We start from the raw sequence: 72089 nt of genomic DNA, 5'->3' as shown, positions 1-72089 counted from the left end.
GGGCTTCATCCTGGATGGAATCTCTGACTGATGCCGCTTGAGTTCTGTGGACAATTTCTGCTTGCCATGTCTGATGAGAATCGCCATGAAGTACTGTTGGTATAAAGGCTCAGCAGTAGCATCCAGGGGCTGACATAGACTATTTGTAGACAATGCGCAGAGATAGGCAGGTGGTTGCTTGAGGTCAGAGACAGGGTAAAATTTGTGAATGCTAGCAGGGTTGTCTGGAGCACTGCAACTAGGCTGACATAGACTGACTGCCTGTATAGAAGGGTTCACATTGAGTGAAGTGGTCAGACAGGGTAGAAGCTGGCTTGCTGCTGGCTTAGGGGTTTGAGAACCTTGCTGGAACAGTTGAGGCACTGTGTAGCATAGACTGCCAATGCTGTATACTTCTTAGAGAAGGGCTGAGTTGTTGTAGCTGCAATAGTAGCAGAGATGAGAATAACCCTGGAGGAAGACTAAAACAAATCTGCAGACAAGGGAACGCTAACATTCCCAGAGGATTGTAGAGGTGACAAATCGTGACCAGGACAAAGGGAATCACTCTTGTCAGCAGCTACACTGTTGTCACGCCTAAGCTTGTCCATAGTCTTGTGTAAACAGGATAACAAAAATTTATTAAATGCATATCCTGATAAATGTGCACAATATTCACAACATGAGGCGAAAGAACACCATGTGTTTTATGCAAAAGGAACATAGGGTGCAGATCAGCCACTGAGATGTGTAAACTGTGTTGTTTATAAGCCACCTTGTAGAAACAGCCACATAAAATGGAGTAAGAAAACCTCAGAAACTAGCCATAATGTATGCAAATATATACATCTTGATGATATTTGAAGGCCCTAATATACCAATCACAGCCTTAATTTGAAATTCTTACCAACAGTATAAAGGACATAACCTGTAATAGGGACCCAACCATCTGGCGATGAAGGAGAGACTGATGAGAGTATGGCTCAGGTCACGTCAGCAGGGATTGGGAAAGGCAGGGGCCATGGGCCATTTTACACATTAGAATGAAAAATGGCCCATTCAAAATTCAGGACATGGCTAATAATCCTGAAAATGGCCCATTGTCAATGTTCTCTTTCCCAATCCCTGCGTCAGGAGTCTTATCTCAGGAAAGAGGGGCTTCAGATGGGTGAGTGAACTTTGACTGCTCATGGAAACGGATTCAAGTTTCCACATGACCGTCACAACAGAAAGGGGTATAAGCGATATAGCATGAGTCAGGTTATGGAAATATAGATCATATTGACCAAGACCAACCTTATTGGGGTCTCCTTAATTATTTGGTTTCAGTAATTTAAATGAGTATAGAGAAAAAACAATCTTTGTATCTGAAGCTCTAAATAACCCACTGTTGTCCCTGATTTGACAATTTGAAGAATTTTGGAAACTACAACCATGCTTGCCATAAGAAGCAACCCATGGGATTGGGTGGTGACACTCTATCAAGCAGACTACAAAGATGTGGGAGTGGTGCACCAGCTTACTGTTTAACATTTCCGATGATTTTGCACACGTAGAGTTCCCCCCACATGGAGAAGTGATTTGAAAGTTCTTCTGCAGTGATTTCATCATGTATATTGCACACAAACAGCTTGTTCACCTGCAACAGACAAAATCATGCACAAACATTCACTGATATCTGAAAAAGATACACTTATAATTCCTACAACACAAAACTATACAATAACAATGTATGGGTGTGGATAATCCAAATTCTGAGAGAGAAAAACACTCTGTAAGAAATTCATCAATTTATGTTTGTCCAGAGAGATGACTAATGGTGATTGGGTGTAATGAACAGGTGCCCAACTAGACAGATACCAGTATCAAACCAAAGTGATGCATGTATTGAGCAGGTGCCCCACTAGACAGATACCAGTGTCAAACCAAAGTGCTGTGTGTATTGAGCAGGTGCCCCACTGCACAGATACCAGTGTCAAAACAAAGTGCTGGTTGTATTGAGCAGGTGCCCCACTACACAGATACCAGTGTCAAACCAAAGTGCTGTGTGTATTAAGCAGGTGCCCCACTACACAGATACCAGTGTCAAACCAAAGTGCTGTGTGTATTGAGCAGGTGCCCCATTACACAGATACCAGTGTCAAACCAAAGTGCTGTGTGTATTGAGCAGGTGCCCCACTAGACAGATACCAGTGTCAAACCAAAGTGCTGTGTGTATTGAGCAGGTGCCCCACTAGACAGATACCAGTGTCAAACCAAAGTGCTGTGTGTATTGAGCAGGTGCCCCACTGCACAGATACCAGTGTCAAAACAAAGTGCTGAGTGTATTGAGCAGGTGCCCCACTACACAGATACCAGTGTCAAACCAAAGTGCTGTGTGTATTGAGCAGGTGCCCCACTACACAGATACCAGTGTCAAACCAAAGTGCTGTGTGTATTGAGCAGGTGCCCCACTACACAGATACCAGTGTCAAACCAAAGTGCTGTGTGTATTGAGCAGGTGCCCCACTACACAGATACCAGTGTCAAACTGGTGTGATATATGTATTGAACAGGCGCAATTTACAGATGTTGCGGGTGCAATTGACAGAGCAGGTTGAAGAGAGAATTTAGAAAATACAAACCTCTTGACGTCCATCATCTCCATTATTCCTTACTTCTGGAACAAGGAAACAAGTTCCACTCAACAAATATAGTTGTTTTAGTACACATTCATGTTTATTCAACTGTGATGTATAGGAAAAAACATGCCTCTGAGGTTTTGGTAGACAATGTAAAACCGGAAGTGGGGGGAAATCCCTTGTGATTTCCTGACCTTGATGGTTATACATTGTCTACCAAAACCGAGGAGAAGTGTTTTCACATACTCATGTATCATTTGAATGTTGATGTTCATATAGAGCTAGGAAAAGGTGACTGCAGAAAGAAAAACCTGGGAAGAGGTCTTACTAATGAAAAGTACGCTTCCGAGTTAAGGCCCAACCATAGTCCCTTCTTACAGGGTACCTGGAACATAATCTCTTCATGTCTAGTACTATCTAAACCAGAGTTAAGGCCCAAACATAGTCCCTTCTTACAGGGTACCTGGAACCTGATCTCCTCATGACTAATACAATCTTCACAAGAGTTAAGGCCAGACAATAGTCCTTTCTTACAGGGTACCTGGAACCCAATCTCCTCATAACTAGTACAATCTATACAAGAGTTAAGGCCCAAACACAGTCCCCTCTTACAGGGTACCTGGAACCTAATCTCCTCACATCTAGAACAATATATACATTATACAACATCTATACAAGATAAGCTACCCATTACAGTCATGGGGTGCATGAAACATTCCGAACATGAAATATGCTGACATGACCTGCTCACGGTATACATGAGATGAGGTCTTTTGTAAACACCTATCCCCTCAAACATGTCTAACAAATCAATGTTTGATGAACTCCTACCTTTAACAACATCCTTTAGCTGAAATCAAGAAAAATAAGAAACATGAATTCTGACAAGCATTAACATCAAACATGAATAATTTTGCAAAACAGTCCCATGAGTTCACAATTATTTTGACTACCCTTGTTGGCACTCACAAGAAACCCTGTCTCACAAATGGTCACAAGAAATGTATAATAATCACTGTATACATCTTTTCCTATAAATGAGTGAGTTAAAATTTAGAGCTACATAGGCAGCAGTTCAGCCATATTGTGACCTCCTACAAATTAAACTACATCCATTCAAAGAAAGATGGATGTCAAGTGATCACTGCCTCCAGCCCCACTGAAAGCTGATATTTACAGTGTAATCCCTCTAAACCAGCATGCGTTGGGACCAGCAAAATATGCCGGTATAGCGAGCATGCCAGTTTAGCAAACTTTTCCCTTTCCAAGCCTAAGAATGATATTATGCATGCTATAAAATACAACCCCACCATGTTTATCCATAATCCACTATTAACACACATTCCGCTAATCTTCAAAGCCATCTTGACACAGAGAGTGACCGACAAATTGGGAGACACTATTTAATTAAATTTAATTTGCTAAGTGACACGTGCTGCTCACCAGTTTACCTCAACTACTAATGCTTAACCACTGTACATAATTGTAATCAACTGTGTTGTTAATACACATTCAGTCAATCAACAGGTGAGCTAAGATAGCTGGTTTTGTGAGCACTAACTACTGTACAAAGAGTCTATACTATGTCTTACGAACACCAATATTTCAGGTTCTGCTACAACAACCCCACTTTGACTAGATGTGATCAATACTGGGTAACACATGAGTGAGTGAGTGAGTGAGTGAGTTTTACGCCGCATTCAGCAATATTCCAGCCATATGGCAGCGGTGTGTAAATAATCAAGTCTGGACCAGATCATCCAGTGATCAACAATATAAGCATCGATCTGCACAACTGGAAACCGATGACATGTGTCAACCTAGTCAGCGAGCCTGACCACCCAATCCCGTTAGTTGCCTCTTACGACAAGCACAGTTGCCTTTTATGGCAAGCATGGGTTGCTGAAGGCAACTGAGTATCAAATACAGATGTTGAGTAACAATTAGAATGTCAGTTGCTGAAGTATTATTTAATATATCCATTGAAACAATAACCATATGGCAACATGATAAATTATTTGACAATAAGTATGACATTGATGACCCCGCCCCCTTCCCCCCAATGAACCCTCCTTATTACTTATATGTAGTATCCTAAGTGCCCCTCACTCAACAGGTTGACCAATTTAGTCACATTTAAGACAATCAATGGTATACTGGGGACACATTCTACCATGGAACAGGGAAGTAAGTGTGTGTTTCAGCTGCATGGCAATTCTATCGATTGACTGTTTTGTGTGAATTTAAACCAGTTCCTAATAACTGACCAAACTTTCCTGGGGTATCCTTATGTGCATCCTTTCGGATTTTAATTAGCTAATAGCATAAAAACATTTCAAACACGATAATATCAAAGGAACTCACAGCAATGCATTTCTGTGCCACATGGACGCATATCACATTTTGTCCGCAACTGTGGGTCGTGTTCAGACATTTCACAGCATCTTCTTTTTTTGTGTAGGAAAGAAAGATAAACTTAGCCTTTTTGGTCCTGAAAGATATAAGAATGTGAAAATAAGTTAACATTCAAGGTGACTGCGCTTACATTGCAATATAAACATGAAAATGATTGTAATGCTGTCAATACAAGCACATTGGAAGCTGTCATAACCGGCATCTATCAAATCTGGCAAGTTGCCAACACCGGCATGAAATCTCAGTCCCATTTGTGACTTGTATATTTATCATCAGCTCTATACTAAAAATTAAAAATGACTCCTTTGTGTTCTTCAAGCTTTATCCCATGAGAGAAAGGCCTGAACGCTGAATGGGTTACATCACTCACTATATAACTTCAAAGGCAGGAATTCAATGTGGTTTCTATGAAACATTGTTACAAGCAGCAGCAGAATGAATTATATAACACTGAGCATGTATGGAATAAAGCACTGTACAGTCCCTCGTGGATTCCGTGGCAATTTTTTCAGAATTCCGCAGCAAATTTAAGCAAACTCTGCACCCCATTTTTCAATATTCTGCAAAACATTCTGCGGCTAAAACATTTAGGAAAAACAACAAAAACATTATACAGACCTTCATAGTTAAATTCTCAAACACAGATATAAAGTTAAGGCGATTGTACACATCACATCTTGAGTGACAAAGCACCCACACCATTTTCTGTGTTTGAGAATTAAACACTTGCTGTTATTTCTCTCCTCTCAATTGTAACTTCGATACAGACGAACAACTTCCGGTTTCATGCAAGCAATTTTATATCTAATTTTATATTCATATTAAATATCTAAAATTTCAATTTTCAAAATGATCGATTTTGAGAATGTAATTGCAGTGTCAAATTCCTCTAACATTATTTGGAAAATGCCTAAAACTTGCTTTATTTATAAAGTATCTTTGTTCATGATTAGTTTGAAAATATTGTCACAATAAATATGTCAGTCCTGTTTATGTGTAACCAACCATACTTTTGACATTTGCTCTACTTTTCATTTTGGATGACAGTCAGTTTTCACCCAGTTCTTAAAATAAGCAAATTCCATGGCAGAAAAGTGGCAAATTCTGCATGGATTCTGCATGCAAGTGCATTTTCCACGAACCAGACATTTTTCTGCATGGCAAGGTAAATTCCGCGATTTTTTTCTGCAATTGTGGAATCTCAAATCCAAGAGGGACTGACAGTATAAGCAGCCTCAAGGTCCCCCCAAGACATTTATATTTAGGGGTCAAGTTGGGGTGGGAATCAAAACAAAAATCTGAAGTGTGTGTGTGTGTGTATGTGTGTATGTGTGTGTGTGTTTACAAAGCTTATCGAATTTCAAATAATAATTTTCTCTTTTTTTTTCAGGTATGTGCCGCTAAGTCTGTAAATTCTAAAGAATTATCTCCCTTCAACAGTTTGTTAAATGATAGAAGTAAAATCAAGCAATGCAAACAAGGTAACTGATTAAAGATTAAACAAAAGATAAGATTTCACTTACCCATTTATTCAACAATCAATTTCAAATCCAAATTGTCTCTGATAAAGAAAACTGTTTGAACAGTCCACAATGTGAATGTTACAGGAGCTCAATGGGAACTTCATTAACTTAATTTGATGTACAGGTGAGGTTAGAGCCAACTTACAGGGGTCTTGAGGGTTTTTTTCCCAATCCTGTTCTTGGTGTGTGTGTGTAAATAACCTGGCATGAAGAGCAAACTTACCTCTGTGCATTTTCTACTAGATTACAGAAGGATATGTTTCCCCACTGGGAGAAGTACTTGCACAGGTCCTCCTCAGACACATAAAGAGGTATGTTAGACACATACAACTTGTGCCTCTCTAGGGACTACAACAGAGAAAAAAGATCCTTGTATAGTTTACAAACACAGGCAGTCAGTTAATATTTATCATTACAGTGACAAACCGATTTTGTTATTTTTCTTGGTGTAAAACTATCAGGACTTGTTCAGCCTTTGTTCAATGCCACACTCAGCAGTATTCCAGCTACATGAAAGCAGTTTGTAAATTAGTATGGACCAAACAATCCAGTGACTGATATCATGAACACTGACCTCAACAGTGTCAGGAAACAATGACATGGTAGTCATAGATCCTCACCATCCATCAATTTGTCATCTCTCATTACGACACACTGTATTAAACTTGTGCAGGTTGCATAACACATTCCAACATTTCACTTCCCTGGCCCCGATTTCTTGAAACAAAAAAGGACAGATTTCTTTAGTTGTTTGGATTTTTTTTATTTTAAAAACTTTAGCTGAGATAAAAATACAGCTGTTTTAAATTGTCAAACTCAGTTTGAGATTTGAGTGAAAACTTAAGTTTGTTTCCAGAAATCGGGGCCTGATCTGGTAATTGATGCCCTAATTGCTCAGATGAAAGTCATGCTGCCATGACCCATAAGGTGACAGCACCAGATCTTAGTTTTGTGCAACAGTGAAATCAGGTTTTAAGGAGACTGGACTGTATTTCAGTCATAATATACCATCTAGGCTTGATACTGATGGAAAGCTAAAAGTGATCAGATATTCCAAACACTGGTGGAAAACTGGAAGTGTCAGTGAAATTACTATTTTGATGATACATGATCATGACCGTGGTTCTGACAAACCAAACCTGACACCAATCAATATTCCAAACGCCCGACCCGCAGGCCCTTTCATTGTTCAGAAAGTAACTCTCAATGTTGAGCATAACAGTTAGTCTTCGATGTACAAGAAGAAACATACACCAACTTTGTTTCATAGAAATGCATACCTTTCTAATACGTGGATTTGATTTTGGATCTGAAACAAAGAAAGTTATTGTCAAGAACTTCTTGCAGTAAGCAATAGGCATTTCTCATTCAGTCATCTGTACACACTATTTGACCCCACACTGAGTGCACTTTTCAAAGAAACCATGGCACCATATAGTTTTGTTTATTACATTGTTTTTAATTGCATTTACTTTACATAATTTACTATAATGAGTGATGGTGCACTTTCACGTGTGTTGTATCAAGAGGTTCTATCTGTAAGTATTGCACCTTGTTGTTATGTCTTTCATATTTTCCATGTTTGCTTGACACAATGGACTGCTCGAAGTTTTGTTTGTTTTGCTTGTTGTTTAATACCTCTTTCTGTACTTTTCTAGCTACAATACAGTGGTCTGTAAATACTTGAGTCTAGATCAGACAGTCAAGTGACTGACATCATGAGCATCAATCCACACAGATGCACATGAGTACATGCATCAACCATGTCAACAAGTGTGAGTGAGTTAATATATAATAACGTCACATCAGCCATATTTCAGCCATATCGTGACGGGAACATAACACTGAAATGGAATATATGTGTGTTCTAAAAACCTGTCGACAAAGGACAGCAAAACAACTACAATATCACAGAAAGGAATGTAAAACTAGTAATTAGACCTAAAACCGTTTATCTATAGAGGACAATACAATATAAAAACGGGCTACAGATTGCTAACAACTGAAGGTAGATCACCATACTAGAGACAATGGGGACTGCTTTTGCTACCTGCATGGACCCTAGCTGGTTTTACATCATCCCCAATGCCTTCAGCAATTTGGGAAATCTAGCCATATAGTAAAAAGACACTTATTCCATGATTAAAAAAGTGGAAAGTTTGAATTTACTTTGAATGTTTGTGGACTTACGTACCCTTTCAGGAGGACAATAGTTTTATAGTACTTCAACCCCCTTTGAGGATACAGCCACAGACAAGCACAGTTACAAATTTAAACTTCCAATAATAAAATATTTATCTATTTAAAATTCAGTTAATAAATCTAATTCTTATATAAATGCAATGATTAAATGAGAACTTGTGTTATTAATAGATCCTTCATAGTTTGGGAATTAAAATAGTTATCCCTTGTGATGGAATATTCAACACACCAAATGCCAAATGCCACCAAATTTAAATATGAAAAACCCATAATTAAAAGAAAGAAGAAATGAGAAGAAAGCAATAACACATTAAACAAGCAAGATAAGTTTTCATATCCTTGTGTAGCTTTCTCTGATTTTTGGACAACTTACCATCTCGATGATCATGCTGGAATAAGAAACAAAATTTGTAATCAGAAATTTCAGTTCTCACAAAAATAAAAACAGTAATCCCTCCATAATTATATGTTGTCTAATGTCACTGTCACATTTTGGCAACCTGTCATGTAAGTAATAGACTCTGTATGAGACTGACATCCTGAGGAACAAGCCATATCGTACCAATCAACCAATGCCTTGAGTCTGACCATGCGAGGTAACTCACCTATTACAACCATCATAGGTTTCAAGGGACTCCTTCATCCCCAAATCCCAAGCAAATAATTGTCGTAACTATTATTGTGTTCAATATTTTCATAAGTACATGTCCACACAAGAAGAATATCCCTTCTAGGATGTGAAGCAATTCTAATGATGAAAGAATAGGATTCAAAAGATTTGCTGGCAGCTATACAGGAATACAGGGGTGTGAAACAAGAATGGTGTACTAGTGTAATTCCACAAATATAAGAAGGGACAACAAGGTTTTGATTCTGGCAACCTATTCTACAGAATTCCCAAGGAGACATGGAGTACTGGGGATCTGTTCTACACCACAACCCACACGCAGACAAGCATGGAGAACTGGGGATCTGTTCTACACCACAACCCACATGTAGACAAGCATGGAGAACTGGGGATCTGTTCTACACCACAACCCACACGTAGACAAGCATGGAGAAATGGGGATCTGTTCTACACCACAACCCACACGTAGACAAGCATGGAGAACTGGGGATCTGTTCTACACCACAACCCACACGTAGACAAGCATGGAGAACTGGGGATCTGTTCTACACCACAACCCACACGTAGACAAGCATGGAGAACTGGGGATCTGTTCTACACCACAACCCACATGTAGACAAGCATGGAGAAATGGGGATCTGTTCTACACCACAACCCACATGTAGACAAGCATGGAGAACTGGGGATCTGTTCTACACCACAACCCACATGTAGACAAGCATGGAGAAATGGGGATCTGTTCTACACCACAACCCACATGTAGACAAGCATGGAGAACTGGGGATCTGTTCTACACCACAACTCACATGTAGACAAGCATGGAGAACTGGGGATCTGTTCTACACCACAACCAACAGGCAGACAAGCATGGAGAACTGGGGATCTGTTCTACACCACAACCCACATGTAGACAAGCATGGGGAACTGGGGATCTGTTCTACACCACAACCCACACGTAGACAAGCATGGAGAACTGGGGATCTGTTCTACACCACAACCAACAGGCAGACAAGCATGGAGAACTGGGGATCTGTTCTACACCACAACCCACACGTAGACAAGCATGGAGAACTGGGGATCTGTTCTACACCACAACCCACACGTAGACAAGCATGGAGAACTGGGGATCTGTTCTACACCACAACCCACACGTAGACAAGCATGGAGAACTGGGGATCTGTTCTACACCACAACCCACATGTAGACAAGCATGGAGAACTGGGGATCTGTTCTACACCACAACCCACATGTAGACAAGCATGGAGAACTGGGGATCTGTTCTACACCACAACCCACATGTAGACAAGCATGGAGAAATGGGGATCTGTTCTACACCACAACCCACATGTAGACAAGCATGGAGAAATGGGGATCTGTTCTACACCACAACTCACATGTAGACAAGCATGGAGAACTGGGGATCTGTTCTACACCACAACCAACAGGCAGACAAGCATGGAGAACTGGGGATCTGTTCTACACCACAACCCACATGTAGACAAGCATGGGGAACTGGGGATCTGTTCTACACCACAACCCACACGTAGACAAGCATGGAGAACTGGGGATCTGTTTTACACCACAACCAACAGGCAGACAAGCATGGAGAACTGGGGATCTGTACTACACCACAACCCACACGTAGACAAGCATGGAGAACTGGGGATCTGTTCTACACCACAACCCACACGTAGACAAGCATGGAGAACTGGGGATCTGTTCTACACCACAACCCACACGTAGACAAGCATGGAGAACTGGGGATCTGTTCTACACCACAACCCACATGTAGACAAGCATGGAGAACTGAGGATCTGTTCTACACCACAACCCACATGTAGACAAGCATGGAGAACTGGGGATCTGTTCTACACCACAACCCACATGTAGACAAGCATGGAGAAATGGGGATCTGTTCTACACCACAACCCACATGTAGACAAGCATGGAGAACTGGGGATCTGTTCTACACCACAACTCACACGTAGACAAGCATGGAGAACTGGGGATCTGTTCTACACCACAACCAACAGGCAGACAAGCATGGAGAACTGGGGATCTGTTCTACACCACAACCCACATGTAGACAAGCATGGGGAACTGGGGATCTGTTCTACACCACAACCCACACGTAGACAAGCATGGAGAACTGGGGATCTGTTCTACACCACAACCAACAGGCAGACAAGCATGGAGAACTGGGGATCTGTTCTACACCACAACCCACACGTAGACAAGCATGGAGAACTGGGGATCTGTTTTACACCACAACCCACATGTAGACAAGCATGGAGAACTGGGGATCTGTTCTACACCACAACCCACATGTAGACAAGCATGGGGAACTGGGGATCTGTTCTACACCACAACCAACAGGCAGACAAGCATGGAGAACTGGGGATCTGTTCTACACCACAACCCACACGTAGACAAGCATGGAGAACTGGGGATCTGTTCTACACCACAACCAACAGGCAGACAAGCACAGAGTACTGAGGATCTGTTCTACACCACAATCCACAAGCAGACAAGCACAGAGTACTGGGATCTGTTCTTCACCACAACACACATGCAGACAAGCACAGAGTACTGAGGAACTGTTCTACACCACAACCAACAGGCAGACAAGCATGGAGAACTGGGGATGTGTTCTACGCCACAACACACAGGGAGACAAGCACGGAGAACTGGGATCTGTTCTACACTACAACCCACAGGCAGACAAGCACAGAGCACTGAGGATCTATTCTACAACACAACCAACAGGCAGACAAGCACGGAGCACTGAGGACCTGTTCTACAACACAACCCACAGAGAGACAAGCAAGGAGTACAGGTGATCTGTTTTATGGGTACTAGATACGCCAGGTAGCCTTACTTGAAGTACGGGGACCTATCCAAGGGAGACAAACCATGGGACCTCCCTGTTAACATGTTAAAATATAATAAACAAGTATGTTTGAGCTCACCGAGAGAAGGACCTGCTTCTTATAGATGAAGTGTGGTTGAGCAGCAAGAGCAGTCACAGCAGCCTCTTCGTTGACAAACTGCATGATGCCTTTTCCCATGCACCTGAATTACAGTGGTAGATGTAAATTTCTTACACCTTATATTACCACTAGCAGTCTGCAGGCTATTAAAATCTTGAATCTGCATACACAATAAAAACCTTGATGTTGCCCCAAAGCGTTATTTTTTTCTGCCATATTCCACAAATACGCTAAAGTAAAATACTGAATCAGAAACTGTATCTTCCTGACCTTACATCTTTTTTAAAATAAATATATATTACTCACAAGTAAAATTCTACTTTCATATTAAATACAAAGTTGTGAAAGTGACAAAATGACAAAAAATACTAGTATTTTACATGGTAAATGTTTTTGAAAGCATACAGACCCTACTTTGGAGGTTGTAAGACTGTGAAATACCAAATCAACAGGATAAACAGGATAAACAGTGCAAAGCAGACCAAGACTCTAATGAGTTTATAATGAGTGTAGTTTTACACCGCTTTTAGCAATATTCCGGCAATATCACAGAGCCATAAATAAGAAATGTTGAAGGAGGCTGACAGAATCACTTATAAAGTGCTCCTGATAACCTTCAAAAGCAAGGACAGGCCTAGCGCCTGTAACTCCTCCAGGATTACTACAAGCTTGAAAGGTCTCTCAGATCCATTGGGATAATGCAGCTGTGTGCTCAAAATGCAAGGACCATCACCTATGGAGACTGATACTTTGTCAGAACAGCTCCATGGCTCTGGAATGATCTGCCATTAAAACTGAGTCTTGTCAATGACTTTGTCACCTTCAAAACCAATCTGAGAAGCCACCTTTTCTCAAAGACATACTCCTTGACCAAGTGGACATTGTACATGCATGTGACATGCATCTTCTCTAAACGTTTTTGAGCAGTTATACTGACTGGATTCTTGTGCTAATTAAGTTTTTAGCGCTAAATCTGCTCTGTCGTGGTTTCTTGGATGATGGTACCATGAAAACAAGGCCTCATCATTTTCATGTCTTTAATTGGAGGACTCCTCTATACTGTGCCATGTGGTATAAATAAAGAAGCTGTGAGAGGAAGGGAAACAAACTGTATCATGTTTATGTCACTGTTGGTAATATCCACAATAGCTAGAAGTTTTGAATTTTAAAAAAATGGGCATCACACATTGTACACACATGGGTAATCCACACAGCAAGTGTACTAGGCTACACCATCGTCCCAGCCTAGCAGACTAGACTAATACCAAAAAGGCATCATTAAGTCCAGTCATTCTGATTAACATCACCAGAAGCAAGGGGTTTCATGGCGCTTTGAGGAATATCCCCAGAATATAGTCCGCAAACCCAGGTCTTCGGCTAATGCTTTAACCAATAGTCTACTCCATGACCCCAAACACAAAAATGAAGTGTAGTCATTCATTAGATAACATGCACAACACACATGCTTGGATGCCAATGGTTAGTAAAGCTTCCATCAGGGTCTGTAAAACCAACTGAGTTTGCAGTTACATCTGTTTATAATATCCAGGTCTCAATTTGCAGTTTGGGTTGTCGTTATTGATTCACATACAGAATCAAATCAGCCTTAACATATATGCAGAATAAGGATCCTGACAAAATATACTGTCATATATTTCAGCTAGTGAAATTTGAAATTGCCAGAAACTTAAAAGACAAAGATGTTGTCTATTACTATTTCACAAATGTTTATGCTGAGAGACATTTCGTGCATGGTCTGTTCCTAAGTTGTACTCACTTTCCTTCATCATTAGTCAATATATCAAACTTCATCAGGTCCCCAAACTTGATGAAATAGTTGAAGAGATCAGATCCTCTTGTATTCGGCACCAGGTTGAAGACAAACAATGTCCTGGGCTTATCAGCTTCATCAATCTACAGCAAATGAACGGATAGGAAGATGGATGACTGGATTAATGATTTGGAAGGATTGTTAGTTTGTTAGTTTGTTGTTTGATGCCACATTCAGCAATATTCCAGCAATATGGCGGCAGTCTGTACATACATCAAGTCTGCAACAGACAATTCAGTGATTCAGTTGGGATACAATGATATGTGACGACTAGGTCAGCAAAGTAACCACCTGATATAGTTAGTCCCCTATTCAGACAAGTATGGGTTGCTGAAGACCCATTGTAACGTGGATCTTCACAGACTTAAACTGGGAAGTGAACAAGTGTGATAATGATATGCAATGTATAAGAAAAGAGTGAGTGAGTGAGTTTAGTTTTACGCCGCACTCAGCAATATTACAGCTATATGGCGGCGGTCTGTAAATAATCGAGTCTGGACCAGACAATCCAGTGATCAACAACATGAGCATCGATCTGCGCAATTGGGAACCGATGACATGCGTCAACCAAGTCAGCGAGCCTGACCACCCGATCCCGTTAGTCACCTCTTACGACAAGCTATCAAAAGGAAATAGTCAGAATCCAAACAGTATGAAAATGCTTTGTCACTGTGTGCATTCTTTCTTGTCACTTTTAGCAACAATCGTTCACTACATTAGCAGGTTCAACTGCTCAGTAACAATCCCGTCCAAATAAACATGAGAACTCACCATGCCAAACTTCCAGTCTGATTCCTGACCTTGATCCTTGACAGGTAAACCTCTGCAACAAAGATTGAAGATGACACTGCCTTAACAATAGGGGTGACTATAGTCTGTTTGCAGTGAAAATGCACCAATGAATTTCACTTTAAACATAACAGTGAATCAAATAAAGTGAAATTAAGAATGCTAACCCTCATAATTCCACCTTGCAGGTGAACATCTGAAAATTTTAGCACAGTGAACCAACTGCATGTGCCGTACGTGATGACCAACCCCACTTGTTTCTCGGATTTTCATGCAGTGTGCATGCCCCTTTGTCAACCCTGCAATCTACAACAGTCTTCACTTACTAGCTTGGTGGTTTTAACTTTAATCAACTTGGCTACGATAGAAGGATCATTGTTTTAATAACTGTTAGTGCCACTGTTCTCATGCATGACTGGGACACCATGACTATAAGAGTGCCTCAGTTTGATAAGTTTGATGGTGACCAAGAAGATATAGTTTAGGTCACCAGAACTGACTGGTGTCTAACTAATCAACCATTGTAGGTTGTCACCAAATTTGATGACATTGGGTACAACAATGCATGGGATGTGTTAACAGGAATTTGAGCAGAGATCAAAGTTTTGAGGTGACCGTGACAGTAAGGCCAGGATCATCCAACTCGACTGGTGTCTGTGTAATCCCCCAATGTAGGCTCTTACCAAATTTGAAGACATAGGGTATAACAGGGTACAATAAAGTATGTCCTTGGGTATAACAGGGTGAACATGAGTTAACAGTTCCGTTACAAGAATCGGGACGTTTGAATGTTGCTGAATACATGTATGTACAGTTCATTGCAGCAGGGAACAAAAACACTGACAGACAACACCAACCCTCTTTGAGAACGTGATTTCTTGGCACTGGGAACTCCACAAAAATCCTCTCGTGAGTTTGGTGCCAGTCGTTTGTAAGTCTTGCTTCCACCTGGCACGACTCTAGACATTGACACGAATTCTGCCATGCTCTGAATCCTGCCGGACTGTCCAGCAGTCCTGCCGGACGCCCATGCCCTTCCTTCATCATCACCTCCTGGCCACCGACCTTGGGGATAACCTTGATAGCCTGACATGACAGTGCCGTGTCATATGTCATTGGGTGTCTGAAAAGGGCAGATAATTCAACACTTGTTTTATGAAAAGGATTATTGTAAGAGTATCAGTGTACCTATCGGTAGTTGTAGGTTAATGTTTTAAAGTTATTAACACAAATAACAAAGAATCAAGATAGGAAAAAGCTTAAAAGCTACTTCAGTACTTATCTCCATGTAAAAGGCTTAAAATCACATAGACAATGGCAATCTTATCTACGCTGCTCCTTAGATGTTCTGGTAACATGTACATTCAAAAAAATGATCGCAGTCATATCTAGTATGTTGCAGATGACAACATAATGACCACATGTTCACGTGATCAGTTCAACTCCATCATGTAACTATGCCAACTGACTCTCACGATCTGAGAAGAATGGCAGTTATACCAGGCCAGCCTCCAAACCCAAATGCATTTACTGAAAGACAATTGTCCATTCACTGTATAACATTGTATAACATATCAGCTTTTCAAGATGGTGCCGTATTAATTCTGAAATCCAAAAATGGCCTGTCGGAGTAAATAAAAATTCATGATTTGTATCCTACAGAAATAAGTGTACGAAAGGTTGAAATTGAAACGGTCAGCTACATGGTATATCAATGATGATATTAGACAAAACTGTGTCTTTCACAGTTTTATAGTTACGGACAAGAATTACAGTTCTTTAGGTGATTAGAAAGGAAATAATCAATGATCACAGGTTGGTTCCATCTTTACTTGTGACAGTGTGTACAAAAAACAGACAGCATCATCTTGAAAATGATACAAATCATGGTTCCACTTGACGTGGAAAACCTGCGCATATGACGCAGTGTAAAGTGAAAATGTGCATAAAAACACAAACACTGTGTCACGTCCAAAGCAATAAAATCGGTTATCAAACCCACACAATTCAATGCCATAGGTAATAAATGTTACTAAATTGATTTCTGGGGCCATATTTATCAAACAACTAAGTTTTGACTTAAGAAAAAAACTTATGTTTCCAAAAACTGGCTTAGCCAAGTTAAAAACTTAAGTTGGTATTCACAAACAGGCTAAGTCTGAAACAGATAAGAAAGACCACATGATAATTCTTTAGAATTCAGACCTGGAGGCATATACCTGAAAAAAACCCAGACATTATTAACAGAAAATCGAATATATTTGTAAAATGTTTGACCCCAAATTTAGATGTTGACTCAAAAAAAAATTAGAGAGTTAACCCTGGCCCCCAAATATAAATGTCTAGGAAGCACCCTGCAAATGCAGCTGTTTTTGTTTTATGTCCACTAGCAAATTACCCCTGCTACGGTCCAGAGTCACGATCCCCATTTTATTTGACTTTTTATCCCCCAAAAATGAAAAAAATGGCACAATGTTTGATTCAACGTTACCACAAACTGCAACCACTGCCACAAGCTGCATGGATAGTCTACCTTCCACACGCACTAGGCTGTTGAGTTTGGGCGCTTAATCAAACATGATGCTGGTGTTTCAGCACCTTTGATGTTGGCTGTTTTTGACAATTATACATTTCATTCAAACTCAACGAATATTGAATCAGTTGCTTCACTGCATACTCCAACATGCCATTTAAAGTGCCCATTAACTCCTTCAACAGCAGTCAACCAGAGGCATTTACTGCCATGACACTGAGTTCATATGTTAATTAGGTTCCTGAAATTATACATCTTTTTGATGTGACTACTGCCAGGCTGATTTACTGGCCTACACTGTCTGGGTACTCGTGATGTCTTGGCTGGTTTTCCAGCCTACAGTGATGAATGGGTTAAGCACACAAAAAGTTACATTTACCTCAGAGTATGAATGACCTCACCATGTTTACATATACATATGTTCCACCAAATGTTTTGGAATTACGCCTCCTTGATATTATTTGTCGTCTGCCTGAACAGGGCACCAAGAGGGAAAGAATTGAGTGATGAAGTGAAAAACTATTAATTCAACTGTCAAAATATTTAGATATTTTAGAGGAATATTTGTGGCCTGTAGTTGCAAAGGTTTCTGTATAGGGCCAGTGGACTTTTCAGGATGATACTGCGACACCTCACACATCTAGATTCACAATGCAGTGGAAAACAAACAGTCATTTACCCATGATGATGTGGCTAGCCAAAAGAACTGACATTAATATAAATGAAAATGTGTGGAGATATATAAAACTTATCTTGCAAAGGAGAATGTGCGAAATTCAAAACAGACATGAACTGATTGATGTTGTGCAGGATATTTAGTCGTCTATGGTTCCTACCTATATTTGCTCACAATATTTGAGCTTGCCCCTCAAAATAAGGCAGGTTTTGAGAGCAAATGGATGTTCACAGGCAAATAAGTTTTATTTTGTGATAAAAAGTCATTACTAAATATACGGCCCCTTACAACTCATTATTTTGTGGAAAACATTGGTGGGAACAACTTCTGACCCCTGGCTGTACATGTATATTCCAGTGTTTGGGGTAATGATATAAGACAAAAACCTAATTTTTATCTTTAATATGATTTAAAGTTTTAATTTTGCTAACCTTGACTGATAATGATACATTCATCTATTTCACACAAAAATATCATGCGTTTCCTACAAAAATTGCATTGATGACATTGCATCAGCGAAATTGTAGCTTCTTGAAATATCTGGGTATTTTGAATGTGTTTTCGACAATGAGCCATACTTTTACCTCCACACTGTGAGAGAGTGTTTTGATCATGTGGTTTCCTGTTTTATACACAAGCGGTCAGTAGCAGATGACTGATCTTGTTGAATTTGGCTCGCTATTTTTTGTTATACAGGCAAATGATTTTGTATCTGATGTGGTATTAACTATCTAGGGTAAATAATATTGATGTTTGTTTGGTCTTTACATAACTTAACTTCCAGCTTTCAATTGTCAGTGAAACATTTCACAACACAAACTGGGCATCCACCCTGCTAATGAAACAGTTTGTGCACTCAGATCTCGCACGTACTTCCCTGGTATAATGCTAGAAATACAATCGTCAAAATCACCAGAATGTTGAATTCAGCTTATGTTGGGATATTTACAGATCAAGCATGCCAAGTCTTTGAATGTCGATTATGACCAGTCTATGACAGTCATAGGTCGATCAAAGGTTACCTGATGCGACTTTCTATTAGGGTTTGTTAGACTCAGTGGTGGAAGGTAACGAATAACACTGAGACTAAGTTTACTTAGACTGGATTACGACAGATCGTTTTTAACTTTTAGATTTTCAATTATGCCCCAATGTGTTGTGACAACTAACATCTGGTTAACCAAATTACCGCATATGTGAAATTATGGATATAGCTTTTGCTAATGATTCCTTCAAAATAAAATGGAAGCTTTTCAAACATTGGATATCAAGACTATTTAGGCTGACGACTTCTTGAACGCCCCTCGTACTAACGCCGGTAAGAAATCAGCGTCAAGAAATCTATTTCCCCTACGATGATGTTCATTTCACATAGGATCCCTGTGGTGAAATTAATGCCTTGATGCTAGTTCGTTCACTTTTGCGTCACAATATAATTTCATGCCCCTGTGTTGTGGGTAAACAACTGGTTGAACAAGCATAGTTTGTATCATGTATGAATTCGTAATTCTGACATGATCAGTACGTCATGAAACTGTCAACATCAATTGGTTCACCAAAACATGAATAAACAATCTGACTCACCAAAACAAGAATAAATCTCTGTGAACTCCTTGAGTTTGTGCTACATATCGATACTGCGATCACAGACCGGAAGTACTCAATGCACAGAGACACATTAAAAGCTCCTGACACCGAAATATGACTATGCTGTGTAGGAGTTTCTGGTTCTCTCTTAGAAGGTGAACGCAAAGTTGAAAATAGAATTTAATTTGGCAATTTAAGTTTTGTTTTGTTTGTTTATTATTTTAAGTAAACCAATACAATATATTAATGTGTGTGTGTAGTTTTACGCCGCACTCAGCATTATTCCAGCCATATGGCGGCAGTCTGTAAAAAAATCGACTCTGGACAAGGCAATCCATTGATCAACATCATGAGCATCGATTAGCGCTATTGGGAACCGATGACATGTGTCAACCAAGTCAGCGAGCCTGACCACCCGATCCCGTTAGTCACGTCTTACGACAAGCATAGTCGCCAAGGCTGTAAGAAGGAACCAGCACGCCGGAGAGTGTGATCAATGTCAGTCATAGATACACAGGATTTGTGGCACAGGGATGACTCGCGACGACTACCTGGACTTTTGCAGAGGTGTAGAAGAATTTAATTTCTTGTGTCACCTGCAAGGCAACTATCACAGGCTTCACTCTGCAGTTGAATTCATCAATAGATGCGCCATCGGTGGCTTTTGATGTCACTCTCGAAGTTCAGGTGAGTAGTACTTGATTGACTGATTCCTAATAAGAAGTGGTTACATTGTTAATTTAGCCTCCTTAATTGTTAATTGGAGATGTTAAAGAATCGAATTGATCAAATGATTCTTAATTAGACCGATGAATCTTTCTGTTATAGGTGAAGAAGACTGCAACAGCTGACCTGTTCAAGTCTGCCACGTCAATAGCTGAAGATATCACCAGTGACATGATAGAACCCTACTGTAAGCACACGCTCTCTTATACGTATATTGTACTGTGAAGCATTTCAAGTATACTCCTACTGTGTTCGAATGAGCATGTGTGACTTAAGAACAAATGAGAACTTGTGTAAATATAGAAGGAATGTGAACTGAATGTAAACTTTTGTTATTAATGGACGAGCGTGTAAATTATTATATGACATTGTTTTAATTATGAACGGATGTAAACTTGTGTGAATCATGTGAAGTTTCTGTTAATGATATGACGATATATGTGTTTCAATGCTATATGTTTCAATAAATAATGTAAAACCCGTCTGTATATTCTAATTATCGCTTTATTCATGATATGGTGATGTATATATGTGTTTCGGTGCCATATATGTGTCAATAAATAATGTAAAACCCTTCTACATATTCTAATTACCGTTTTATTCATGACATGATGATATACGTGTTTCGATGCCATATGTGTCAAATTCTGTGAAACCTTGCTAGACGTTTTTGTTTGTTTGTTTGTTGTTTTTTTTTCTGTTTCGTCCTTTTGACTTTTTCCATCGGTCCTTTTGACTTCGCACTTCTCTGCTCTTTTGTCCTTTGGACCTTTTGAGTAGTTCCCGGCTCTCCGCCCCAAACGCTGCTTAACTTCAAGTGATTGTCACCTGAGCTCAGGACGGCACACCACCACGATATACCATTAATGATTTAATAATTTCTTGCAATTATTGATGCTAATCAAAACGTGTTCAGTGACAGTGAGGATCCTTGTAATGGAAGTTTGGTTAACTGTTAAAATCTCGTGCAAATATCGTGTGTGTCAACTGTAAAGTTTCTAGTATTGATCAGAGTTACAATGACCCTTGTGGCGCAAGTTATACGTGTGTGACCTCTCTGTCAGCGTTTGTCGTATATATGCCATGCTGCATACTGAATATTAAACATGAGCACGCAAATCCATTTGATATATTGACATGTCGTTCACATATCAGGTTGTATTTTGTTCGCTCATTTTATCCTGTACTGCCTTTTTATGCATTACTTTGAGCTGGGTAATTACTCTAGCAATGTGACTGCTTGTCGTAAGAGGCGACTAACGGGATCGGGTGGTCAAGCTCAATGACTTGGTTTACACATCATCATTTACACGCAATTGGGAACCGATGACATGTGTCAACCAAGTCAGCGAGCCTGACCACCCGATCCCGTTAGTCGCCTCTTACGACAAGCTGAGTCGCCTTTTATAGCAAGCACGGGTTGCTGAAGGCCTATTCTACCCCGGGACCTTCGCGAGTGTGCTGGAAAGAACTTTCCTGGATATATGTTCTGATTCATCAATTCTAATCGAAGTTGGTAGATTCTCTGTCACCATAGGGAGCTCTGTTGATGAACACTGGAATGATCAAGATTTGGACTGGAAGTAACGGATCTACATCAGTAAATGGATGACATGTAAAAAAACAGTAGAAAGGTGCTTGTACATGAATAAAGAACATACATATATATTTGCTATTTGTTGAAAATCATACATTTATGTGTAATAAACATTAAGGTTTGTCTAATATAACATTTTTGTCATTTTTACACCTTGATATCAAATACATGTAACACAAATGCTCATGAGTATTAACAAGAAGACAGAGTCATCAATATCTCCTGCAAGGGCAAAATATCCTTCATGAATATGTCTACAATTTATGACTATGCCAAATGAGTTGGTGTGTATATAGACGAGTGGAAGGAGAGCAATGAAAGCTTTCAAAAGTTCTGCTCCTCAACGGAGCAAAACCACCAATTTCTGTCAAATTAGTTACCATGGAAATGCCAAAATATTTTAATCAGAATTATTATACCACTAGACCAAGCTATGTGCAACGTTTGCTGAAGATGTCTGCTCCGGAAAAGAGCACTACTAACAATTTCAGTTGTAGTCAAACATGTTGCTATGGAAATGCCAACAATATTTTATTCAGAATTCCCCGACTACCAAAAGCCACCAGTACACCATCAGAGCTATCTATGTGCCAAGTTTGATGAAGAAATATTAAACAGTTTTTAAAGTTCTACTCCGGAAAAGATAAATGTGTACGCATGAACTGACGCATGAATGGATGGCATTTAACTACCCCCTGCAAAACGCATTGCGGGGGATAAAAAATCATAAAATAATATATGTATGGCCATTTTAACTTTTTGGTATGGCATTTTGACTATGACCCGTTTTCAGTGCCTGCATGTTTGGAACACATGTATCGGTCTGCAGTGCTTGAAAGTTTACAGAGCCTGTGTGCTAAATGCATGTCCGTTTAACATCCCTTTGTTCATGTGTTCAAAGCCAACATGATTATAACACATATATATACAGTGTGTGCACGCTGATACAGCCCATGTTTAGGACACATGTACTAGTATCTGTTTACAATACATGCACATTTACAGTTCATAATCCACTCATAACTCTGAGATGAATATAGAATATGACGGCCATTCCAACCCTGGTACCGCTACTTTATTCATACCACAAGGTATAAAAACAACTGTGACACCATTATCCTTGTCAGAATCTCAGGAACATAAGTCTGAATCCCAAATGTGAACTATTGTATTTAATAGTTTAATTGCTCACTCTACATGGGTTCTAACTCATTTAAAAATAGTTTCCCAGTCACCTTACTTTGTGATTTCCAGATTCTCAGTGAGCATATAACTAAATCTATGAATGTTCAAATGTGGCACATATTTTCACTAAGTCTGGTAACCAAAGATTTGCTTGGTTTCCCCATTAAGCAATGATATTACTGCCTGTGACATTAAAAACCATACCAGGCAAGGTAAATTCACATGTACTTTTATATAAATCCATGCATAATCAACTCAAGGTTATGAGAAAAATATTTATAAACATTCATCAGATGCTTCACAGAAGAAAATGACAACAATTCTAATACTATGAATTTCAAAATATTTTATTTGTGTGCAGAAGAATACATCATACAGATCCTTGTAAACACTTTTTATGTCCACATAAAAAGGAAGAGTGAACACATGATCATTTTTATAGTCTTCCCACAATATATATATACAGAATTATCATCACATTCAGTATACCAGGTATCCAGAACATTTGGGGGATTACAGAATAGACTAAATACATATACCAAACCCATTAACCCTTACCCCTTCCCAGGTGCTTGAATATCTATCTGACTAACTGGCAGTGTTTCAAATTTATCAGTTCAGTTTTAAAAGAAACTAAAACTGCTTTCCAGACACTGAACTAGATCATGGAGGCCAAAACAATACTCATAACATAAGCTGTTTTAGTTTCCTTTCAATAGACAAAATCCTCAAAACAAATTGATTGAGTATTTATGCTTTAGCATCCTCCGTAATGACCACAGACCTTAATTTGTAAAAACTAAAAAAAAAAGATTTTCTGCAACATATTCATGAACAAGACACCAGTCAAATTGGCCTGATTCTCCAAAGGCATTCATTTGGAAATGTAGAATTAGCAAGATGAAAGAAGAATGAGCAGATGATGGTGACATCTGGGATAAAGATTCCGTAAACTGGGTGAATCCATCAGTATACCGAACACCCTGATGGGAGAAACTGAGAACAAAAGTAGACATGAACAAGTAGTTCTGTTTTCAGTTCTTGTAAGAGCAGATGCAGTAATACCAACCAAGAAGGCAGCAATCATTTAAAACAACAAAACATTTCAACATATGATAAGGCTCATGAAAAATTTACAATATGAAACACATGACATCACTAAAATGCTTACAAGTATGTAAAATGTTTATCAGTATGCTGTAAATAGCATAGCCAGTGCTATATTCGGTAATACCGTTGGGTGAAACAGAGAACAAAAGAAGACATGATCAAGTACTATTGTTTTCTGCTCTCGTAAGAGCAGATTCAATAATAACAACCAAAAAAGCAGCAATCATTTAAAACAACAAAACATTTCAGCATATGATGAGGCTCATGAAATGTTTACAATATGAAACACATGACATCACTAAAATGCAGAACTATTCCTTAGTGTGTTGAAAGTGGTATGTACAAGAACATGAATGGTCAAAATCACTCAAACTACATGCTTTGAAACAACTCCTTTCCTGCCTTTGGACTTTTGATTTTCAGGACTGTTCTAAGGGAGATAAATTCACATTTAATGTGGCAGATAGAGTTGTCTGCTTTTGAGTACACCCACTTGTGTTCGCAACCAGAATCTTCACTGAAAGATGGAAGATCCTGCACTGGAAAAATACTGTACATGTAGACAAATGAAAATGGAGACATGAATGGGTACATTGGGTTTCAGCTCTCAAAAGGGCAGACACAAAAATAACAAGCACTGTCACTAAGGTGACTGACATAATCCACCACCGCAAATTATCAAATTAAACTCTAAAAGTAATAAAATGAAGGTAATAGTTTAAGATGATGTTAAAGTGACTTCCCAAGATGAAGCTTGGTGATGAATAAGAAAATCCAGTGACCAGTTCTTGAGATATCATGTTGAGAAGCTTAACATGCAGGTGAACATGCTGAAATCATCAAAGTGTCTATGTGAAAACTAAGTGAAGGTCACCAAAATCTACTGAGCCCTGCACCTTCCTTAGGTGGGAAGCTTGATATCGAATGTGAAGAAAATACAGAGAACGGTTCTTGAGGTATCTTGCTGACAAACTTAACATGCTGAAACCTTCAAAGTGTCTCTATGAGCTTGACAATTATGTGAAGGTCACCAAAATCGACTGGGCCCTGTGCCTTCCCTTGAATAAGCTTGGTGTTGAGTATGAAGAAAATTCTGGGAATGGTTCTTGAGATATCTCACTGACATACGTATGTACGGACGGATGGAGCCTAATACTACATTCCCCGCTTCGCACTAAACCAGTGATCAAAATAACTGCCTGCCCGACTGCCTGGGGCCAGTAAATTTTTAGTCTGGCTGCCTGGAAATTCACTCCACAAGCCCGATTGTCTGGCTGAAATTTTTAAGGTTGACCTACTTTCAGTTCGCTCTCAGGATGATCATTTCATTTTAATTGTCATATTTTGATTTATGAAAGATGAATGAAAGCTTTCAAGATGGGCAGGCAACATTTATGGGCCACCAGCCCGGCTGTCAGGTTGAAAAATTATTTCAGTCACTGCACTAAACGCGCGGGGAGGGATAACAACCAAGAAGACAGCAATAATTAAAACAACAAACATTTCAACATGTGACGAGGTTCATAAAATGTTTCACAGTCTGAAAAGAAACACACGACAACACAAGCATGCATAACTATGCCTTTGAGTGTTGAAGGCAGCGTCTACAAGAAAACAAAATGGTTGAATACTTCCAATGTAACACCTATTTTCCATCCACTGGACAAATGAAATACAGGACTGCTCAAAGGGAGATAAATTCACATTTAATGGGGCACCTTTGAGTACACCCACTTTAGCTAGCAATCTGAATCTTGACTAAAAGACCAAATCAAAGAAGAAGATGGTGCATTGAAGTTTGAAAATTATTTCAATCACACAATAGCATATGAGATTTCAGTGGATATGGTGTTTGTTAACCAAGGATCAAATATTACGCAGGTCCATGGACTTGAAACAAAGACCAGTGGTTCCCTAGTTTGCTGACTATAGTCTGTTTTTTGTGAATAGTAGTCAATTGTAGTCTCATTTGGGCCACATGAGCATTTGGCAAACTGATTTCAAAATTACTAATTTCAAGGCACCAATTTTAAATGAACTCAATTTCAAACAACTAATTTGATTGAATTCCAATAAAATTAGCTAAACTGAGTAAAACTTGACCAAGATCTGTTATGGATTAAACTTCTTTCCTATTCTTAATTTTTAATAGAATTAAAAAGAAGTTTAGCCCATGACAGATCTTGGTCATACGTAACAACTTCTAAATACCACTAAAAGACATGAGTAAAACTTATTCAAATGATTATTTCTACCACTGTGCCTAAGAAAATAGACATGATTGCCTCATTGCAAAATGGCAAAAGTACAGGTTAACATCCAGTTCATTCAAAATTCATGGGGACTAAGACACTTAATCTTCCTAGGTCACAAGTTTAGGGATCAGAGTACAAAAAGGGACAGAGTTCATTTGAAATGCTGTAAGACAGGATGTCTTGCAACCACCATCGGTGATGTTCTCAGCAGTTCCAGGACCCATCACACCCATCATCAAGATCAATTTCAGCTTCACTCTGTTGAAATAAAACAAGAGCCATCAGAAGATGACATATCACCCCGGCCCCTACATATTTGAAAATGATGATTCATCTGACAGTTACTTGATGTTTTGTTTTGATCAAGTTAGAGTTGTTTCCATGGAAATCATGAAAACTATAAATGCCATATATCTGTGAACAGCAAAAGGCACCACTTTAAGATCTGTCTCATATTTTTGCCAAGATCTGTTGAAAGATATCAAATGGTTTTCGAGTTGTGCTCTGAAAACAAAGTCCATCCCCACCTTTTGAGAGAAAGTCTGAATCGTTTCCATGGAAACTGGGAAAAATTGAAATGCCCAAAGTTTGTAAATAGCAAAAGGCACCACTTAGGGGTCTGCCTCACAAATCTGCCAAGTTGTGCTTTGTAAATGAAACACACCTCTCACTTTTAAGACTAAGTCCGAAACGTTTCCATGGAAACTGAAAAAATAATAAATCACAAAAACCTGTAAAAAGCAAAAGGCACCACTTTAGGTTCTGATTGATGTACATACCACGTTTTGCAGAAAAATAATGAATGGTTTTTGAATTATGCTCCGGAAATGAAGCCCACCCCTCCTATTAGACTAAGACCAAAACGGTTACATGGAAAACACCAACAACAAAAACCAAAAAAATGTAAAAACCTGTACATAGCAAAAGGTTTATTATATCTACTAATTTTGGTCTAAATTTATTAAATTTTTTTTAGTCATGTCTTAGAAACAAAATGATTACGGACGAATGGACGGATGAGGAGTCACCTATATCCTCAATAACTAATTGAATTAGTTGATCATTTATAATCAATTCATGTTCACTTTCATGATTTTTTCAAAAGGAAATGTCTTGTGACATACAATCCTGTACACAAGCATGTCAGTTTAATGAAATGAACCCTGATCTTTGATGTCATGAGCAAATGCTTGAACCACTAGGCTACTCAACCACCCCATAACAAATATGAACTTTCTCTTGTTTGTTGGTTGTGATGTTGAACGTGGCCTTCCTTTTGTCCATTGATCACAATGAATATTGAATATACAAGGCATGTAGAATGACACTTATGAATGTAATCACAAACCTAGAATCGGTGAGAGAAAAGACCAAGTAACTCACAGGATAGTCAAGATCGTCATCGTCAGTGTGTCTGGGAGGATGACCATGTCTGTTGCGTCTCCTACGACCAGCACGTCTTTTGTGCCTGCGACGACCAGTGTGTCTTTTGTGCTTGGGAGGACTGGGTGGATCTGGAGGACTGGCTGGTCCAGCAACCAAACCTGTAAAACAGCAATGTTAAAGCATGGTCAAACACCACATAGCCACAATATATTACAGTAACATTGCAGCTGAATAACTGAAACTTTAAAGCACATCATGTAAGTCCGAGTTAGAATACTGGCCTCCAGCCTTGATTCTTTCATACAAATGCATAAAATCAGTGATTTACAATGTGATTAGGTTGTCTGACTAAACATCCACTCGAAAAGTTTGAGATCGATTGGATCATTGGATGAAGAGTTATTTACAAAAAAACCCGGGTCCACATGCATTTCATGCCAAACTATAGCATTTATTGGTCCATGAAATATTGTTGCTGATTTCAATACAACGTAAAAATTTCCACAGGGCCTTCTTCTATGAATTTGCCAATAAAAATTCCATTTACGGAACCACTTGCTTACATCACAAAATGGCCACAAAATTTGTTCATGAACAGACAAGTGGCACTGGCTATAGGGAAAATATTTACGAGCTCTATAACAAATATAGTAATGGTATCCACAGCATGTTCTCAGTAAATGTCACATCTATATGTCCAGTCAAAACATTGTACGCTGCATTCCAAATGACAGACGCATCTAAAATGGTAGACTTCCCACAGCCCATGGGAATTTGCAAAATGCAGATAGCTGCTTGGCTAATACTAACTACCTGGTGGCCATCAGTCAGAAAAAGTTCATGTTCATCCTGAAATGGGAGATGGTATTGCAGCTGTAGTGAGCAATAACATATTTTTGTCTGGCCAAAATACCCAGAGATATCATCATGAAAATAATCCCAAATATCACTTTCTTACCTCTTGTATCTTCTCCGCCCTGAAATAAGGAAACAAAAAACATAAATATGGATTCAAATTCTGGGGTTGTTTTTTAAATCTTTCAAGCTGTTATTTTGTAGTACCTATTTTCACATCACATCATATTTTGCACAGGCCAGACCAATTCTATTTCTTCTTTTACACTACTGCCTGTCATATTTTTCAAGAATGTTAATATTTGCATGTATAAATGTATACACTTCAAAAACTGTCCAAAGTAAAATACTTTAAAAGGAACTATACATGGTCTAGTGACTTTTTATCTTATCTTTTTTCCCTCCTGCCTTTAGGTTTTCTAAGGACTAAAATTCACAAAACAAGAAATAAAATTGGTCGGGCCTCACAAAGGAATAAAGACTACATTCATCTAGCCACTTGAAAAAGAGTCAAGAAATATTGTGATGATAAATCAGTGAATACAGTCATTTCTGTGGCAGTGTATATGAAGTGAAAACCAATACAGTAAGTAAAAGAAAGGCATACACAACTGACGTGATCCAAATAGTCAGGTGACTAACTCTACGCAACTGACTTGACAATCAGATCGAAGTAGTCAGGAGACATAACTCTAAACAACTGGTTTGACAATGAGATCCAGGTAGTCAGGGGACATAACTCTACACAACTGAGGTGACAATCAGACTTGGGTGGTCAGGGTACATAACTACACAACAGCAATGAAACTCAGATCCAGAGATTTGGGGGAGATAACTCTAAGCAACTGCATTGACAATCAGGTCCTGGTTGTCAGGTTAATCAGGGGACATAACTCTACACAACTCCATTGACAATTATATCCTGGTAGTCAGACATCACTCTACACATGAAGCTTCATCATTAAGCTTTGATCACATTTACTTACCCATCTAGTCCTGTCAGACCAACGCACAGTCAAATAATCTTCATTCAGAAAATGATCTTCATTAAAGCAACGTACAGCATCAGCTTCCTTCGCAAAGGCTAAATGACCAATCTTCATGTTTCTGAAAAGAGAGAAAGGTGAATATAACAACACAAAGGATAATGGCTTCCTATGGGGTGTTCCCCTGTAACAGACAAGGAATGCAGGAACATAATCTCCTCATGTCTATTTTTTGGTTGGATACGGAACCAACATAACGAATCAACATTCCAGCGATCAACCACGTGTCAACCAAGTCAGCCGCTCACATTAGTTGTTTCTTACAACAAGCATGCTATGTCTTAACTAGATCCACATGCAGTGCAATCATAGAAGTGCTGAGGCTCAAAGGTTATCCACTCTTAAAGACATTTGTGCTTGGTAACAGAGCAGCATGGATTTACAGGAATCTTCTGAACCTTCAGCTCTTTTGTTAGTGCATTGAAGGAGATAAACTGAATGAGCACTTTTGAAATATGTTAAACAGTCACACATTTAGAACACATCTACACATTCAAAATATTGTCTGATATCAGTGTTTTCCAAAAAGCTACCTTCATCTCACAACTAAATTATATGTATAAAAAAATCCCATCTTTGCCTGTGTTCAAACTGTGACATGGAGGGAGACATTTTTGTTTACAGTGCATTAAACTACATGTATTCGAAAAATGCACAAGATACATGAAAGCACCGTGTGTCTTAACTTTAGACTTTCAAGTGCATAGACTGATCAAGCAAGGGGGAAAGTTTGGATAATGTCAGAATCGAGACAAATGGAAATCACATGAAGGACTGTGAAACATGTCAGTAACTAATGACATCTGATGTGTTTACAATTACTTGTTTCAGCTTTATTACGGTCTTCAAAAAACAAAAACACTGGGTGAGTTTAATTTTATGCCACACACAGCCATATTCCAGCTATATGGGGGTGGTTTGTAAATCGAGTGTGGACCAGACAATCCAGTGATCAACAGGATGAATATAGATCTGTGTAATTGGTAACCAACAACATGTGTTAACCACGTCAACGAGCCTGACCACCCCATCCCGTTAGTCACCAAGTAATGCATTAGCCTTGGTTGTGATTTTCCAGTAAATACCAACATTATTGTATGGGTGACAGTGTATAGATTTGATTAAACATTCACTATCAGTTATTCATGATTCAGATTCCTTTTACTTATTTTCATACAAACGTGGTGAAGGGATACATTCTACTGGTTGGGGATTTCACAGGATAGGGTTATTTCTTTGGATGAAGTCTAGCCTCTGGATCTACTAGGATGCATTATGGTACGACAAACAGGTTGTAGGTTAGAGAAGTGTGAATGTGATATACACATTAGGACGTTAGAACATGTTTGGTATTTAGTGTAAGAACGTCAATCATATTTCATGTTTGGTATCAATTACATTATCTGTGTGCTTATTTCATTTGTTGTTTGTGTCTTTCAGTACACCAGGAATGGCAACATGTTTTCAACGAGAGAGTATGTAGTAAGTTAACTGACAGTCGCTGAAGTGATCTCATTACAACTATTATCAGGCAATACAGTAACACAATATTAATTTCTTCAGCAACTTTAGCTCTGGCCCTATGCTAATTATTATAGAGACAACACACTGATTAATGTTGCGACAGTTATAAGCATCAATTACACAGGCTTCTACACAAGGATAACTGTTTCACATTGTTTATTTAGAAATAGACTGTGTTCCTAAATCTATCAGTGTTGACATGAATGTACCTTTCTTTCCCTGCTCTCATGACTTTTTGGGCCGATATTGTTTAGGGATATACATGTGTAAGGTCAGCTACAATTGAACATTTTTATTTGTTTGTATTGCCTGGTGCTACACACAAAAAACTGATAGCGTCCGCATGAAATTACAGTTTTCACTATGATGTCAGGCCATGAGATGAGAACTATGCTTTCACATCTCAGTGGTTTCCAGTATATGAGTTTCTTTTGTTTCAAATATTGCCTTTGGGTTTATTTTGTTTGGATTCTTGTTTCATCATGCTATACTGTTATATATTCACTTTTCCAGAAAACAATGCTACAAATACTACCTTTGGAATTGTTTTTTTTTTATGCTTGTTTTAACATGTTACATGTATGGTGTCTGCATAGGATGTCGACCCTTGGGTGAAATGTCACTGTTCAGTCAAGAAAAAAGTTTGACATTCTGTCCATTTGACTTACACCACTTAATAGGGGATTAAAAACGACAAAATTATCATCCAGGGTATTCACAAGTCTATAATATGGATTATGCACTTGCGAGCAAAGACAACAGGAGTACAGTACCACATTTCGTCTATTTTAGAGTTCTTTAGTGCACTTGTCCCACAATGATAGAAATAGTCAAAAACTGGTAATGTATGCTGTTCATACATGACTTCAAGGGGTTAATGATTGAGACGATGATGTAATTTTCTGATTAGAAAATTATCTTTTATACTTATCCTGACTCATGCTTAATTGCTTCTCTTCTATTCCAATGCTAGTGGAACACTTGAAATCCCCTTAAATTCCCTTTCTTCAAAAGAGTATGTATAGTCACACTCATCCATGAGAAGCCTCCATTTCCTCCATGTTTTGGTGACCTTTTTGGTGCCCTTTATGACCGGTCATACTTGTCATTCTCTCTGAAAAATCTATCCAAAACACAAGGATTTGCCAAGAAATCCAAGTGCCATGAGAGGGGAGGTTGGGAGGGTTCACCTCATGAGTCAGGACAAGTATAAAATATAAATTTTAATCAGAAATTACATATTTTCCTTATCCTGACTCATGCTTAATTGCTTACAGTATCTGGTGGTGGGTCATGAAACTTCCTGGATACATTGTTTTCTGCAAATGCCCTTATTATCACCCCAGGGAAGTATAAGGGCCACTGAATATCTCTTGTTTCCTCCAAAATCCAACTACTATTTTGGGGGAAGGGGGAGCCACCCTGTTAAGTTACTCTGATACACCCATGGCTGGCTGCACAACCAGCATCCTGCTAGTTATAGAGAGTAACTTAGTACTTGATGCACACATCTACCAAATTACAACCCACGTACCTCAATGTTCTTCCAAATGAGTACAGGGTTTATGATCACTCATGTTAGCCTGTCTCCATGTGCGTTTGGACTCTCAACCAACAACCTTGTCCAGTGAAAGTATCAACAAGTCACATAAGGGGGAGCTATTATTAGAGCCTTTGAGGAACTGTTAACTGTTGTGCTACAGCTTGAGGGCTGAATTGATGAATGCCTGAGACGTCATCTGTGGCATTGTCTCTGAGATAGTGATTTGCAAACATAGTATCTGATTTTCAAAAACAGCCCTCCATAATTGTTGTATCTGAGCAATTTCCATGTAGAGCGAGAGTAGATGCCAGAGCTCTTACTTCGCATGGATTGGAGGGTTGCCATGGCCCCAGCCTGGATGCTTTGTATGCACATAAAATAACAGTTCTCAGGGACCAAAATCATTGTTCGAGAGACTTCTGTAGGAGTCTCTGTAGATAATGGAATAAATAGACGCTTGAATTTCTGTCTGTTGTACATAAATCTTTAGAGCTCTAACTGGACACAAGAATAAATATGTAATATGTAAAATGCGTATACTATGGATCAAGCACTGAAGACTGGAAAATGAAATTGTCTATCAGGATGTCTTGGGAATTGATTCTTAGTGATGAAATCCCAACATAATCCCAAGTGTACAATATCACACTTTGTTAGGTCGAAGTGGGTTCACTCAAAAATCAATGCATGAATTTGACATCCGGGGTGGCTATGGCAAGTAAAAACAGTGACTTCTGCGTCAAAAATTCTAATGATGTCCAATTTAAGGGTTCATATTCGTCACTAGTGAGATGTTGCAAAACAACGTTAGAATCCAAAGCCAGGACCTTGAACTTAAGTTGTTGATCCCCCAACTTGAATGAATGGAGTAATGCCAGTAATTCTGGTACTTTTGTCAACTTAACATCTGACTTCATAGCTATAACTGTACTGAGCGCAGCTAGGTAAGTAGAAAGCGTCGATTTTTTTAATCATCTTGTTTGATGAAAAAGACATAAACAATCCACCACCATCATTTCCGCTTTGCGTAAATCTCAAAATGTCCCATATATATTCATATAAAGTGCACATTGATCTGCATAAAGAGAAAGTAACTGGCTCTGCCACTCTTGCAGAATATCCTCGTTTTTTCAAACATGTTTTGATATGATCTACACCTTCCCAAGAGATGCTGAGGGTATCTGTTGCCCTAGCTTGCACATCCGGAACCGGAGAAACAAACGTTGTTATCTGATTGTTGAACCGAGTTGCAAATAGATCTATGTGAGGAGATCTTGTTGTCCGAGTTATGAGCAGAAGTGCTTCTCAGTGCAACATCGATTCTGTTGGTGATGGTTGACATGGACAAGAGAGAGTGTCTGCTAGAATGTTCTTTGCTCCTGGAATGTGACATGCCTATATATAAATGTTCAACCCGTCGCTGAGTAGTTGAATACTCCCTACCAATGTTGGATCACGTTTATTACCACCACCATTTCCAACTGATGTGCAAATGGTATTCCGGACTGGACCAATTCCGTGCTGGACACTGTAGTCGAAATAAGCACCCTATCACTGAAGAGAATATATGAAATATGAAATTGTCCAGTCGTATTCACCAGTTTTCCCAGAACATTTGCAGCCTTCCGCCCACAGCTGAAGGTTGTACAGGAATGACTGGGGGTGGAAGACTCCAGTCATTTTGAACCTGATCTTCAGCAATGGGACAGGCTGCCACTCCTAGGGTTGTGGCCTCTACCGGATGTAGTCCTGTTGTTTCCTGTTGAACAATGAAAAGAGCCACGATCTCCTCTGCCTTCTTCAAATTCAGGTGCCTTTGAGAAGGGTTCCATGCGGTGTAGTGGGAATCTTCCCATGTTAAATGGTGGTACATATTGGCATTGATACTTTGTAGCTTTATTAAAAGCTGTCCTGAGACTGTCCAGTACCATGGTGACAGGATCGATGGGAGGTACGGTGAGCATATCAAAATCCTTATTAATCATCCGATAAGTGAATGCCTCCTTGGATTTCTTAAATGGAGAATCTAATCCAATCCATTACCTATACACAAAGTCACATTAGCATCAGAGCAGAAAAGATACCCCCCACTTCTTCGTCTGAAAATCTATCAATAGAGTCATGAGGACGAGTATCCCTGTGTAATTCCGTGCACAGTGGTGTAAAATCATAATTTACGTCCCTTCGCGCAACCTCCATGTGTGTAACCCTTTGCGTATCCTCCAACTGTAGCTCCTTACATGCACCATATAAATGTACATCCCTTTGCATATCTTCCATTCTGCATGAAGCTTCAAAAAAATAATCATTGCACAAACTTGTTGAAGGCCTCCCATATCTGCATGAAGATTGATCCCTCATTCAAAAATCCTCCTGCGATGCTGGTGTACGTGCCTCCATATGTATAAAAATGTACAAAATACGGAAAATATACACTTTTGATGGGCGAAGAAAGAGAGAGTGACAAATATGTCCAGCCATATGACCAATAAGGGCGTCAAAACATGGAAGAGGGAGGCTACTCGTGGGTGTGATTACACATCCTCTTTTGAAGAAAGGGAACTTCAGGGGATTCCAAGTGATCCATAAGCACTGTAATAGATTGGGGGGACAAGCAATTAAGCATGTGTCCGATTAAGGAAAAATATTAAATTTCCATAGGCAATTTATCATTTGTCTCACTTCTACTTTGATATCAGCGATATGTTTGTTCAATGAGTTTCCATTTTATTTCGTATATAAAATAATCCAACACTGAAGTTTGACTTCATGTCCATAAAGAAATTTCAAAAGGTCAACTTCTTGTTCATGAACCTTACTGTATAATCAGTAAGTGGTTTATACATTTGCTTGTCAAGTTGAAGATTCGAATCGATTCCCCACAAAGTTTCAATGTATGAAGTCTATTCCTGGTGTTCCCGGTCATGGTATTGCTGGAATATTTGGAAGAATGGCATAAAACTGTACTCACTCACTCCTTAATCAAGCTCACAATTGCACTTACGTGCTATTCGGTATAATCATTAAGAAGGCCAGGCTTCCATACACCTTGAAGTGCTCATACAGTTCTTCTTCCGTGGTCGATGGATTCAAAAAGGGCACATAAAGATAACAATTCTTGGTTTTCTGCAACAACAAAAGTCATGCATACAAAACGTAATGGCATATTCTATGGCCTCATGTCAGCTTAAAAATGGTTAATCTGTCCATTTTCTGTTTGATGTTTGAGTGGCATTATAGAAGTTGCTAGTATCGAAATGACACATCAAAGAAAGTTATATGATGGGATACAATGAGATGAGCTGGATTACCATGACATGAAAATCCCTCTGGTCTGAATGCTCATTCACCGAAATGTATGGTTAAGAAATGTGGGGATACTTCAGATGTTTCCAAAATATGTCAAGCAGCTGGTAAATTGAATGCATTAATGTACAAAAATCAGCTTTGGAAGACAGCAATGACGGCGATAGTCATCATGAGGCTGTTTATTTTATCAAGTTCAGGTCATAGTGCAGTAGTGTTGAAAACTGTAACATACCGAAAAAAATCATTGTTGCCAGTACACTGTACCAGTGGTTTGAACAGTTAGTGGAAACGCTAAGAGAGTGAGGTTTTCGATGTCAGCAGGTCCAAGGATAGTGGACAACAGCAGTAGAGTTAACAATCTATTTTGGTTGTACTGACAGTTGGTTTTTCACCATGGTCTAATTGGAAACCAATTAGAATTACTCTGCTGTGCCTCTTCCCTTTCAAACCACTCTCTGTTGACAGTCACTGAAGTAAATAGCTAATGCTACCAGGAAGAAAGTCGCTTAAAATTTTCCTCATCTTGAGGTGCGCAGTCATCAGAGATAAGATGTCTAAGTATGATGGAGAGGCCCAAAGCTGGAGGCAGAACTTCAGGCACAGCGGAAATCTTATTGTCCATAGCTGTGGCTATCACTGTGTTGATGGGAAGGTGTGTATTTGGCCTGAACTTGTAACGACAGCATTGAGAACTTACCTCATGAATAGCTGCCATTACCTCTGGATCTGGAATGAAAATCGTCACTAATCTCATATCATGTTTGACAAAGCTATGAAATACATGACACCATCCACCATGTGTACATATCCAGGCCAGAAACACAGTTCTTTGTTACCAAGGTATGCAGGCCAGCCACAGAATCTCCCTGTATTACCATGGCCAGCAAGCCAGACACACAGGATCTTTCTGTATCACCAATGACTGCAAGCCAGACACTGGTGCTCTGTGTATCACCATGGCCTGCATGCCAGATACAGAAGCTCTCAGTACCATTATGGCCTACAAGCCTCAGACTCTCTCTGCAAGTCACACACAGGAGCTCTCTGTAACACAAAAGCCTGCAAGCCAGGAACGCAGGAGCTCTCTGCATTACCATGGCGTGCAAGCCAGGAACAAAGGAGCTCTCTGTATCACCATGATCTGCAAGCCAAGCTCTCTGTACCACCATTACCTAGAAGAGAAACAAACAGGAGCTCTCTGTACCACCAAGGCCTACAGGCCAAGCTCTCTGTATCACCATGACCTACACACCAGACATACAGGAGCTCTTTGTACCACCAAGACCAGCAAGCCAGACACAGAAGATATCTGTATTAACATGACCTTCAAGCCAGACACAGAAGCTCTCTGTATCACCAAGGCCTACAAGCCAGACACACAGGAGCTCTCTGTATCACCACAGCGTGCAAGCCAGACACACAGGAGCTCTCTATATCACCATGGCATGCAAGCCAGACACACTGGGGCTCTCTGTATCACCACGGCGTGCAAGCCAGACATACAGGAGCTCTCTGTATTACCAAGGCCTACAAGCCAGACACACAGGAGCTCTCTGTATCACCACGGCGTGCAAGCCAGACACACAGGAGCTCTCTATATCACCACGGCATGCAAGCCAGACACACTGGGGCTCTCTGTATCACCACGGCGTGCAAGCCAGACATACAGGAGCTCTCTGTATTACCAAGGCCTACAAGCCAGACACACAGGAGCTCTCTGTATCACCATGGCCTACAAGCCAGACATATAGGAGCTCTCTGTATTACCAAGGCCTAAGCCAGACATACAGGAGCTCTCTGTATCACCATGGCGTGCAAGCCAGAGACATAGGAGCTCTCTGTATCACCATGGCCTGCACCATGGAGACTTGTCCATCAAAATTTCCTGGATAAGTGTTACAATGATATCTTACCTTTTGAAGCTCTCAGCAACTACAAACAGAAACAGAAGATGTGCCATTACATGATACATATGAACTTGAAACAAGAACCCCTAGCTAAACCCCCCATAATGACTTACAAAAGGTACATAAGTTGTGAGTGAACAGTTGAAGGTTCATAGAGATAAGGATCTCTACCATTTAGGGTCTTTCCAGGCTTACAGCTGTCATTTTCACTGCCTTTATGGTGTGGTCCCAGTAGTGATCTTGGAAGCTCAACTTTTGTACTACTTGACCTGTCTCAGCACTACTTGACCTGAGTCGACCTCACAATGACCTCCTAAGGACCATAGTTTGATTTCAGTACAACTTCAGTCGACCTATCTCTACCAGCTCGAACTGCATATTGACCTAACTTCGACTTAATCTCCTCCCAAGTCAACCTACGTGACCTGTGCTCAACTGCAGCAACAGGTTCTCAACGGAAATTCCATTTTTCTGTCTGGTACATCCTTGGTTTCCAAACTGTATAAATTACAGGATGAGTCCAAGATAGGTCAACTTTAGGTTGAATCTTTCAACACTAGGTCGAGCCCACATTGAGTCCTATTTGAGTTAGTCGACTCAAGGTCGGGCTGACATTTATGATTGAATTTAGGTTTGTTTAAATGTTATATTTACATAACAGAGCTGGAATATAGCAGATTGCTTCTTAAAATGAACACAACTTTAACAAGGTGACATATACTTGGCATGGTGAGGCAGCCTACTGGTAAAGGCTGAAGACCAGCGTTTGACTCCCCACATGGGAAATGTGTGAACCCCATTTCTAGTGACCTGTGTTGTGATATTGCTGGAAAAGTGCTAAAGATGGCATAAATCCATACTCGCTCACTCTGTATACTCACAGGCCGACTCTTCCTCTCAGACACTTGTACAAAAACCCTCTGGTTTTTCATTGTGTGGGGCATTATCACTGCTCTCAGAGCATCTTCTTGTTCTTTGTAGCGAACAAAGCCAAAGTTATTGTCCCTGAAACAAGAGTTAGCTGGGTTTTACACAGCTCTGAATGACAACTTAACATGTTTGAAGTGACTCAGACATTTACAACTAGTGAAAGGAACAAAATCAGTTGGGATGCTGATTTGTCAAGGACGAATATAAGAGTGAATATGTGGTTTGAATATCACAATAGCAGATCCAGGCCAGGCACAGCTGACAATTATAAGGGAAGGAACTTTGCAAAAACAAAGAAAAATATATTGACAAAGACCATCCTTGTGTTACTTTAAGTGAGGGTTTTAAAATAGTAAGAAAAATTTTAAATCTTAACTACAAATTGCATATTTATAATATTTATCCTTTTTCATGGTATGCACTTCTCTCTCTTACTTCAATCATGGAGTGGGACTGTGCTGAAAGAAGAGTTGGTCAAATCTTCTGGCCTTTCTCACATCCCCTACCACTCCCATTCCTAGACACGTCAGTACTCCCTGGAAAGCATGCAGGGTGATCAGACCAGCCACATGACACCCCTCTCTGTTCATTCTCATTTTTTTTAGCACTGTACAAATCTCAGAGGTTGGGAAGGTCGTGCGGGAATCCATCACATGAGATAAGAAAAGTATTTCAAATATGCAATCTAATGGTATGCATTTATCCCACATTTATCCAACACTTCCCTGTATTTAATATGAAATAACTGTGCTGACAGGGTGATCAGACCACATTTATCCAACACTTCCCTGTATTTAATATGAAATAACTGTGCTGACGCATTACACAAGGAGGTGAGGAGAAGGCACAAAGTCGAAATATGCTATACTCCAATACTTGTGATGGGCTGCTTCTTGCATAATAATTTTAAACCCCTTGACTTACAAAGAACAAAGACTCAAGGGAGCGAGCAGTCCTCAATGGATGTGGTTTTCAGTCGAAACTTTTGTGCAACAGCAGTGAATTTCAGTGTAAGGCATTCATCTGCGTGGATGAGCCGGCGACATATGCTGCAACACCATGATGGCATTAATTAAACAGTTGCTGTGGAGCACCACTCATTTGATACTGTGTTCCAGTGAAGACACATCCTCCCAAGAGGAAAATGAGGAAGTGGAAGATTGAACTTCATCCAGAGAGGGTCATACTGAAAACATTGAATCCATCTTCTTACATCTATCACAGAATTTTCTCTTTTTCTTTCACCAAACTGAAGCTGAACAGAGCGGCAGACAGAGACAGAGCTCATACACATCCACACTCATGTGTGACAAGAAAGAGAACGAAAAAAGTGAGGTGTCAAGTGACCGGCAAGAGCACCCTGCATGCTTTTTCGGGATTGCTGAGGTGTCATCCTTAGAGCATGTATCCACTCCATGGTCGAAGTAAGACAGAGAAGTGCATAACTTGAGATTGGACAAGTTTAAAAAATAAATTCTTTGCATAGGAATTTCTAAACAATCCAATGTTGCCCCCTGAAGTTCAAGTTGGTTGTTTCTTTAACTTTTGTTTTGACTTGAAAATTTGGAGAACTTCGAAAATTATACAGTCAAGCTACCCCTAATTGTCGGTAGAAGCAACCCATGGGAATGAGTTACCCCAGATCTAGAAGACTACAGAGATGAGGGGATGACTCAGAAAATTACGGGTTAATTCTTCCGCCGATTGTGTAGGAGATGACTTCCCCCCACATGGAGAAGTGCTCTGTAAGTTCTTCGAGACTTGCGTCATCAGGTACATTGCTCACAAATAGACTGTTCTTCTGCAACAGAGAAATTTAAGCATAAAAAATCTCTGATAAACAAAAGAAATAAAAATAATCAAAATTCTACCCATACGAAACTAAATACAAACAAAGTATTACTGCACTTCTGCTAAAGGTTTGAATGTTCTGGTCCAGCCTTGGTTATTTACAGACCACTGCCATATGACTGGAATATTGCTCAGTGCGGCGTAAAACTACACTCACTTACTCACTCCTGAAAAAATCTGGGTTAGAACCCTGGGTTAGGGTTTTCATCAACCCATGCTTTGACCCATGAATTGAAGCTTATGATATAGATCACTGGCTTGTCCTGACTCGATTGTTTTCAGACTGCCACTATTTAGCAGGGATATAGCCAAGCATGATGTTAAACAACATGTGATGTTAAAGAACAAACATGACAACAATGTTAAAAAAGTTGTTGTTTCTTCTAATCGCTCTGTGAGGTCCATTACATCTTCTGTACATCCATCATAACGCATGAGAGTGGAGACCAGAACATTCAAACCTTTAGCGGAAGTGCATGTCAAATTGTCATTATATTGATATTTAAAGTGATTCAGAAAGAACTCCTTTCCTATGAGCATTCACTTCGGCACTGACACAGTAGTCAAGTAGCCTGTGTCAGCAGTTAGGCAAGTGCCCCATTAGACAGATACCAGTACCAAACCAAAGTGATGTTTATATTGATCATTTGCACCACTACACAAGTACCTGGTATCAATCAAAAGTGTTGTATGTATTGAGAAGGTGCCCCACTATACAGATATCAGTATCAAACCAAAGTGTTGTGATTATTGAGAAGGTGCCCCACTACATGGATAACTGACATGTGTTTGAGTATGATGAAGAGAGAATTGAGAAAATACAAACCCGAGTCTGAAAACGACTTCCTGCAACGTTATTTCCAGCTGGAAAATAGAAGAAGTAATATTAGAAATAGATGGCTTTGAGATCTGAATAAACTAAAGATTCAGGGCACTGGTTGAAAAAGTAATTACAGTGTTACAACATAGAAATATCAATAGTGGAAATGTCACGTCAGCTTTCTGAAAGATCCAAACTGTCTACAATGGAATTAAACAAGAATTAAGGCACAACCCTAGTCCCTCCTTACAGGGTGCTTGATAACTAACCTCTTCATGTCTCGTACAATCTACACAAGAGTAAAGGCCCAACCCTAGTCCATTCCATCAGGGTGTTTGGAAACTACCAGTAATCTCTCATGTTCAGTACCAGTTTGAACTTACCCATTTCATTTAATGGGGTGCAGAGAATCTCATCAGACTATACATATGATGAGGCACTATACAAGTGTCTTCTTAAAACACCAGAGCTTCCCTCAAACATGTCTAACAAATTATGTCTTCATGAAATCCTACCTTTTGAAGCATCACTTAGCTGAAATCAAGAAAAATAAGAAACATGTTTGAACAAGCATTTAACATTAAACATTGTATTGTTATATAGCCCCACAAGTTCACAGTTATTTTGGCTACCTGTGTTGGTACTCACAATAAACCCTGTCTCACAAATGGGCATGAAAAAAGTTTTTGATTAATCACTGTATTCATTTTTTCATTGTAATTTAACTTCATCTGCTAAACGAAAGATCTACGTCACATGATTACCCCCACCCCACTGTAATTTACATTTTGAATCTCCCTAAAATGAAGGTTAATCAGTTTGTTCATTTCCTCCTTAACAATACACCCAGCAATATTCCAGCTATATGACACTGTTGTATATACAGTTGAATATGAAGTAGACAATCCATTGATTAATACTGTGAGTAATGTTCGATGTGTGAGAACACACTTTCAAGCTAGACCTTGAATTTGACTTCCAAATTCATTTGGTTATCAGCATCCCATAAATTGCCTCTTAAGGTCTGCATTCCATCTGTCGCCTCTTAAGATCAGCATCCCACATATCTTCCTAAGATCAGCATCCTACTAGTCGCCAATAATGATCATCATCCCATTGCTGCCTCTTAAAGCCAAGATTCCATTAGTCACCTCTTAAGATGAGCATCCCATTAGTTTATCTTATGATCGGCATTCCATTAGTTGCCTCTTAAGATCAGCATTCTAGTTGCATCTTATGATCTGCATCCCATGGTTGCATCATTAGGCCAGCATCCCATTAGTCCCATCTTATGATTAGCATCCCATTAGTCACTTCTTAAGATCAGCATTCCATTAGGTGCCTCTTAAGATCAGCATCCCAGTTGCATCTTACGAGCTGCATCCCATTAGCTGCCTCTTAAGATCACCATCCCATTAGTCAGCTTTTAAGATCAGTATTCCATAAGTTGCCTCTTAAGCTGAGCATCCCATTAGTCACCTCTTAAAATCTGCATTCCATTCATTGCCTTGTAAGGCCTTCATCACATTTCTCACTTCATGAGAAAAGCATCCTTTCAGTAACCTCTTAGAATGCCTACATCACAAAGACATCCCAAACAACATTTCAAAATATCATGCCTGACATGTACCAATGTATCAGGTTCGGCTGCAACAACTCCACTTTGAGACAAAAAGATGTGATGAATACTGGGTGGTAACAAATACAAATGCTAAGTAACAATTACAATCATGTCTGTAGCTGAACACATTTGTAATGCGCTAGTTCATGCAGTCCGTGCTCAAAGCGCAGATAGAATGTAGCAAATTACACTGTGATATTTCAAAGGGCCATCCTGAACAAATGTGTTCTTACTTGAATTTGAATGTGACAAAATCAGTACAGTTCATGAGATTCTGTTGCAGTATATGTTCCAGGCCAGTGGCGCTGCATATGCAAAGGATCTGTTTCCATACTGCACTATTCTTGTTTTAGGGACAAGCAGATGTTTATCTTGCAAGCAAAGTGAACAACAAGGTTCATACAGAGAAAGAAGACTGGATAAATATGTAGGGACAGTTGGGGCACACGTTTGAAAAATCCATGAGCAACAAGTGTACAATGAATAAAGGTGCTGTGATTATTCTTCCTCAATCTCGTCACAATGTGGGCTGCTTCATTCTGCACTCTTTGTAGCTTTTGTATCTTTGTAGCTTTGAGATTTGGCTGCACTGACCAACAGACAGTTGCATTAGTCTAGTCTTCTCATGACAAGGCATAGAACAAGAGTTGTCACCGTTTCAGTTGTCAGGTATTGATGGATATTGCCAATGTTCTGTAGTGTGATTAAGCAGGGCTAGACACACGATTGTCACAGGAAGATATATGACTGTCAAATTGTGAGTCTAGGCTTACACCAAGACCTTTGACGTCATTTGCGAAAGGCGTATGTGAGTTGTTGAACTCGAAGGAATCAATAGCACACAGATCCCTCCATTTCACTGGACACTGGAGAAAAGATCTGGTCTTGCTTCTATTCAATTTTCGTTAATTTACCAGCATCCAGGGTTGATACTGACACAGCATTGGGACATGATTTCAAGGCAATAGCTGTTTGTTCCTTGCCAGGAGAGAAGCATCTGTGCACCTGTGCATCATCAGCATAGTAATGATGATTCACACGGTGCTCATCAGTTACGCTTCCAAGCTTTGTTATGTACAATGTAAACAGGACTGGCCCCAGAACTGCCCCCTGTGGAACACCATAATTGATGTAGACCGAGTCAGAGTAATGATCATCCATGATGAAAGTCTGAACACGATGGACCTATTGATAGGTTCTAAGTCAATATCACAAGGGTCAAACACAGACATGTTGTTTCTGCCACAGAGTCACGGATCTTATGGATTTTGCTCACAAAAAAACCCCTCAAAAACCAAATAGCTGGAAGCGCGGTGGAAGAGTGAATGAGTTTAGTTTTATCCCGCACTCAGCAATATGCCAACTATATGGTAGTTTGTAAATAGTCGAGTCTGGAACAGACAATCCATTGATCAACAATCCATTGCATCAATTAGGAACAGATGACGTGTCAACCAAGTGAGAGAGCCTCACCCTCCAATCCTCCTATGACAAGCATGAGTTACTGAAGGTCAATATTCTAGTGACAGGCATACGTCTGTGTAATGATTAACATGTTTTTATTCCTGTCATCCAATAACTTGAACATCTATCAATAACTGTAACAAATTTTGTTTAATTATTTACATAAATTACACTTTTAATATCTCTGTCTGTGACCAGGCAGTCACACGAATGAGTGACCCCTCCCTCACAAGTCACTTGTACACGTAACAGACTGATAAAGAATCATTCATTGATGCTGTGATTTCACTATCAAAGGATGCTAGTTTAGCTTGCTTTATTTCAGAGGTGACCTTGATGGAACCACAGAATATTTGTCTCTCTACTTCAAGGCTTGAATGTCTCCACCTTCTCTTGACATGATAATGCCTCTGGTTAGCAGGCTAGTACTTCTGATGTCATCCTCCATGGTCTTGAATGCATGGTAAACCTTGTTTCCAGCAATACAGAGATTTTGCCATATGACTGTTGAAAAGAAAGTTTATTTCTGGAAGAGGAGATGGCTCATACAAGGCAACAAAATTTGTTGCAGTTTTGCCAGCCGTTGCAACACAATCAAGACTTTCAAATGAGACTGAAGAGGCATTGTCTAGTATTTTCACATTGAGATATGGCTTGTAAACAATGGCCACACCCCTTCCATGTGATGGGCAGGACGTGTGTCAGTTCGTAGGCTGGTGGTGTTGTTGAAGCTATTTGGATTCATCTCCTGATGGTATGAGTCATGTCTCAGTTAAAACCAAAACAGTAATATCTCTGTCAGTCAGCAAGTCAGATGTTTCTTCACACTTATTGCAAGACGAGCGTATGTTGAGTAGAGACACTTTCATGTTTGATGGTATTTTAGGGGATGCCTGATGTAGATCAGATTATTTGCATTCATCCACCCGTTATTGGTTGAACTGCAACTGGGATAATCACTTATCACAATGATAGATAAAGAAAAAAAATATAAAGTAAGTAACTTCTTTGAGTGGCATTTTAGAAGCTGGCAAGTACAACACAGACAAGCTTTATGGATAACAACTTGTTTCTTACAGACTTCTCTAGTACAGACTAACACTGGTTTACAGAAGAAAATGCAGTTTAAGTGACTTCAACATGCATACTCCATTTTGCAATGCCTGTCAATTGACTGTTTTGTGTTATTTTAAAACCACTAACTAATAACTGCAACAATTCTGCTGAGGTATCCTAATCCCCTTTCAGATTTTAAGTAGCTATCAACCTTGGGTGCTAGACATGTCCAACACGGAAATATCAAACAAAGGAACTCACAGCCTTGCAGTGAGTTGCCACCAGTACATTAATCTCACTTTCTCCGTAATTGTGGGTCGTGTTCAGGCATGCCAAAGCATCTTCTTTATTGGTGTAGGAAACAAAGATATGTCTGGTCCTGAAAGATATCACAATGTGAAATGGGGTTACATACATGATAACTGCACTCGTGTTGTGATATTTATGTGTTTCAGGCTGCCAATCCAAGTATTGACTAATACTGGTCTCTCAGTGCTATAATACTGGTCTCACAGTGCTAGTCCTCTGAGGAACCTACAGTTCAACGAGGACACTCCACTCAGACGCAGCATCATAACTCTGAGATGTCCTTGGTGCTTAATGCTGGGGATAAACAAATACCAGCCTGTGGATCAAGTAGAACCATCTTTTCCCATAGGACCAATGATCTTAAATAACTTCATCAAAATAACTTCTTTGTGTACTTCAAGTCTTTCCCCATGAGAGAATGGCCTGAGGGTTACCTAGAGTAACATACACAACCGTGTATAAGCCAGCCCCATAGATAAGCCGACCACCCAACTTGACCTGTAAAATCAGTGTCAAGATGGTATGTTTTGAACCTAAGCCGACTCCTTGCAACAGACATCTGCCAGTTAGTCTTGGATGTAAAACGTAAGTATAGTCGCGGTCAATCCACACCACAAGACATCTGCCAGTTACAGTCTTGGATGTAAAATGTAAGTATGGTCGCGGTCAATCCACACCACGAGACATCTGCCAGTTACAGTCTTGGAAGTAAAACTAAGTATGCTAAGTGAGAATAATATCTAATAAAGATTCTAAAAATTTGTGTTTGTTTTCCTCTCTATATCCACAATAATACGTTAAACCTGACAGAACTAGAATTGTAAACTATTCTTCCCAATTTTATTGGAAAAGTTCTCATACACTTGCTTCATCAACGGGTCCATATCATCAAACTGTCAATGAGCAGAGTAACGATGTTTCGGCTTATATATGGCCCTGATTTGGACTACCAGTTGAAAGACAAGCTGATATTTGTGGCAGCTGCAGTGGCCGAGTGGGTAAAATCACTGACTACAGCAGGATAGATTGGAATTCACTGTGGCTGCCAAGTAATATTGATGTACAAGAATCTGCCTCCCAGCAGAATGACTTGTACTGCTCTGAGAGTGCACGTGTATGGAATTAAGCGCTACATACACTACCTTATTGTTATCATAATGTTTTACAGACTAATAATAGTATGCAGCAGAGATCCTGGCGCAAACAGGCTGGTAATGAAGGGGGCTACTCACAGGAAGCACTGCCCACCAATAACTTTCTGGACAATATGAAGGTTCCCCAACACTGCAGCCTTCTATGTTACCCAGAGTGTTGGAAGGGCTGTGCTTCCGATTGAGCGCACCAAGAACAATGGGAAGCCTCACAACAGTATACTTAGGATGCAAGTGAAACATTTTAAAGGCGAGGCTCCCATATTTAGCAAGCTTTTCCTCAATCTTGCTAATTCTATGAAAAGGGACAGAACATTCAATGGTATAAATAAATTTGTGAGCTTTATCACAAAGGAGAAGATCAGGTTTGTTGACTGGAATTCATATGTGGCTCTATATGGTCTTATTTAACAGAAGTTTAAAAGAATCATTTTCCATGACACCCTTGACATGTTCAGGGTCATACCAATGACTGACACCTGAGGCAAAGCAACAGGCATGGAGGAGATGATAATAAAAGCTTCGAGCCACGCCATCATGTCATTTAAGATACAGCTTAAATAAACTTAGTCTCAGTGTATTTCGTTACACTCCACCACTGAGTCTAAAAAAACCTAGTAGAAGGTCGTGTCAGGTAACCTTTGAGCGAAAAATGACCGTCCAATCAAACACAAGATGATTAAATAGATTTAACCAATCAGACAATTACTATTTAGGGATTGGAGGGACTTTCAAAATATTCAGGTCACTGACACAGATCTCTCCACAAACAGAAATCCGGATATAACACAGTTATTTGACTTACAGAATAGACGCTTTGGGGTTTCTGTTGACATGGTTACCATTAGCTAATATTTCCGCAAGATGACCTCCTTGAATATTGACAAAAACACTATTTTCAGCGAGTGTTCACTCACCGTTGTCATGGTTGTATGTACGCCGTGTGCATCACGCGGAAGAGAGCGGAAGCTAAATAGCATTCGGAATCGTTCGGGTACAAACCTTTTCGAGATAAAAAGTTTGAAAGGTTTGTGCGAATGTCCACTTTCGCGATTTGATAAGCTGTGTTCTGATTCGTCAATCTCAAAGGTTACCTGACGCGATCTTCCATAAGGTTTTGTTAGACTCAGTAGTGGAATGTAACAAAATGTACTGAGGATAAGTTTACTGTTTAAGATATGCTGTTTGTGCCAAGGAAGAGCATCCACTGACAAGGTGTTGGACAGTCTCTGCATATTCATTACAAAGTCTACATTTCATGTTAATATTTTCTTTCAGAATCACATTTAGGTGGAAGTAAGTGGGAAGCGACTACACATGATACAATGGCTTCTCAGAGAGCCCCTCCACAAATGACTGACTCTGAGCAGACCAGATGAATAAGTTCACCTGGTTTACTCCCGTCGCTGTGTCATCCAGTAGAACATTGCCATCAACAAGAACAACCTCAAATTTCAGATACTGACCAACAACCTTGGCAGATTAAAAAAATGTGGAATTCCTTGCTTTCATCATGAGTCTTGTGTCATCAGAGGATCATCAGACAAATAAATGTGTGAGTGAGTGAGTTTAGTTTTCGCTGCACTCAGCAATATTCCAGCTATATGGCGATGGTCTGTAAGTAATCAAGTCTGGACAAGATCAACAGCATGAGAATCAATCTGCATAAATGGGAACCGATGACATGCGTCAACTAAGTCAGTGAGTCTGACTACCCCATCCCTTTAGTTGCCTCTTACGACAAGCATAGTCACCTTTTATGGCAACGGGTTGCTGAAGGCTTAATCTACCCCGGACCTTTACGGGTGAAAATAAATGTATGAAAAAGTACACAAAAAAATTCTTTCATGAAGAGACTCCACATTAATCAAATCCCAACCTCCAGAATTGATTGGAATATATAAGAGATTTAGAGAGGAGCACGGACATGATTCTTCTTGTCAGGCGATCAAGAATTGGGATAACTTGTTTTGTCCAATCAACTACTTCAAAGTAATAGGAAAGTATTAGTGGTTTTGACCTTGTTTCAAGCATTTAGCTCTGAGTTCCAAATTTTCTTTAGCAAGATATGTTCTCAACCAGAAGTTTGTCTTGAATCTGGGCATTCTAGAGCTTGTCTCTAACTTGCATACCAAGACAGACGTAGGCTTGATCTATCAGAAGATGCTCAATAACTCCTCCCTTTTATAACTTAAGAGAACCATCATTAGTTACCTAGTCACATCTCAGATGAAAAGAATTACATTTGTTGCATCCAAATGTCATGCAAATATCATTAAAAAAGGACTCGACAAGGAGGACCTGCTCTTTCAAATTGGTATCTCCTTTGGCAAGGAGCTCAATGTCATCCACGTAAAGGAGATGAATAAGTGTTGAGGATCTGTGTTGAGGAGGTCCAGGATGTGTATGAAAAAACCTGGCGTAAAGAACAAACCTACCTCTGATTAGACCTTCCTTCTACATCACAGAAGGATATGTTTCCCCATTGGGAGAAGTACTCGCACAGGTCCTCTTCAACCACATAAAGAGGTATGTCAGTCACAAACAACTTGTGCTTCTCTAAGGACTAGAAAAGAGAAATATGTCCTAGGATAGTTTACAAATGCAGGCAGTGAGTTAATATTGATCAATATAGTGATGAGCAGATTTTGTTATTTTTCTCAATGTAAAACTATAACTTATATAAGGACTTGTTCACCCACTGATCAATGCCACATTCAGCATTCCAGCTACAGAAAAGCAATTCATAAATTAGTGAGTCTGGACCAAACAAGCCAGTGACTGATATTATGAACACTGACCTCAACAATTAGGAAACAATGACATGGTAATCATAGATTCTGACCATCCATCCAATTTGTCATCTCTCAATACGACACACTGTATTAAACTTGTCGAGGTTGCATAATACATTCCAACATTTCACTTCCCTGATCTGGTTAATGATGCCCTGATTGTTCAGATGAAAGTCATGCTGCCATGAACCATAAGGTGACGTCCCCAGATCTTAGTTTTGTGCAACCATGAATCAGGTTTTATGGAGGCTGGACAGTATTTCAGTCATTACATACCATCTAGGCTTGACACTGGTGGAAAGCTAAAAGTGATCAGATATTCCAAACACCTGACACACAGGCCCTTGCAATGTTGAGGGTAGCAACATCTTTGTTTCACAGAAATACATACCTTTCTAACATCTAAATTTGTTTTTGGATCTGAAACAAAGAAAGTTATTGTCAAGCAATCCTTGAAGTTGTAGGGCAATAGGCATTTCTTATTCAGTTGTTTGCATGCAGTGTTTGAACCCACAAGAAGGACTGCACATTTCAAAGAAACAATGCCACCATATCACTTTGCTCATGAAATTGTTTTCAATTACATTTGCTTCAACTAAATTTCGTTTGCATCAGCTGAATGGCAAAACTGGGTGAACTGAGAAATATGCAACCCTTTATTAGTTCCACTCTGAAGAATAGGAAGAACAAAGTTATGGAAGTATGCAGAGAGGAAGTAAGGGTACATCTGTCCATGCATCAATGCCTACTTTCCTTTTACAACAAAGAAGATAAAAATATTGTTTTATGTCAAGGCATTGCTCTTTCATTCCATATATGGGAGTATGTTTCAATAAACTCACACCAACCTGTAGAGGTTGAAGTTTCTTTGAAGAGAGTCCTCATTGAGGTACTTAATAGCATTCAAATATCCATTAATATTCCTCTGACAGCTGTTACAATAATTTTGATAAAATATTTACAAAAAGAAAAACAAACCAACTTGTTTTTGCCTTGTCAGACCAACCCTGCAAGCTTCGCCTAGTCTACAGCTAGGAGGAGGTAACTAGAACCTCACTAATCACTTGCCATGCTGATCTTGAGTGGTTGGTTGAACAAACCCAAGAACAACTCTTTTACTCTCTTTAAAGAATCTATGACAGGGGCCCATATTCTTGAAATGCTCGTAGCCCTAAGAATTCTTAACTTTGATCATAGCCAATGTGTTAAGAATGGGCTTAAGAAGTTCACAGGATTACGAACGTTTCGAGAATAGCTAGCCTGTACAGGTTGGTGTGATTCTTTCGCAGCCCTTCTTAGTCTGCAGCAGAGCATTCCACTCAGCAGACTCCCTCCTTGTGCCAGAAGGCAATGGCAAGAAATGAGGACCATAAGCAAGAGTAGGAGGGTTGCTCAAGGGTTTGGAAATGCAGAAGGTGCCAACAGCCTCGGTCGCCTCTTGGACTACTCTCAGGGCCCCAGGAAAGAGGGTAGAGCCCATAATGTAGGGCAAAGAAAGTAGTACCTGCTGTGTGGCTGCTGATTACCTGTATACTGGCAGCCAAAGACAATGCAGGCCCATAACCTTACACGCCACTGGCCTGTCCCAAGCCAGATGGGCATCCATCAGCTACCAGATCTGAGTCGTTAACGTCCGTGTCTCAGATGCCTTGTTTGGAGCAAACACTTTGCCCAGGAGGAAGAACTCTTCATGGACAGTAACCTGAGGAAAAACAGCCACAATCCTATCGTGTAGTTGCCTCATAGAGGCACTTAATGAGAATGCCATATCATTGGGTACCTCCTTCTACTCCTCCTCCTCACAGGCCTCAAAGACTAAGGTCTCTCTGGAGGTCTCAAGACTCCTTTACTGACGAGTTCAGTGGAAGGCTCAAAGGGTCAAGAAAAGACCCTAACCCTGGTCCCAAGACTTATGGGAATAAGATTCCCTTTTCAGTCAGGTAGACCTCAGAGTGTTGAGATGACCTAGAGCTCTGGCTCACTTAATGTCTCCTTAACAAGGCACAAGTCATGTGAATCTTGTAGGGGTATGTTGGTCTGGCAAGAGGTGTATTGTTTAAAAGACTGCAAAAAATAATGATATCATGTGCAATGGGAAGAAATGCATGACAAGGGTTATAACTCAAACATGGCATTTATGTCTTGAAAGCACACACCCAATTTTGTTTCCCAATCTACATAGATTTCTGAAAAAATCTATCGCCATTGGGGATATCGTTGTGACTGAATTAAAGACATGTGTTACATGGGTCATAACTCTGTAAAAAATTGAAACTGGGTTTCTATTTTCTAACTCTATCAAGGCATTTATGTCCTGAAAACACACACCAAATTTGGTTTCCCTACCTATAATGGTTTCTGAGAAAATCTGTCCCTATCATCTTGGTGGGACAACATTACAGCGATAAAGACTGGAAACTGAATATCATCCATTCAAAACAGGGACCATACATTCAGTATTTATATATTTCTCACTCATCTCCATAGGACTTGCACTTTAAAGGTTCCAAAGAACAGCACACATATCCTCACTTGGTGAATGGCAGCATGGAAAGTGACTAGAAATGTTACAGGTACCTTTTCTTGGCTGCAGACCAAGTAAATTTCTGCAGGAATTTCTGAACAAGACATAAAAAAGTTTTATGCTTTGTGAATAATTTATTCAAATATTGTTACACTTCTCTTAGGAATTTTAATAAACACAAAGATGCCATTAACTACCCCAAAGAAGGGTCTCTTCTGAAAAAGAAATGAAATATTCAGAATTTGTATAACATTTTTGTCCATTTTTGGTTTTACACCCTGGGCTTCATTCGGGATATAATGCCATTCAATTTAAACGTGAAAAAAAAACATAATTAAAAGAAAGCAGAACTTAGTAAGAAAGCAAAAATACATCAGACAAGCTAGATAATGTCTCTTATCTACCTCACACATAAATATCTCTTTCTGATTGGTTAAGTGATCTTCTACTATTTTCAGTGTACCCCATTTACAAGCAAGGTACATTGCAATGTACCCCACTGCCAAAGACAACACATTCGGTGCCTTGTGGTTACACTTCTTCATCTCGAAAAACATTGAATCATGCATGATGCACGGAAATTACCAATGTTTCATCTATGCAAATGGATGGAAGGGAGATAACTCTAAATAAGTTTCTCTTGTTTCGTCTGCAAAAGCTAGTGATAGCTACGAAAAGATTTCCCTCACATTCCAACAAATAAATTTTGACAAAACGTTTATATGTAGTCCCTTTGACTATTAAGAAGGAGAATTACACTGCAGCGATTTTTTAGAGACAATACTTGTGGGAAAAACAGCAAGATGCAAGATTCGAATCATTGGATTCACATAGGTTGACTGAAGTGTACAATCCAATACCCATGTTTAAAAGAGTTCAAAATTAACATTGAGGGGAACATAACCAAACATCAAAGGTACATCAACCCATGCCCCACCCTTGTGATAATATCCCACATTTGTTTTCTTCTGATTTTTTTGACAACTTACCATCTCTCTGATCATGCTGGAATAAGAAACAAAATTTGTAATTAGAAATTTCAGTTCTCACAAAAATAAAAACAGTAATCCCTTCATAATTACATGTTGTCTAATGTCACTGTCATATTTTGGCAACCTGTCATGTAAGTAACGGACTCTGTATCAGACTGACATCATGAGGAACAAGCCATGTCGTACAAAATCAACCAACAGCTTGAGTCTGGCCATGTGATGTAACTCACAGCGGAGCTTTTGTAAACAATGCACAGGGAGACAAGCATGGAGAACTAGGGACCTGTTGCACACCACAACCCACGAGGAGACAAGCAAGGAGGACTGCACATTTTACAACTTGGAAAAAAGATAAATTTATACTTTAAGCCTTAAACAGCAGGATATATCCTTTGCAGAATTTATTGTTACTTAAGGACACATGCTATATCGTTTACTGCAATGAAAATAACAAACATAGACGTTTTACAAGGAAATGGTAACATTTAGATACGATACTTTCAATTCAGCACATATATAGTTTCACCTACTCAAACTAATATGTCCACTACAGTTAATCATGTTTTTGCTAAGCCTCTATTTATTTATAAATGTACACCCTCATTTGCATATGCAAGTTTGTACCAACTTGACGATGCACACGTCATTCTTTTGCCTGTAAACACAAGTCACTGAGCTGAATATCAATGAGTCATTCTGAAATAAATGAGTCCCTCAGAACTTTTATAAATACACAACAAAAATTAATGCCTCAAATAATATTCACACTGCTTTATTGTTACTGTACATAGGTTGCACAGGTCAGTCTGACTCAGCTGGGATATTTCACAGGACAGAGCTCATAGCAAATGGAGACTTCCACTTTAACTTATCGCTCATACCCTATCACATCAAACAAACATGTTAACAGATCACTGGCAATGCTTGGAGAATCATTGTTGATTTTACCTTCCTTGAGAATTTCAATGTCTTCGGTTTCAAATTCATATAAAAAGTCAACAAAACTTTTAGACTTTGTCAGTGGGATGTTTTCACAAGCTCAGCAATGAACAGATTTCATCAAGGCAACAGATGTTTTGTCTTCTTTTAAATACATACATGTCATTTCAACCTGGAAATCGTCACAAAAGTTTTGGGACAGTTTATAATCATTATGACTTACATGTCTGTCAAAATTATCTTTTGAAAAATTTCTGCATTTAGCATCTTGCGTCATTTACTTTACCATTTAAGTATACAGTTCACAAAACATTAAATCACCTTCCCTGACATATGAGTATCAATGGTCATCTTGACTGAAATGTCCTTTGTGTTTTCTAACTGTATCACCCGCAGTGCATTCATTCGATACCCTTATCTCAGTTTTGTAAACTTAACAGTCTTAGTATCTATCTGGGCATCATGTCGACTGCTATTCTGTAAAAATAACAGCAGGGATCTATGGACCAACTGGATGACGTTAATAAGTATGAGCACAAACAGTAACTGTCTTACTTTAACTATTAACATTGCACATATTACATCATAAATGTCATCATAATGATAATGAAATAATTCATTTAGATTATTACCATTCCAGGACTGGACATTCAGAACCCCAAACAGAATGACATTCTATTTCAGCAGAACTTAACCTTGTCAAATGTCACTGTCACTGAAATTCAATTTACATGCAGACTGATTGAACAGTTGTTCATTTACTGACTAAAGCTTCCTGCTTTTCTCTAATAGGTACTGAGATCTCAGATTTTGTCTTCACACTGTGGATTTACAGTCACAATGTTCACTGACATATCAGTTTGCCTTGCGAAACCTCTTTTGCACATCGCTTACCTCCCTTAGTGTGTTTGTGATGTGAATGTCTATTTATAAGAGTGTAAAAACGGGTAAATATTTGTGCGCATACACAAGCAATGAATCTTGGGATCTCATTTGCATACTGCATACCTCTCCTGGTGTGACCTAGATGTCTATTTTTGGAAAAGCAGAAATGAACTGAATATCATGACGAATAAAAGCTGTGATTGTTTTAAAAACAATGTGTAATTATTAGCTGAGCTTAATTATTTGAGAATGGAAGTTAATTTATGAAGCTTTAGAAACATATACTTTTTGTATAACACTGATCTTGTCTTTCCACAAAAATAAAAATAACCGTTTCATCAAAAGCTGGCATTCAAGAGGACGCACACCTAAAAAAAATATGAGTCTTGCCAAAATATTATGTGTCAGAGAGTCAGAGACATGGGACATGGGGGTAGATTTATCCCTGCAAATAAACATGTTTGAGCTCACCGTCATAATGACCTGCTTCTTAAGGATGAAGTGTGGTTCAGAAGCAAGAGCAGCCACAGCAGCCTCTTCGTTGACAAACTGTACGATGCCTGTTCCTGTGCACCTGAATTACAATATTAAAATGTCTCACAACTCTCTGAACAATCCACAGGCTGCTAAAGTCTCGAATCTGCACACACAAATAACCTGATGTTCCAAATAGTGTTGACTTTGTCAAATTTTAACCTCCAGCTGACGCTGATGGTTCCAAATAAATTCCTGTGCTTCCTATACTCAATAACACCCGGAAATTACCTACATGCCAATAATTTGCAAAGTTTTCATCAGGATCTCCATAAACAACTGATTTTGCAGTTTAGGTTGTCTTCATATATACATATTAGGGGTGGGTATGGCAGAGAACTTTTATATCATGATATATTACGACGCAAAAGCATATACTGCTATATGTATTGCAACATATTACACCAACACTTTTTAACAAAAAACAAAAACACTTATAAAAACTCAATGGTTGATTTAAAAGCGAAATCACAAACAATCAGTGTGCTTAATTAAGCTTTAAGAGAAACCTCCGCTCTCACAAAAATAAAAATACAAAGCCCTAAAATTTTAGACAGCAACTAGTCAGTACATATCAGAATTCACTGGTCATTTTTGAGTAAATTTTTAGAACATTCATATCTGAAACACTGCTGGACATTTGAAAAGAAAAAAGAACACTACTTAAAACCAAACTTTACTTGACTTCTGGTGTGAAGAACAGAAACATCCAAAGATTTCCAAGTGTTAAGAAGTTCTTTGAATGCATGTCAAAACACGAGTTTTCCATCAGCATATCGCAATGTGCATGGTTTTCATCTCTAAATCGGGATATACCAGTAAACTGGTTATATTGCGTAGCCTTAACATATATGTAGAATAAGGATCCTGGCAAACTATACTGTCATATATTTCAGCTAGTGAAATTTGAAAAAGGCCAGCAACTTTAAAGCAAGGTAGTTATCTATTAATATTTCTCACATATTAATGCATATTTCAGAGCGACTTTTCATGCACAGTCTGCTCCTAACTTGTACTCACTTTCCTTCATTGTTACTGAATATATCAAACTTCATCAGGTCCCCAAACTTGACAAAGTACTGGAACAGGTCAGATGGTGTTGTAGTCGGCATCAGGTTGAAGACAAAAAATGTCTCTGACCCATCAGCTTCATCAATCTACAGCAAATAAATAGATAGAGAGTTGCATGAATAGATGAATGGTTGAAAGGATTGTTAGTTTGTTGTTTAACACCTCACTCAGCAATATTCCAGCAATACGGTGACAGTCTATAAATAATCCAATCTGAACCAGACAATTCACTGATCAACACAATGTGTATCAACGCAGTTGGGACACAATGACGTCAGCAAGCTTTACCACCCGATCCTGTTAATCGCCTCTTTCGAAAAGCATGGTTTGCTAAAGACCAAATCTAACCTGGTTCTACAAAGGTTTATAATGGATTGTGGAAAAGGGCGGTAACATATAAAAAACATATTATATGGAAATAGTTGGAATCCGAACAATACAGCATGACAATGCTTAGTTGCGTCATGCATTAATTCCTTCTTGTCACTTTTAGTAGCCATCATTCAAAACCACAGCAGATTCAACTACTAAGAAACAACACCATCCCACAAACATGTAATTCTGAATAAAATCAACATTTTACACTTATCCTGACTCATGTTTATTTGCTTGTCTCCCTCTTCTATCCGACAGTTTAGTGGAAACAAGAAATCTGTTAATGTTCCCTTCTTCAAAAGAGGACATAAAATCATACTCACCCACGAGTACCCTCCCTTTCTTCCATATATTGGTGCCAATATTGGTCACATGACCGGCCGCATTTGTCACTCTCTCTATAATTTTCGTATCCCAAAGACAAGGATTTGCAGGGAAATCCAAGTGACATGAAGGGATGATTGGGAGGGCTGACCTCATGAGTAAGGTTAAGTACCAAATAGCAAATTCATTCAGAAAATTATAAATTTTTCTTTATCCTTACTCATGCGTATCTGCTTACAGTATCCAATGGAAAAGGTGGTGGCACATGCCACTTCCTGGATATGACCTGCAAAATATCCTGTGTATCCCATCAAAAGGAACTATGATGGCACTATAATTCTCATTTCTTTTACCAAAATCCAACTGGTATCTCGAAGGGAGTTATCTCATGACTTACTGCTGCAATACAACCCATGCATCACATATTATCTAAATATGTACAGGGTTTATGATCACTCATGCTGTTCTGTCCCGATGTTCACATGGACTCTCAAGCAACCACCTCATTAGTGAATGTACCAACAAGTCACATGATAAGGGTGAGCTATTTTTAGCGCCTTTGAGGAACCGTAACAGTTGTGCTACAACAAATGGACCAAATGCCTGAGACGTCCTCCATAGCAATGTATCTCAGATAGTGATTTGAAAACACTGTGTCTGATTTTCAAACACAAACCTTCATGATTGTTGTAACTGAGCAAATTCCACGCAAAGTGAGCATAGATGCCAAAGCTCTCACTTTAAATAGATTGGCTCATGGCAGCTCAAGTAATGCTGCTTTATACGCACTTAAAATAAGGGTTCTCATCCAGACTGACATTATCATCCATGAGATTTCTGTAGATGTCTCTGTAGACAGTGGAATAAATAGACGCTTAAATTTCCGCCTCCTTGTTTCTGTCCATTTTAAATAAATATTGAAAGCTCTAACTAGACAGAGATAAATCCTGCGTATCATGAGGTCCGAGCACCGTAGATAACATTGGGATGTGAAATTGTCTATCATTATGTCCTGGCAACTGATTTTTAGTAATGAAATCCCAACATAATCGGAGGTGTACCATGTCATGATTTGTGGAGTCGAACCGAGTTCGTGCAAAATCCAATGTGTGAATTTCTGACATCAGAGCTGCCGTGGCTAAGGCAAGTAATAATAATGTCTGTTGTGTCAAAAGTCAAAGGATATCTAATGGTTCATATTCCTCACTAGTGCAGTGTTGAAGAACAACATTGAAATTCCAAGCCAGGGCCTTGAATTTCTGTTGTTGATCCTCCAATTTGAAAGAAGGCAGTAATGCCAGTAATTTAGGTACATTGGTCAGTTTGATGCCTGATTTCATAAATATAACTGTACTGCATGCAGCTATATAGGTTGACAGGGTTGAACCTTTTAATTGCCTTATTTGTAGCAGATGACGGAAGTAATCTGCTATTTACGTCCTCTTTTGCAGAAGGGAACTTCAAGGCATTTCAAGTTTCCACTAAAACTTCAGACAGAAGAGGGAGACAAGCAAATAAGCGTGAGTCAGGATATTGAAAAATATAATAACTCACCATGCCAGACCTCCAGTCTGATTCCTGACCTTGACCCCTGACAGGTAAACCTCTGCAACAAAAGTTGAAGATGGCATTGCCGTAACAACAGGGGTGACGATTGAGGTGGAAACAACTATTAGCATTTAGACCAAATATTGCCACACTACTGCAATATTTTTTCCCTTGAATTGTCCCAGTTGTAGTCATTACCCAAATGAATGTATAGTTTCTATGAAATAAAAACAAGTTGAAGTAGTTTCAGTTTCTTCTAATAACTGACAAGAAACCTGAAAGCCAGATCAAATAAACAGTTAAAACATAGACTTGTAATATTAATATTCATAACTTAATATTATTCACAATTTCAAACTAAGAGTCGCATACCATGTTTGCCTCTATGTTTGTTTCAGAGGTAACAGGGGCAGATAACTCTGAATCAAAGTGAATAGATGGTACTTTGCGTATTTCTTGCTGAGCACTTGTCAAAGGGAATCAGTTACTAAACACATACTTTTGATGCATTGATCACTTCTCAGAGTGTTCTCTTAGTTCAGATATTAAGACATTTCAGGAATATAGTGGATTTGAACATTTAAATGTAGATGTTCATATCCACTTTCAGTATCAGCCTGTGTTACTATTACAGTATCAGGACTGGGACAGGTTCAAATTTTCTACCCAGACTTCCCACCCACTATATAACCTACCCTACCCTGATACATATTACCGGCATGTTAATTTCATGTTAACAAGAATCAACACGTACATAGGGACGGAAGGCTGCTGAATACATAGTTCCCCATTACGTATTGTGACAGAGGACACAGACAGCACCTACCCTCTTCCAGAACGTGACCTCTTGGCGCTGGGAAGTCCAGTAAAATCTTCCCGTGAGTATGGTGCCGGCCGTTTATAAGTCTCACCACAACCTGGTATGACTCTGGACATTGGCACTGAGTTCACCATGTTCACCTCACTGTACCGTACATCAGGGTGATTTGCTGGTGATGCCCATGCCCTTCCTTCATCATAACCTCCTGGCCACCGACCTTGGGGATAACCTTGATAGCCTGACATGACAGTGCAGTGTCATATATCATCAGGTGTCTGAAAAAGGCAGATGATACAACATTTACTTGTTTTATAAAAGGATTATTGTGAGAGTATCAGTGTAGTTGTTTAACATTGAATTTATTAACACAATTGATAACAAAACAGCTGAAACCGAAACAAAGACAGGAAACAAACTAAGATAAGTATATGTCTTCATGTAAAAGGGGCAAGAAAAGGCTTAAAGTTAAGTTGGCAACGGTAATCTATGCTGCTTTCATTAAACATTGTTTAGATGTTTCGATAACATGAAAATTCAAGAACATGATCACGAACATATCTGGTATGTAGCAGATGACAATATAATGATGATGTGTTCATAAGATCAGGTCATCTCCATCATGTAACCATGCCAACTGACTCTCACAATCTGAGAAGAATGGCAGTTATACCAGGCCAGTCTCCAAACCCAAATGCATTTATTGAAAGACATTTGTCCATTCATTGCATAATATGCTTTAAAACGTCATAATGATCTGTTGGTTTCTATAACAAATGCCTGGTGTTGACAGGTTATGTATGAAACAGGAAGCCACGTGATCAAAACACTCTCTCGCTGTGCGGAGGTAAAAGTAGGGCTCATTGTCGAAAACACATACAAAATACCCGAATGTTGCAAGCGGCTACAGTTTCACCGATATGATGTCATCAACACTATTTTTGTAGGAAACAATGATATTTTTGTGTGAAATAGATGAATATACCTGAATTGCTCACGGTTAGCAAAAACAAAACTTTAAATGATATTTACGATAAAAATTACAATTTTGTCTTACATTGCCGAAAACCCCTAACACTGGGATATGTGATTAGAGAGAAAACGAGATGTGATTAAGCATCGGAAATCCAATAATATGGATTATACCATGATACAGAACAGGTCATTCCAGTGCAGACAAAAATAAAAGAGAGTAGGATTCGTTATGGATAACAACTTCTTTATTACATACGATGTGACGTTATAAGGATTCATACCGAAATGTCGAGTCACAAGTAATGAAGTTGTTATCCATAAAAAATCTTACTCTCTTATTACTCACCAACGTCTAATAATGCCAATCTAACAAATCAATAATAAATGACTAGTTATCATTCTCAATGGACTGTTTCGAGTTATATCTTGCATGGACTTCATTAAGTCTTTGATAACCATGATCACAATAATGATGAAGGTTTGGTTCCTAGACAAGTGACAACCTACTGGGGACGTGTAATGTCAAGAAACCATCATCAAGGACTATATTTTCACTGCTTGGGCGTTCATTTCCAGTAGGATCCCTGAGATTACACTAATTCGTTGATGCTAGTTCGTTCTTTATTTCGTTATAATCCCTCAGGACCCCTGTTCTGAGGATAAATATCAAATTGTGGATTTAAGAAAAACGCAAGCATTAATTATTCATGATTTTGGACCTCTTTCAAAATATCGCACAAAACCGCTGATTTTTTAAACCTGAAAGTGCTAGAGTTGCAAAATCAAGGCATGAACAGTGTGTCACAAAACTGTCAACATCAATTTGGCTTACCAAAACATGAACAAATCTTTGTAGCTACATATCGATTAAGCGTTCGTATTATGATGGTTGCAAACAGGAAGTACTATGTGCACACGACACACATTAAACATTCGTAACTACTCGCCTCTTTCCGTGACACGAATGCAAGAAAACTCGCGCACGCCATAGTTTCCAGAAATCGTGGCCTAGAATTAAGATAAGATAAAGATATAACTTTATTATCCGGGAGGAAATTATTCTTGCTTCAAAAATGGTCTCAAAATGAATATATACTAAATTCACAAAAAATGTACACAACAATTATCATGCACAAAGTGAATGTTGATGATTCCATATAAATAACGTACGAGTGGTAGAGAGTGAGTATGGTTTTAAGCCGCATTTCTCAATATTTCAGCAATATCACGGCGTGAACTCTAGAAAAAGGCTTCCCATGGCCACACTGTACCTATGTTGTCGATCGAGCATAGGCAAAGAGGCTGAGTTAGTAGTTATCGCATGCATGATGACTATTAAAAATGTTGCATTAATAACTCGAATACTGGATGGTATGAATAGCTGTCGAGCTCAACAGAAAATTCAAAGATTCACCCACCTCCGTGAAATGTCATCTCAAGCGTTCTTCTTCCTGATGGTTGTTCGAGTGCTCGTGAATGACTGAAATAGTAGGGATTTTTTTGCTTCGACAAATTCCACGAGACGACTGAGCTGTGAGGCCAGTTTTAATTTCTCTGGTGTTTGATGGTGATAGAATTTTGACTGGAATTCATCTTGGGGTGTTACTGTTAGCAATAGTACCCGGAATGTGTCGTCTGCTTACAGAATGAAGGGATTCGCTTGAAATAATGACGTCATTGAGGAAACCCCCTTCCATTCATCGCCTCCACAGCAGGAGAGCGATGGTCTTAATTTACGACAATACTCGTAAGACCGTGAATTTACAAATGGATTAAGAACGCTTCGTGGATCGGTCGTAAAACAGAATAAAACTGTTTTAAATTCAGTCGTACAATCTCACGAATCGTGTAGGCTTCGAACGCTGTGTGGATCGTGTCCCATTTCTGTTCGTCATTTGTACATCTCATGATAAAGAAAGCATAGGCACTCGACTCTGATATATTTGTACGCATGATCTAACTATATAACATATATATCCTTATATATTTTAGGTCATGCTTAAAATATATCAGAGTCTAGCGGCTATGGAAGAAAGAGAACGTTTAAGACAGCATCCCCAGTAATATCTCGGCAAGATTGATAATTAAAATAAACTTTAATTGATTGATTTCAGAAAAATGAATATACCTGCAGAATTTTTGCCTTAAATTTATAAAAAAAACAAAACCTGTTAAGCATCGTATTATTAAAATTTCGACATTATTTGTTACGAGGTAGGAGTTCAAAAAGATTAAGAGCAAGGTGGAAGCGAAGCACAAGTACCGACAAACTTATTGATTCATTAACCCGTGCTGTGCCGTCTCCATTTCTCGCACATCTAGTTGTTACTCTCTTTGAACTCCTCCATTGTAACAAATGGTGAACTGCGTCAAAATTGTAATGATAGTTTGTTGTCATATTTAGGACATTTGTTCTGCAAAAACGTCACAGACTTGGCATGATGCTTTGATCATGATCAACATGTCATAGATTATAGCATGTTTGTTTGTTCATCTATCCGCTTTTCAACCAAACGGACTATGGTTCATCTGAATGTGTGGTGTGGCATCAGTCTGATGAAGCGTACGTAAACCAGCATAGGAGACAGATGATAGGAAGAGTGATTTTGTGTTATAACGAGCGCCCGATGACATGATTCCGATGGACGAATTATAGCACTCTGGCAGTCGGGGTATTGATACGATTAGACACATGAGTGTAAAACAGTATCATAAAGACGTTCAGTCTGGTTATTTATCACTGAAATGTACCGCGACTCGCTGACACATTAATACTGTAAATGCCGGCACATCATCCGCAACGCGCGAAATTCACTTCCACCGATTTACCCACCTGAACTTGAAAGCAAGGAGAGAACTATGTCATATTTACATGTGTGCATAACGATTCAGACTGACAGAAGGTCCCTACAAGGTGTTTGACAGAGGGATAATGGATGGTCAAGTTTCCTTTCATGTCGAGCATATTTTATGATAGACATGCTGGAAACAGCTGAAACATTGGTGCCTCAGTGGCTGAAACTGTTGTCCGATCATGTACTTTCAGTTTGCCACACGTTCTCGAATGTTTACAGGTGAATACTTCACTTATATTATTATTGCCCATGTCTATTGCTGGGGCAGGATATGACTGGTATTATCACTATTTCACAGGGCCTCACATCTCATAGTGTCAGCCACTGGATCTATGTCGTTGTCACCTCTTAGGACGAGCATTGCATGCTGGGATCAAACTAAGATACGAAAAACTGACTGATTGTTTGATTGATTGATTGATTGAGTTTAGTATTATGCCGCACTCCTCAATATTCCAGCTGTATGGCACCGGTCTGTAAATATTTGAGTCTGGACCAGACAATCCAGTGGTCAACGACATGAGCATCGATCTGCGCAATGAAGAGACGATCACATGTGTCTACCAAGTCAGCAAGCCTGACCACCCGATCCCGTTCGTTGCCTCTTACGAAAAGAATGCGTTACTGAAGAAAAACTCCTTTCAAGTCAAAAGTCCCGTCAAGCCCTTCCTTGAACTTCATATTGCTGAGTGCGGCGTAAAACTAAACGCACTCACTCACTCACTATTTGAACTTCAGGATCGGAACCTATTCATAGAAAGGACACAACCCTTTTCACGTCGTTGGGTCTCGGACTAACCACACCCATAGATAACAGCGCTGCCATGGCAATAATTGAGATGGTCCATGGAGGAAATAAAAACAGGAATCATGCACACTGCAAAATATATTTTATGAAAGAGATTCGTTTTTACACAGTTGAATCAAGTAATGACCAGTTAACGCTTTTCCAAGAATATTTCTTAGCGGTCAGATTCTGGCGCATTTGCTCACATGAATAATATTGTAGGCGAAAACTGTGTCCCTGCACATGGGAACTGTGGGTCGTAACATTGGTACCTTGATATAGTGCATGAACTAATCTGGCAAATGATGCAGTGGCACTGACAGACAGGTCCAGTTGTGAGAACGTGACGCCGAGAGCTGGGCCACCTAGGCAAAATGTTGCACTGACCCAGTCAGGCTGGCTTCGCTGTTGTTACATGGGCAAGGAACAGATGAGGAAATGCTGCAGTGATCCAGTCATATCTCATCGTTTGTGTATGTCACTGGGCTCAGCCAGGGAATAATTGAACTATAGGCACGGACTTTAATTCGATGGTAACACAACCTTCATACACAGTACAGTTAGTTGACCGACTCCCGCCTAAACCATACGAACATATTATTTAGGTATTCTGTGACTAATTTAATTGATTTTCAAGATATGATTCCGAAAATTATAAAATCGAAAGAGATATTAAACGTTTTAAGTTAATTCAGCGTAGCGTAAATATTCATTCAACATTGCATAAATATTTACATTCTGTCAATATAGTGTTTACCCTTCTGGTCACCCTCAACATTTTCAAAAGCATGGTTGATTTTTGGGTCAGGTGTATTCTGTATGTTGGATGTCTTCCGATTAGATCCTTGTGGCCGGCAGCATAGGTACACCAGAATGGCGAACTGTATGGCACACACCCCGATCAGACAACCGGCCATGATCCAGAACACGTCATGCTGATACACCACTGAAACACAGAACACGTCATACTGGTACAACCACTGAAACACAGAACACGTCATACTGGTACAACCACTGAAACACAGAACACGTCATACTGGTACAACCACTGAAGCACAGAACACGTCATACTGGTACAACCACTGAAACACAGAACACGTCATATTGGTACAACCACTGAAACACAGAACACGTCATACTGGTACAACCACTGAAACACAGAACACGTCATACTGGTACAACCACTGAAACACAGAACACGTCATACTGGTACAACCACTGAAGCACAGAACACGTCATACTGGTACAACCACTGAAGCACAGAACACGTCATACTGGTACAACCACTGAAGCACAGAACACGTCATACTGGTACAACCACTGAAGCACAGAACACGTCATACTGGTACAACCACTGAAACACAGAACACGTCATACTGGTACAACCACTGAAACACAGAACACGTCATACTGGTACAACCACTGAAACACAGAACACGTCATACTGGTACAACCACTGAAGCACAGAACACGTCATACTGGTACACCACTGCAAACAAGTTACGTAATGGCGGTTCCCAGACCAGAACACCGGAATGGTCGCTATACTTATCACTGAGATGCAATTAAGGTAGCATTTACTAAGTACCAATATTCTAAATTCCGTACTGTAAACTATAAACACTATTCTGCGAAAAAAATGCTTGTTTTGTGTTTGGACTAAAACCAAACGAAGGTTCAGAACCTTTCAGATTTAGATTTATAAGGACAGTGATCTGAACTTACATTCGTTGGTTTCAGTCGTTTCAGTATCGTTCCTTTTGTCTGGTCCGCTGGGTTTCGTCTGGTATTTCACTTCCGGACCAAATCCCGAGCACCGAGGCCATTTTTCTGGCGGAGCAGGATGCTTGTCCTGAGCTTCATTGATCATCATCGCCATTCCATCAGCGTTGTGCATCTCAATGTGACAATGCATGAACCACAGGCCAGGGTTGTCAGCGCGGATTCTCACAACCACATAACCACCTGTTGGCACTATAATCGTATCCTTCCGCGCAGCTCCAGACCCGGAATGTTATCCCCTATCCACGACGAGTTTGCAAATCTTGCTGCATTACAAAATGGATCACCGTTACAGTCTATATCCGGATTGCTTCGCTCGACTTGATAAGTGGAACTATTTTGTATGGCATAGCCCATCTTGAGCACGTAGAAGGAATGGCCGTGGAGGTGAACAGGATGAGACCAACCCTTTCCGTTGCCCATGTTGAGGAACACAAGCTGAACAGAGTCTCCGTACGTGAGGTTAAGTGTGTACGTACAATGGCATGTCTTGTTGAACCCACAGTCTTCTCTACTGCATGACGTATCAACCTCATTCATCTGGGACAGAGCTGAGACGGCAGGCATCTTGAATTTATGTCCATTCACTTGACCTGGAAAATGACCATAGCCAGGAAAGGCAAAGTTGAGGAAGTGTTCTTTGAACTTTCCAGGAGTAACCGGAGGCGCTGGATCATCATCAGGCAAAGACTTGAGCTCGTCGAACCTCACTGTTTTAGTGTTGCTTATAGGGAAGTAGGTGAAGGGGCTGTTGACAACTCGACAAGGGAGTGTCGCAGTGCATGTTCTTCGTGATGAAGTTGGCTCTGCATCAGGCGCTCCTTCGTATCTGAGAATAGCTTCAGCTTTGTGATCAACCCTCTTTTCGATGCTTTGTGCCACAATCCAGTAGTTGTCCACAACTTTGTCGGTGTTGATGATGAAGTCAATCCTCTCGCCGGGGTTGATGATGAAGGATTCTGCGATTTCTGGACTCAGATCATACCCGTCGGACGCCACGATGATGAGATCATGATCGTGTACGGACACCCGGAACGGGTAGAGATGGCCCGCGGCGATCACCCGAAACCTGTACTGTGTATTGGGCCGTACACAGAAAACAGTTAGAGGTGCGCCATTATGTCTATTATTTTTATCATAGAGACGGCCCTTGCCGTTAATAAGAGCACTTGTCATGAAAAACCTGCTGAAGTGGGAGCCATCGAGAGCGTCCGTTGTTGGGAGCTCTTTTCGGTCTTCAAATCCCCCATGAACTGACTTTAAATGTATCAAATTTGAGTCATCGTGGTTCCAGTCTTGAAGCACCATTATCATTTCCTCCATTGGCAGTGGTTTCTTCTCCCTGATGATCAAAGCACCCATAAGTCCATTGGTCCGCTGGTTTCCTAAGTGTGAATGATACCAGAACGTGCCCTTGGGTTTGGCCTTGAACTTGTAGGTGAACAACTGACCCGGAAGTATAGGGCACTGAGTTATGAAGGCCACGCCGTCCATGTGTGGTGTACCTTGTTGGTGAAGACCGTGCCAGTGGATTGATAAAGCCTCATTGTGGAGGTGATTCTTAACATGGACGACAACTGTTTGTCCTTCATACACCTCGATAGCAGGTCCGGGCATGGAGCCATTGGCCACCGTGACAACTCGCTGTGTTTCATAGCCGTCGGCCTGCACTATTCCTTCCGGTTCCAAAGGGGTCGCCGCCGACGTGTTTGTGACGTCATACTTGTACAACTTGCGGTCAGAAGGGTAAACTGCCATGTTACCTTTCATCATGGTCAGACTGTGCTCAATGGTGAGGTAAAATACGCACTCGTCATCTGTCATCAGACACTCTGAGACCACGCCCCTCGCTGAGATGATTGACAGCAGGAGACAGATGGCTGCTCGGTCATACCTCATCCTGAAAAAAACAGAGAAATAAATATTGGTACAGAATATTGATGCACATACAGGTAAATATTTCAATACTGACAATGATAAACAATATCAAGTGAATGAACTAAACGATGGAAGTCTTGACGATACACAGTAATGCACTTCATGAATTTATCCATAGACAGATCTTTGTATAAAAGACACGGTAAAGGGACAAAAAGGGCATTTGGAATCTACTGACAATGCATGTATTTGCCATTCTCTTGATGAAAAATATGATTTGGATGAATGCGTCGTTTTCCAATGTATAGATTTCCGATTCTCCTGTCTACAACTTCTCATGGACTGATGTAAACAGTAATGAACACAGCAATAGTAGAACTGACAGGTGTTGATGAAATCTGGTGAAATATCGGGGGATATACAGTGTATCAATGTGCAAACCCTCATTACCGACAGTGTAGACAGATGTAGCGCTTCAGGTTCAAATATGTAGACTTTTAAATATTTACCAGATTGCATAGAAGCTCACAGACTGGCGTTCTGATTCTAACGATTTTGGATTAACATAAAGAATTTATCATGGGCGTTTATTTGGAGATGTTAACAAATCCGCCATTGATCAGCGACACTCGGTCAAGCCACTGATATTTTAGTTTCCTCTACGTTACCTCTGATTGGCTATTCCAGATCTTATAGAAATGACACTTCGGATCTGAACCATTTCATCCAAGCTATGAAAATGAGTTTATACACTGGTTATTTACATCTGTAGTCTAAATAACAGTTTGATATAAGACTTGAATGCACGGCCAATTTTTAGCGTTAACCGTGAGTAAAACTAGGTTTCCATGGGCGCGTGATGCGTAATGCGTGAATTTGCTGGGGCTCAAAAAGTGTCCGAATATGCACCACGCAGCGTTACGCAGGCCGGATGCGGGGATTCCCAATGAGACCTCCCAGTGTCACGTGGTATTTTTGTACGCATAGCCTATGTGTACGTACACATGGAACTGGACACTACGCACACGTAATGCGCACTGCGTATCACGCAGTTACGCACAAAGTACGATCATATGGAAACTCAGCTCTACGCTGCTTATGTAAGTGAACAATGTCTTGTCCATTTCTAGTCAGGACTGGCATACATCTGTGTGAAACGCGAACGCTGCATATGTATAATATGGGTAATTTATATCACAGAAACCTGTATTTATTTTCTTAAACATCTGGTTTCGTATCTGCAGCCGTGGAGATAGATCTAATCTCCAGATACATAAATCCCAGGGATCTACTACTACTACTACTACTACTACTACTACTACTACTACTACTACTACTACTACTACTACTACTACTACTACTACTGCCACTACTACTACCACCACCACTACTACTACAACTACTACTACTGCTGCTACTACTACTACTGCTGCTGCTGCTACTACTGCTACTATTACTACTGTTACTACTACTGCCGCTGCTGCTACTACTACTACTGCTGCTGCTACTACTGCTACTATTACTACTACTACTACTACTACCACTACCACTGCTGCTACTACTACTGCTGCTGCTACTACTACTACTACTACTACTAAGGCTGCTGCTGCTGCTACTACTACTGTTCATGCTACTACTTCTGCTGCTACTACTTATACTACTAGTGCTGCTGCAACTACTATGTTATACTTGCGCTTCTACAACTACTCCTGATAATATTACTACAACTGCTGCTGCTGTTACTACTACTACAGGTTACCCTCCTAGACTTGGAACGTGAATAACATTGAACTTGGAATGTGACTCGTAGTGACTGTTAGCGTATGTCTCGCCTTAACACAGCATACATCACTATACGCCTGAGGAAATGTGTTCATTCAACATGAGATATAGGTTATAGGTTCAGTTTACAAATCCAGCTGCCCTACTTCAGTCCTAGTATCAACAAATAAATATAATATAAATATTTAATGCACGATGAAAGCTAATTTAGATGTTTTCCAACTTAGAAATTACCCCCGAAAAGGGGTCTGAGTTTGCCCAAGTCAGTGAGATGAGATCAGCAGGGTTTCCCATATGTCTTAACATTTGGAGTACTCTTTCTTGTGTTTGAGAAAGCTTTGAATGAATTTAAATAGTTTCTCAAATGGAAAAACCCACAAGGAACTGGTCCAACAATGACATCGAAGAGGTACATATGGTTTTCGCCCTTGGCATAGAATTTTATACATCGCACTAGCCGCTTGTTCTCATAAGAACTTCGTACCAGTAAATCTGAGATTTTATGCAACATAACACTGTGACATTTATGAGATTCCCAAATTCCTTAAATATATCCTCCTTACTTTCTATGGTCCTTTTGGGATCAGCCGAAAAAACATTATTATTGTCGAAATTCATAATCTTAATCATATAGTAAGAATCTACCGTATTTTGTAACTTCTTCGCGTTTGACGGTGTAAACTTAATACAATAACACTGTTATGATATTGTCTATTCGTACATGCAGCATTCCTCCATGAGTGATGTTTCAAGGTCAACGAACGGAAGGTGAACATGAACACACGCAGCTCCAGTTCGCAAAGTAGACTAGATTTATGGACTTCCGTTACCTCTGAATCAAGGAGAGATCAGGTAGAATATGGTTTGTAATGTAGAGTACTATAAACTGTATGAACCCTCACAAAGTCTACTTTATAAATCAAGCAATATCAGTCAGTTCAGATGCGTTTTGCAATCAAGTGGGTCACCACAAAGCAAGTGATCAGTCACGTGACCTGTCAACTCCGTGTCAAACGGGGCGGTAGGGTAACCTAGCAGTTAAAGTGTTCTCCCGTCATACCGACGATCCGGGTTCGATTTACCCCATAGGTACAATTTGCGAAGCCCATTTCTGGTGTCCCCTGCTGTGTTATTGCTAGAAGCGGCGTAAAACTCACTCACTCACTCATTCCATATCAAACACGTTACTACGGGGAATGAATTGGTAAAAAGAGATGTTTCTTTAATTGAAGTAGATTTAGTAAGTTGATACATATATGTTGATTGGCTGGTACAAACCAAATTTCTACTATTATCTTGCAAGCTTTGAATCGATATTTTACTAAAATGCATTTTGTAAAACCCCGGCATTGCGGCGTACAAATAAACCAAACATTGTGACTGGTTTCGTGACATTTATTCCACTCGCTGCTGTCGCTCTGATTACATCTACAGTCTAAGTCATTTGGCTGAAGAAACTGAAGTGAGCATCTCTCAGGCATGGTTTAAGCAAAATGTTCCACGGGAAAGGTTGGTTAATTTCTAGCGATAGGAGCAACAAGTGTATAAATTAAATCATTAATTTTAATCAAACGATGGACCCAGTCTGTAGTACTAAATGGACTAAACCGTAATGTGTAGATTATAAAACCCTTCGGGTGAACTTGAAATTGTCAACTTCTTTGTGTATACATTCTCTGTACATCATAAAAAAAACATCATTTTGGATATATATTTTATACACACGCCACTTATCAAATCACACAGCAGTAGAACAAAGCCTCATCAGATTCATTAATACCCGAAACTCCTCTTCAAAGGTGACAGT

At 39.6% G+C, this 72089-nt stretch overlaps 1 protein-coding gene and 1 pseudogene across 1 annotated transcript; both read right to left on the bottom strand.

Moving 5' to 3' along the window:
• Positions 1–23613: 23613 nt before the first annotated feature.
• Positions 23614–62102, bottom strand: LOC137295563 (uncharacterized). The gene is made up of 20 exons (XM_067826961.1): positions 62031–62102; positions 60233–60501; positions 59413–59464; positions 57109–57245; positions 56026–56128; positions 53728–53743; positions 50606–50634; positions 49858–49985; positions 46221–46338; positions 42334–42352; positions 41825–41862; positions 40833–40948; positions 39099–39222; positions 38224–38242; positions 37008–37036; positions 36006–36127; positions 29875–29995; positions 28992–29010; positions 28031–28191; positions 23614–26905 (listed from the first exon to the last, which is right to left on the bottom strand). Exons 2-20 carry the CDS (start codon positions 60469–60471, stop codon positions 26852–26854), a joined length of 1644 nt encoding a protein of 547 aa, XP_067683062.1. The 5' UTR covers positions 60472–60501; positions 62031–62102; the 3' UTR covers positions 23614–26851.
• A 3469-nt stretch (positions 62103–65571) lies between these two features.
• On the bottom strand, positions 65572–68521 carry LOC137297219 (uncharacterized; annotated as a pseudogene).
• Between the last annotated feature and the right edge of the window lie 3568 nt (positions 68522–72089).

This window comes from Haliotis asinina, chromosome 9, assembly GCF_037392515.1.
Source record: "Haliotis asinina isolate JCU_RB_2024 chromosome 9, JCU_Hal_asi_v2, whole genome shotgun sequence".
In the NCBI taxonomy this organism is placed as follows: domain Eukaryota; kingdom Metazoa; phylum Mollusca; class Gastropoda; order Lepetellida; family Haliotidae; genus Haliotis; species Haliotis asinina.
Note: the sequence above shows the minus strand (reverse complement) of the source record. Positions and strands in the feature narration are given on the sequence as shown.

Bases quoted from the DNA above. Each gene is read 5' to 3' on its own strand.
- LOC137295563 (XM_067826961.1), bottom strand. From the start codon at position 60,471: ATGTCAGGCTATCAAGGTTATCCCCAAGGTCGGTGGCCAGGAGGTTAT. The intron at 46,339-49,857 runs GTAGGTTTGTTC...GATATCTTTCAG, and splicing joins GAAGGAAGGTCTAATCAGAG to GACCAGACATATCTTTGTTT. The intron at 39,223-40,832 runs GTAATTTTCTGA...CTCTTGTTTCAG, and splicing joins ATCGGCGGAAGAATTAACCC to GGACAATAACTTTGGCTTTG.